The sequence below is a fragment of the Ailuropoda melanoleuca genome, chromosome 8, assembly GCF_002007445.2.
Source record: "Ailuropoda melanoleuca isolate Jingjing chromosome 8, ASM200744v2, whole genome shotgun sequence".
NCBI classification, from domain to species: domain Eukaryota; kingdom Metazoa; phylum Chordata; class Mammalia; order Carnivora; family Ursidae; genus Ailuropoda; species Ailuropoda melanoleuca.
Genome location: NC_048225.1, coordinates 54,012,544 through 54,082,636, shown reverse-complemented (window position 1 = coordinate 54,082,636; position 70,093 = coordinate 54,012,544). Strand labels below are relative to the sequence as shown.

General features: G+C 51.6%; 1 protein-coding gene, 2 long non-coding RNA genes and 1 other non-coding gene across 5 annotated transcripts; 2 read left to right on the top strand and 2 right to left on the bottom strand.

The window, feature by feature from the left end:
- Positions 1-7,081: 7,081 nt before the first annotated feature.
- On the bottom strand, positions 7,082-7,189 carry LOC117803585. The gene has a single exon (XR_004627533.1). It is a non-coding gene; the product is annotated as a U6 spliceosomal RNA (small nuclear RNA).
- Positions 7,190-29,220: 22,031 nt separating this feature from the next.
- On the bottom strand, positions 29,221-59,607 carry CHRDL2 (chordin like 2). 2 transcript variants are annotated; one of them, XM_034666346.1, is made up of 12 exons: positions 59,211-59,607; positions 47,693-47,805; positions 43,948-44,041; positions 42,129-42,271; positions 39,828-39,921; positions 38,805-38,860; positions 37,714-37,882; positions 36,712-36,906; positions 34,368-34,541; positions 33,469-33,523; positions 30,057-30,149; positions 29,221-29,341 (listed from the first exon to the last, which is right to left on the bottom strand). In XM_034666346.1, exons 1-11 carry the CDS (start codon positions 59,290-59,292, stop codon positions 30,059-30,061), a joined length of 1,266 nt encoding a protein of 421 aa, XP_034522237.1. In that variant the 5' UTR covers positions 59,293-59,607; the 3' UTR covers positions 29,221-29,341; positions 30,057-30,058. The 2 variants fall into 2 exon arrangements, with proteins under 2 accessions (XP_034522237.1, XP_019650938.2); XM_019795379.2 differs by lacking the exon at positions 33,469-33,523.
- LOC117803363 lies at positions 29,910-39,748 on the top strand. Its single transcript, XR_004627153.1, has 3 exons — positions 29,910-30,070; positions 36,191-36,408; positions 37,736-39,748. It is a non-coding gene; the product is annotated as an uncharacterized LOC117803363 (long non-coding RNA).
- LOC117803364 lies at positions 39,821-49,464 on the top strand. The gene is made up of 3 exons (XR_004627154.1): positions 39,821-41,109; positions 41,784-41,920; positions 47,891-49,464. It is a non-coding gene; the product is annotated as an uncharacterized LOC117803364 (long non-coding RNA).
- Positions 59,608-70,093: the final 10,486 nt, after the last annotated feature.

The window sequence follows — 70,093 nt, the reverse complement described above, 5'->3', positions numbered from 1 at the left end:
GGGACAGAATGGTAAATCTAGAAATAATGTTTAATTGATTTCATCCAAAAAGTAAAAGCAATTCAGTGTGGAAAGAAAAGTGTGTTCAACACACAGTGCTAAAAAAATTGGCTCTGAAAATTTTCTCTAGAAGATTATTTTCATGGTCTTTGGAAAGGCAAGGATTTTTTAGATAGAACCCAGAAGGCAATAACCATAAAAGAAAAATCAATAAAATGGAACTCACCAAAACTTAAAGTTTAAATCTTCTGCTTCTCAAAAGACACCATTAAGAAAATGAGTAGGAAATAAATATTCTTTATCTATACCTGTATGTTTGACAAAGGACTTCTGCCTACAATATGTAAATAACACCTACAGCTCAATAGTAAGAAGACCCAATTAAAATGCAATTTTAAAAAACGGGCAAAAGATATGAACATGTGTTTAATATCATTATTCATCAGCAAAATGTAAATCAAAATATTGAGATATCACAACATACCCACTAGAACGGCTAAAATCAAAAAGGTCATGTCTAATGTGGTAAGGATAGTGAAGTAAGCAAAAATACATTGCTGGTGGGAATGTAAAGTGTGGTGATGCAACCACTTTGAAAATTAGTCTGGAACTTTCTCATAAAGTTAACATGCACCTACCAAATGACCCAGCAATTCCACTTGTAAATATTTACCCAAGAAAATGAAAACATATGTCCATAGAAAGATTTATACACTAATGTCCATAGCAGCTTTATTTCAAAACTGGAAACAACCCAAATATCTATCAACGGGTAATGGATAAACAAATTGATATCCATATAATAGAATACAATTCAGCAATAAAAAGGAATGAACTCTACCAAGCCTTTAAAGAAGATTTAATACCAATTCTTCACAAACTCTTTCAAAAAGGAGGAGAAAACACTTCTCAACTCATTCTATGAAGTCATTGTTACTCTGATACTAGAAACCAGACAAAGACATCGCAAACTACAAATATCTCTCGTGAATACAGATGCAGAAATCTTCAACAAAATATTGCCAAACTGCATCCAGCAACATATAAAAAAGGATTATTCACTCTGACCAAGTGAGATTTAGCCTAGGAATGTAAGATTGTTTTAACATCTGAAAATCAATTAATATAACATACCTTATCAATAAGAGACATATACCACATGGTCATCTCAATAGAGTCAGAAAAAGCATTAGACAAAAGTCCAGCACTGTTTTCTTGACTTAAAAAACTTAAAGAATAGAAGGGAACTTCCTCAACTTGATAAAAGGTACCTATGAAAACCCACAGCTAACATCACAGTTAATGGTGAAAGACTGAAAGCTTTTCCTATACAGTCAAGAAGAAGACAAGGATGCTGTACTCTTACCACTTCTATTTAACATTGTACTGGAAGTTCTAACTAAGGCAATTAGGCAAGAAAAAGCAATAAAAGAGGCCCAAGTCAAGGCAGAAGTAAACCGAGCTCTATATTCATATGACATGATCTCCTGTGTAGAAAATCCTAAGGAATCCACTAAAAAACTATTAGACTTAATAAACAAGTTCAGCAAGATTTCAGGATGAAGATCAATATACAACAACCAATTATGTTCTACAGATTAGCAATGAACAACCTAAAAATGAAATTAGGGTTGCCTGGGTGGCTCAGTTGGTTAACTGCCTTTCAGATCAGGTCGTGATTCCAGGGTCCTGGGATCAAGCCCCACATTGGCTCCCTGCTCAGCAGGGAGTCTGCTTCTCCCTCTGCCCCTCCACCCTGCTTATGTTCTCTCTATCTCTCTCAAATAAATAAAATCTTTTTAAAAAATGAAATTAGAAATTTCATTTGGAATAGTATCGCAAAGAACAGGAATAAACTGAACAAAAGATGTGCAAAACCTATATTCTGAAACTCACAAAATATTATTGAAAGAAAGAAGATCTAAATAAATAGATGTTCCATGTTCATGAATCAAAAAATTTTGTTAAGATGCAATACTCCCTACATTGATCTACAGATTTAATACGATCTCTGTCAAAATCCAAGCTGGTGGGGCACCTGTGTGGCGTCAGCTCAGGTCATGATCCCAGGGTCCTGGGATCGATTCCTTGTGGGGCTCCCTGCTTGGTGGGGAGCCTGCTTCTCCCTCTCCCTCTGTTGGTCCCCCTGCTTGTGCTCCCCCCTTCTCTCTCTCTCTCTCTCAAATAAATAAATAAAAAATCTTAAAATTTATGTTAAAAAAATCCAAGTTGGCTTTTTTGGGTGGGGGGGCTGAAATTGACAAGCTAATCTTGAAATTCATATAGAAATGCAAGGGACCAAAAATTGTCAAAACAATCTTGAAAGGAAGAACAAAATGAGAGGATTTATATTTCTTTTTTTTTTTTTAAAGATTTATTTATTTATTCGACAGAGATAGAGACAGCCAGCGAGAGAGGGAACACAAGCAGGGGCAGTGGGAGAGGAAGAAGCAGGCTCATAGCGGAGGAGCCTGATGTGGGGCTCGATCCCATAACGCTGGGATCACGCCCTGAGCTGAAGGCAGACGCTCAACCGCTGTGCCACCCAGGCGCCCCAGGATTTATATTTCTTGATTTAAAAATTTACTACAAAGAGGGGCGCCTGAGTGACTCGGTTGAGTGTCCAACTCTTGATTTCACCTTAAGTCATGATTTCAGGGTTATGGGATCCAGCCCTGTGTCGAGCTCCGAGCTCACCAGAGAGTCTGCTTGAGATTCTCTCTCCCCCTCTTCCTCTGCCCCTCCCCCACTCCCACGTGCATGTGCTCCCTCTCCCAAATAAATAAATCTTTTAAAAAAATTTACTACAAAGATACAGTAATTAGGACAGTCCAATACTGGCATAAGGATAGACATATAGATCAGTGGAACAGAATTGATAATTCAGAAATAAACCCTTACAGTTATGGTCAAATGATGTTTGGCAAGGGTGCCAAGACAATTCCTGGGAAAAGAATAATCTTCTCAAAAAATGGTGCTGGAACAATTAGATATCCACATGCAAAAGAGTAAAGATAGGCCTCTTTCTTACATCATACATAAAAATTAACAGGGGCTAGAGGTAGGGGGAAAGAATTCTTTAGTGAGTGTAGAGTTTCAGTTTCACAAGGTGAAAAGTTCTGGAGATTGGTTGCACAACATGAATGTACTTCACACTACTGAACTGTACACTTTAAATGGTTAGGATGGTACATTTTATGTTATGGATGTTTTACCACAATCAAAAAAAAATTTTAATAAGAATGTTTAACTCAAAATGGACCATAGACCTAAATGTAATGACTAAAGCTATAAAACTCTTTAAGGAAGATAGGAGTAAATCTTTGTGATGGTGGGTTAGACCAGGCCTTCTGAAACACCAAAAGCATAAGTGACAAAAGAAAAGGTAGGTAAATTGGACTTTAAAGGACACCCTCAGGAAATGAAAGGGCCTCCCACCAAATGGGAGAAAGTATTTGCGAATCATTTATCTGATAAGGAAATTGTATCCAGAATACGTAAAGAAGTATTACAGCTCAACAGTAACAAGACAATAATCCAACTGAAAAACAGGCAAAGGATCTGAATAGACATTTCTCCAGAGAAAACATACAAATGTCCAAAAAACAAATGAAAAAATGTTCAGCATCATTAGTCATTAGAGAAATGCAAATGAAAATTACAATGAGAAACTACTTTATGCCCACTGGAATGGCTATAATAAAGAAGATAGACAATAGCAAGTATCAGTGAAGACATGGGTAAATTTGGACCCTCATGGCTTGCTGGTGGGAATGTAAAATGGCGCAGCCATTGGGAAGGCTGTTTGGCAGTTTATAGTTACCATATGACCCAGAAATTCTACTCCTAGGTATATACCCCAAGGAAATAAAGCATATATCCACATAAAAACATGTACACAAATGTTCATAGCAGCATTATTCATAATAGTCAAAAAGTAGAAACAACTCAAGTATCCCTCGAGTGATGAACAGTTAAATAAAAGTGATATATCAGGGCGCCTGGTGGCTCAGTCGTTAAGCATCTGCCTTCGGCTCAAGGCGTGATCCCGGAGTCCTGGGATCGAGCCCCGCATCAGGCTCCTCCGCTAAGAGCCTGCTTCTTCCTCTCCCACTCCCCCTGCCTGTGTTCCCTCTCTCGCTGGCTCTCTCTCTCTCTCTGTCAAATAAATAAATAAAATCTTTTTAAAAAAGTGGTATATCTGTACAATGGACTATTATTCAGCCATAAAAAAAAGGACAAAGTACTGATACATGCTACAACATGGATGAAACCTAAAAATATTATACTAAGGGATAGAAGCCAGACACACAAGACTAAATATAGCATAACAATGGGCTGCGGAATAGACTGTGAAGGTATAGCATGTATTAGTACTTCCTGGATGCATAAATGAATTACTAATTAAGTAAAATACCCGTGCCAACTGGATTTAGAAGGTGAAAGAGACATGAAACTACAGTAAAGCTGAGTTTTTAAGCTGGGTGAGTGAGGGGCACGTGGGAACATAAAAGAGACCTGGAGAGGCAGGGTAGGATCTGAAGCTCTCAGGTCCCAGGGGAGAGCACAGATGTGAGAGTCATTGGCTTAGAGGCGATGGGTTGAAGGAGGGGCGGTGATGGTTAAGTTCACAAGGGAAGAAATTCAGAAATAAGAGCAGGGTGGGGCCAGCTGAGCCTTCTGCCCTTGTTTCTGGAAGAGGGTGTCTGAGACCCTGGGCATTCAAGCGGCATGAAGTGTGTGTGGTGCTGGGGAAAGAAGCGAGGACTTGAGTCAGAGGACCCAGGTTCTTTGTTTTAGCTCCATGCTGCCATGTGACCTTCGGCAGCTGATCTTCCTTCACCTGTAATCAGGGGCGATAATCCCGGCCCTCCTTCCCAAAACTGTTGCATGGACCGAAAGACAGAATGCATAAGAAAGTGCTTTGTAAACCGTAAAAGACTCATCAAATGTAAGGGGTTATTACGATTGCAGTGGGAGATGCAGAAGGCCAATAAAATGGATTTGGTTGCAGTAAGTACAGGGGTTACTTTCTGTTTCTTAAAAAAAGAAAAAAAGGACAGAAAAACCAGCAGCAGCAAGTACTGCCAGGTGCACAACGTAGTTTTTCCAGCTTTGAGAAGCAAATAACAGAGAGGGGCCAACTGGCTCATCCCAGGAGGCCTGTCTTCACCAATTGAATCAGAAATCACGGCTCAGGGAATGGTTGCAGGCAAGGGCCCAGGACAGCAGGCCCTGTCCTGGCGGGGCGGGACCCAGGGGGTGTGGGGCCAACAGAGGTTGTCCACATGGCCCGAGACCTGGGCCCTGGGCCCCTGTGGCTTGGAGCTTCCTTCAGTCCCCGCCCAACCAGATGTACTCCTTAGAGTCCCAGGTGGCCCATGAAGGGTGCTGCCAGCCCCCAGGCCACATTCAGGAGCAGCACCTCAGGGTTAGGCAGAGAAGGGACCATGGCTTCACCACTAAATAGGCCAGGCTGAGTTTCTATGGCTCCCCAGGTGGCCAGCCTCATTAGGGCTCAGGGCTGCATTGGGCCTGCCAGAACTGCAGGCCAAGTCCAGCGCAGGAGGCGTGGGGAGGCTGCTTCCAGTTCTTTTCAGGCCCAGAGACACGTTCCCCCAGTGCCTGGCTAGAGGTGAGCCCCCGAAGTTCATGTGCCAGCCTAGAGACAGTCCTCTCAGATAGTACCTTTAAGGCAGCCACACTTTTCTCAGATCTTCTTGGCCAGGGCTAAGGGGACATTAATGACCATCTAGTCCAGCCTGCCTGCCCCTGTTTTCAGTTGAAGGACCTGAGGCCCAGAGAGGCAGGAACTTGCTGAAAGGTCAGATCAGAGGAGATTCTCTGAGGCCGAACAACAGTGCTGAGAACAGAAATCAAGTCTCTGGCCTCCCAGCTGTCCGCCTCCCCCCTCCTCTCCTTCTTTTCCCATTACTGGTTTTTTCCAGTCTCTTCTTCTTGGGGCCACTGCCCTCTCACCTCTCTGAACTTCCTGGCCAGCCCTACAGGCCTGAGGTCCCCACCTGAGGCTAAGAGTCTGCTTCCCCTCCTCTGCTCTGCACTGGCCAGCTCAAAGAGCTCACCCACTGCTCAGAGATGCTCCCTGGGCAGTGGGGCTGGGGCGGGGGGGGTCCAGTTCGGCTACTAATGGTTATGTACGGGCACTGAGACCCCGTTTTGGAGCTTCTCGTACTCCTTCTTTGGCTACCTCTAGAGCATGTGTTCTCCTCAGCATTCACTCTTCAAGCCCTGAATCCTTGCTGAGAACTTGAACTCAGAGCCCTCCCTTGTGCAAGGCATCAGGACACAGATATTACTTACCAACTCAGCCCTGCACTCTGATGCTCCCAGTCTGTGGAGGTGGCACCAGAATGGGCATTTGCCACCAGGGAGATCAGCATAGGATATGAGGGCAGCATGGAGGACTCTAGAAGCCTAGGAAATGCCCCCTCTACCCCCAGCCTGGACAGTCAGAGAAGGGCTCGAGCTCCAGTGCAGCTCAAGGAGACATTTCCTAGACAAAAAGGTGGGGAAAGGCATTCTGGGAAGCCCACACTAAGACGAGAAGCTAAGCGGCATGGCAGTGTCAGAGAACGGTGCTGGATTTCATGTGGCTTAAACCATAGGCTGGGCAGGGGTGAGTGTGGGTGAGGCTGGGGGTTGGCAGGGGCCATATGCAAAGGGTGTGGAAGGCAGGTCCAATGTGTATTTCCAACGCCACCAAGCCACGAAGTCAATTCTGACACTGCCTATCTGGACAGAGCATCAGATCCCACGGGTTAAGGGCTCCGTCCCACAAGACTGCCCCCACCTGTGCTCCTGACCGATTGGTTCTAAACTGGAGGTTCCCACAACCTCTTCCTTGTGTTCGATTAATTTGGTAGAACAGGTCACAGAACTCAAAGGAACATTTCTGTTGACCAGTTTATTATAAAGGATATTATAAAGAATACAGACAAATAGCTAGATAAAGAGGTACAAAGGCAGTATCAGGTCCAATCTTCCCCTTTCCCTCATGTGGCGTCCTGGAGAAGGGCTGGGAGACCCAACGAGCCCACATTCTTTGTGGAGCGCCGGGCCTGGTATTTCTTTTCCTTACTGAACGTTAGCATGTCCTCCTCGGGCAGGGGCCACGCTAATCTTCTCTGTATCGTTCCGATCTTAGTATCTGTGCTGCCGAAGCGATCGCTCCTGACTGAACCTTCGGCTTCCCATTCAGCAGCAGGAAAGATGAAACCCAATCATCTCTCACAGGCTTTCGCCCCCAGATGAGTCAGAATCAACTATGGAACTTTGTACGTGATGAACACGTGGGCCCCATCCCCAGCTTATTAAATCATTCTTTCATTCCACAAATATCTTTGCGCATATACCGCGTGCTGGCCACAGTTCTAGGTAGTCGGCATACAGCAGGGGGCAAAGCCCCTGGCCCGCCTTCATGGAGTTTACACTCAGAAGCTTGGGACACGGGCCCAGACATCTGTATTTAGAAAAGTTCCATTAGCAATTCCAAAGCCCATGTTAGGGAGTAAGTGGTGTCCCTCTCAAAATTCTTATGTTGAAGTCCTACCCCTCAGTACTTCAGAATGTGATTGTATTTGGAGATCGGGTCTTTAAAGAGGTGATTGAGTTAAATGAAATCATGGGGTGGGTCTAATCCAATATGACTGGGTTCTTATACGAGGAGATTAAGACACAGACACAGAGAGAGAGAGCACGCGCGTGTGAAGCCACAGCCAGAAGGTGGCCATGTACGAGCCAAGGAGATGCTTCGAAAGAAACCAACCCTGCCGACCCTTTGCTCTTGGACTTCTAGCCCCGAATTGTGAGAAAACACGTTTCTGTTGTTTGAACCGTTCAGTCTGTCGTGCTTAGTCGTGGAAGCCCTAGCAAATTCAGAGACTCAGCCTTGCCCAGGATCTACTGCCTAGAGAACCGGACCAGGATGCAGAATGGAAACGAGAAGCACATCTGGGTGGTGTGAGCTAGGAAACCCGAAGCTGGGGGACCTCTCTACAGGTTTGGCCCTGATGGAAGCCCGTTAGCGCCCTGTGTTTCACAAAGACATGACTCTGGAAATGCGGGGGCTCCTGAGCAGCCGACTGCCAGAGCCCTGCCCCGAACCCCGACAGGCCTGGCACACCTCATCCACAAAGAGCCACATCCCCAGGGATGACCAGCGGAGCCCCCAGCTTCTTGCCTCCACAGGGAGGCTCCAATGGGGACAGGCCTTGGGAGCAGCACCAAGGACCCATCCTGCCCAGAGGACCCAGCATGGGCAAGGATCTGGCCTGAGGTCACACAGCATGGCGGATACAATCCAAGCTGGAGTCTCACCCCCTGCTGTTCCAGCTGCTTTCTCCTGCAGCCCCGGCACCTCGCCCAAACCTGCTGCCACCCGCTCTGCTTTCCCACCCTCTCCTCCCCACCTCTTTGCCTCTGACTAAGGCCCGGAGCATGATTTCAGAATGATGAAACCCAGCTCCTGAGGTCACGCCGGCCTCTTTCAGTGGCTGTAATTTTGCACGGCCCCTTCCCCCCCCCAAGTAGGCTGGGGCAGCTGCCAGGCCTTTGGCACATGTCTGGGGCGAATGGGAGGATGAGACAACCAGAAGAGATCACTCAAGCCAGGTCAAGAGGAATTGTACGTTACGGATCGTCTCCTGAGCCAGCACCGGCCTCGGGGCCACACAGACTGATAGTGCAAGTTTGTGCTCACGTTGTGCCTTCACCCGTCATTCCACTTAATCCTCCCTCATAGCATCCCATTTACGCTCAGGCTTTCCAGGTCAACGCCACCGAGCTGCGTGTACCTGTCCCCCGTGTCGTGCTGATTCACATCTCTGCGGGCTTCCTTCTCTGCTGTTTTCTCTGTCCAGATTGTTCTTCTTTCCTTTTCCCCTATCCCTTGTCTGCTTTGCCTGGCTTCTCCTCCTCATTCTTTAAGACCCAGCTCCGGCATCCCCTTTTCTAGGAAGCCTGCCCTGACCGTCCTCCCACCCCCACTCCCAGCAGGTAGGCCTGTATATTTCTCAGTGTACACTCATGATAATCTCTCTTTATCACAGTGTTCTTAATGTTCATCACTTTATACTTCAGCTACCTGCTTACACATCTGTCTCTTTACCCATCTCAGGAGCGGGGATGGGGTTGGGACTAGGTCTGGTTCATCTTGGTACTGCAGCCCGCAGCACAGAGCTGAGCATCGAAGAAGTCACTGAATGTGGGACATCCTCCCTCCTCTCCCCTCCACCACAAAGATAGATGATGCAGGGGTTGTGACCCCCCACTTTACGGAGAAAACTGAGGCCCAAGAGGAGTTACCTGGCCTGTTCAAGGGCGCAGGGTGAGTTAATAACAGAGCAGGGACTAGAATCCAGCTCTCCTGGTGCTTAGAGTAGTTCTCTTATGCTCCAAGGAGGCAGCCAAAGGGACCCACTGAGCCATATGAGGTGTATCAGTTTCCTGTTGCAAATCACCACAAACTTAGCGGCTGAGAACAACGCATTTATTGTCTCACAGTTCTGGATGTCAGAAGTTCAAAATGGGTCTCACTGGGCTAAAATCAAGACATCAGCAGGTCTGGATCCCTTTCTGGAGGCTCTAGGGAAAAGTCCATTTTCTTACCTTTTGTAGCACCTCGAGGCTGCCCGCGTTCCTTGGCTCCATCTTCAAAGCTAGCAATGGCTGGTGGAGCCTTTCTTACATTGTGTCACTCTGGCACTCCCTCTTTTATTTCCCTCTTTAATTTATTAGAATCCTTGTGATTACATTGGGCTCACCCAGATCGTCCAGATGACCCATCTCAAGGTCAGTTGATCTACAGCCTTAATTCCTTTTGCCCTGTGGTTTAACATATCCTCAGGTTCCTGGAGATTGGGAAGCGGCCATCTTTGGGAGGGGGAGCATTATTTTGCCTACCATACTGGTGGGCAAGGAGATAGTGGATCTGTTAAGGGTGGAGTGACCAGACTTCCCAGTGTGCCAGGGATTGCTCTGCCTTAAAGCTGTCATCCTGAAATGATTATTCATAGTGCCCTTTTCGCTCTCAGAAACATTCTGGTTTATATGGTCCCCCTAGACATTGACTATTGGAACAGGAAGTCTAAGCCTACCGTTTTGCAGATGAGGAAACTAAGGCATCAGGAAGGGGAGGAACTTGCCCAATGTCACATAGCTACTGACAGAGTTGAGACTGGGATCCAGATTTTTTGCCAGGAGGAAAAGGCCAGCTTGGTGCCCTATTCGAATTGAAATATTTCTTTCATCAAGTCAAGAAGGCTTCCTAGAGGAAATGGTAGGCAGTCATCGATGATGAAAATGAATTTATTAATTACTTTCTATGTTCCGGGTACTCTTAGTTAATGCTTAATGCTTTATATGTATTATCTCATTGGGTCCTCACAAAAATCGTGGGCCTTTTACAAATAGGAAAACTTAGATATAGTGGTCAAGTGCCCAAACCAGTAACGTCTCAAGCCCGTTTCTTATTATAAACGTAATAATCTTTCCTCTCTACCTAGAGCATCACTGGACCCAAGGAACTAAGAGGGCTGGAAGCCTTGCCTTGGAGAGGCATGGGCTGCGGGGTGGGGAGGAAGAATGTGGAAGGGCTGCTGGCTTATGGAGCCTGTGAACTGATGAGGGAAAGGGTTTGAGGATGAGGTGGCTCAAACAGTTGTGTTTAGTTTCCACTGAAGACTAAAACTATGGTCATAGCAGGAAGAGTTTATCTTATAAAGGATTTAGTTATTTTTTCCATATCTGCTCCATGTAGAACATTTGGGAAATACCAGAAGTGAAAAGAAGATAATAACAATTGCAACAATCCCATTCTCCCAAAGAACCACTGTTGAGACTTTGGCAAGTTCCCCTACAGGGATTTTTTTTTTAAATAAAATATGTCAACATATGAAACAGTATAGGAATATTATTATCAACACCTGTGTACCCGCTCTCTGGTTAAGAATATGCGGTTACATATATAATTGATGTCTGGCGTACCTTTTTCCCATTGTGTTCCCTCCCTCCCTGACAAGAGGTCCTTCCAGGCTTTCCTTTCTGCATATCGCTTTTACTTAGTTGATGTCAGTGTGATTTTACAGTTTTGTATCACAAGAGTTCAGGAGAGACATCAGGGTGTCCCTAACACCCCCACAGTTGGTGGTTCCCCATTTTTTTCTTATGAAAAACAGCAAGCAGCTTTGCACTGGCTTCCACCCGTACTCTACCCTTGGTGCTTCCTGCCCCGGGTGTGCAGCTGGGGCCCTGATTCAGCCTCTCTCCCCCCCACTTCCCCACCTGTCTGACCCGCGTGTTCTCCAAGCTCCCTCTCGGCCTCCACCTCTCCCTTTGCTCCCACTCAGCCTTCTACCGTCAGTCTCTTCCCTTGTCATCCCCATCTCCTCTGTCGGGCACCTCTACTCATTGAGGCCCCTGGCCCTCCTCTCTGTGTTGCTCAGCCAGTCCCAGCAGGTGGAGAGAACAGCCAGTGCCCGCGGCCCTGCTGCCCAAGGGCTGTAAGGCCTGTCGCCCCACCCCCGCGTCCCCTGTCCATGCCTGGAATTCCTCTGGGGCCACTAACTCCTTCATTGTCAGGACCGGAAGGGCACTTAGAGACTAGCCCCCCCCCCATTTCGCAGCTGAGGAGACAGGCTGAGAGAAGAGAACTGGTCTCCCTGACATCACTAGGCAGAGTGACGACAGAGTGGAGCCAGAACCAGGGGTCCCGCTTCTTATTCCACTGCTCTTGAGATGCTTCCCACGGCGTAGCACCCACTAGGCTGGACCCCTCCCTGCTTCCAGAGAACCCGTGTGTTGTGTGGGTGATAGGCGTGTTGGTTAGTGCCACAGTCCTGTCCCGGGCGAGGGAACACCCATGGCAGGAACACGAGCAGGGTGGGTGACGGCCCGCCAGCTGCCATTCAGGGGCAGAGCGTGGGAGCTGGCGAGGCCTCCGGAGCCCACTCCTTCTAGGGAGGGGTGAAGTGGGGCGGGGCTCCGAGGGACTGCTCTTTGCCCAGGGTAACATTCACAGTGTGTGGCACTCGGTCAGCTGACTGCACTGAGTGTTTGTCTGTCCAAGCAGCATGCAGAAGGGGAGAAAGAAACCCACAGGTCTTGAGGAGATGGCTGGCCTCTCCTCCTGTGTCCATGTGTCCCACCTCCCTTGTTTTCTGAGACTGCTTGCTCCCTTCCCTCCCCTCCTAACTCTCCTCAGTCTCCATCCCCCCATCCTTTATGGGCTAGAGTTCCTTGGAAACGAGAGGGCTCCAGGTGGTGATGGGTATGAACAGGTGTTGGGGGGAAGGAGCAGGCCTGCATGGTACAGGGTCAAGGGAGACCCTTCTTGTTGGTGGTTTTGAGGTCATTCTGCTAAAAGTTTTAAATGCCAGAAGGAAGATTTGATCTTTACCCAAAAGGCTGCTGTAGGACATACAGAGTCGGGGGACAAGGTCAAGGCCCGGCTCCCTCATTTACTAGTTGTGTGATCTTGGGCAAGTCACTAAACTTCTCTATGCCTCCACATCCTCATCTGTAAAATTGGGCTGCAGTAACATTTCATGTGCAGATTAAATCGGACAATTCGGGGCAGGGACCCAGCCCAGCGTTTGGCACACACATTTAACCACGTCAATGGCAGCTGTGTGACTCCTACAGACATCCTGGGCTCACACTGGCCCACTGTTGCTAAGACCCTGAGCTGCACCCGCTTTCTTAGACCTGGGGCTTGGCCTCATGGAGGGTCAAAAGTAAGGGGGATTCGTTCTCTGTAACCTGTCAAACATAGAGCTCCCAGTCTCTCTGAGGAGCTAGCGGCACGCATCCCCAGGAGCTGCAGTGCTTACTAGTGGGGGTCACACGTGCCAGGGTAGGGGTGGGTACTCTGGGAGGGAGCACCAGCAGATGTGGGGTTGAAATGCAGCTCTGGCCAGACCACGTGTTTGTCAGTAAAAGCTCACGATTCTGTTGTGGATGCCAGTACCCAGCACCGGGCCAGGCCCGAGCAGGCTTCGGGGCGTGACAATGGGCATCACCTCCCGCTGCACACGGACCCCTCCCAACAGCATCCACGGGCAGCCGGGGGAATGCAAGGACCGCAGTGCCAATGCCTCACCTCCACTAACGATGCGGAGTTGGACCAGCCTCCCCCACGGCCGCCCTGAATCTCAGGTTCCTCTTTGTGGACGGAAGATAATAGCACCCACCTGATGGGGTGATCTGTTCAGTGAGACATCGTGTACAGAGTGCACTGCCCAGTCTGGCAAGAGTGCTCCAAGAAATGGTGTTGATTAGGTTTTTGTGTGAACCTCGCCTTCCAGACAGGCTGTGAGCCCTCGGAGGGCTATGTTGGGATGTGTGTGTGTGTGTGTGTGTGTGTGTGTGTGTGTGTGTGTGCGCGCGCACGCGCGCGCCTCTCCCAAGACCCAAATGGTGCCAGGCACCCAAGTGGGGCTTTTTCTGTATCCATTGACCAAATGACTGAATAATCTGCTAACCTGAGTGAGGGAAGAAGGCGAGGATTTGCCATTTGGTGTTTTCACGCGGGTGAGGTCATAAATGATGAATCACGTGTAATTGGATGCTGAGTCTCCGTGTGGTTTCCAATTTGTGATCTCATTTTATTCGCACAACTCCTGCCCCCTGCCAACCTCGTGTCTTGTGGGAGGATTTAGAGAAACTGGGATTGGTCTCCCCAATTTCCAGATGGGAAAATTGATTTAGAGAAACTGGGATTGGTCTCCCCAATTTCCAGATGGGAAAATTGAGTTTGGGGGAGGCTGAGTGACGTATCTGGGTCACCTGGCAGTTGATGGCATGGTCGGGGCTTCTCCCTCCCAGCCCCAGGGTTCTTGCAGGAGTCCACTGGTAAGTTTGGGCTGCTCAGGTTGCAAGGAGTAGAGATCCACTGAGGTGCTGTGGGGAGATGGGGGATGGCAAGAGGTTTTCTCAGGCGGCACAGCCTTTTTGATATCAGGGTCTAAACTGCAGTTCTGGCCTGGCAGCCCCTCCAGAGCCCTCTCCGCGTGCATCCCCAGCTCCCAGCTTAGGCTCTCCTAGTCCCATGACTCAGCCTTCCACTCGTCTGTACTCTTTTCTGCCCACCCTCTGGGCCTCCCATATAAGCCCCCTGAGAAACAGAATCTATTACCTGGACAAGCATTTGGGTTGCAAGGACCAAAGGCTCTCTCAGGCCATCTTCAGGTTCCTTCTCTGGGGGTGTGGGGGTGGGTCGGAGGGGAGAGGCACGGCCTGGAACTGGGAAGGGCTCAGACACCAAGGCAGCTCCACACGCCCTCCTCCACTTCCATCCGCTCATTGCCATGACAGGTCCCAAGCCAGACCCCTGGAGGGAGCATTCAGACAGACTGAGCTAGTCACCACCGGTGAGCTGATCACCTCACTAGACAGACTCTTCCCAGAGGCCACCCTGGGGCTTCAGAGAAGCTATGAGCTGGTGCTCTGCCTACCTCTGTTCTCATCAGTGGCCTCCCCAATGCAAACACTTGCCCAGCATTGCTTCTTTGAAAGGGGGTGGGGTAGCACAGTTGTTTCACCAGAAGAAAATGTTGGACAGGGAGGGCAGGGCTACGAATATCCTTAATGCCTTCAGATTGTGTTGGCCTCTACTTACCCTGGAGTCCCCATTGGGGGCAGTATTCCTGAGCCAGGCCACCTTTTAGAGCACTTAGTGTCCCTTAGATCTAACCTAGAGATGGGTGCCTTTGCCTTAAGTGTGGCTAGGGTGGAAGGGGCATATAAGTCAAAGCTGGCAATTGATGTGTCCAAAGTGGCCATTTTCATCAGGAGGCACTGTGCGGGTAGCAAGCTGTCTGAGGCAGGGGGTGCCTCTCTATTGCAGATGGATCTGAGAGTCTGCAGGCAAAGCCGAACAGCCAGTTATTCCCCGGGCCCACGGTCAGAGCCCTGTCAGCCCACAAGGTGTGTGATAAATGGGGACTCAAGGCAAGCATTGCATCATGGAAAGTTCTGGGAAGCAAATGGAAAGATGTAGATGTGGTGAGGCACCCCTGTGGGTGTGGGGGAAATGGATGGAGTGCATGTGCAGGCCCCAGATAAACTCACCTGGAATGAGCCCGTTCCAGAGTAGAATTCACTGTGGCATCAAAAGAGGGAGAAATGGTACGCAGGTCCATACCCAGGGTGAGTCTGGGGGTCTAGAGACCACGGGGCGGGGGGAGGCGATGCCCAGGGGCTGTTGTGAGGGACCCAGCACAGCCAGGACTCCTTCTAAGGAGGTCACATGTCTTCACATCTGCTGACCACCATGACCCCTCCCTGCTATGAAACCTGAATGGGGCCTGTGTGAAGGCCGGGAAGATTACAGCTCTGGCTTTACTTTCCCATTCCAGGAATGAGCATTTGTATGTGGTTGGATGGATCTGTGGGGAGGGCTAGGGAGCAGGGTAGAAGCTCCCCAGTAGGGTGCAGCCAGGCTTCCCACACCCTCACCGAGGGCCACAATCTACCTATGGCATGGGTCCAGGGGATGCCACTGAGTCCAGTCAAAAGCGAAACACTACAGGGTAATCTGGTGTTTCTGGTCATGGGGCCTCCCAGTGCCCTCTTAGCTCTCATCCACGGGGGCATCCAGAACAGGAGGGTTCCAGCAGTGAGTGACTGGCCTCCTTCAAGCCATCCCCACTGATTTAGAAGGAACCCCAGGCCTCCTGAGGCAACATAAGGAAGCTCCAGTCCCAGGTCTACTGGGTGACTTCAGGCAAGTTAACTGCCTGAGCCTCAGTTTCCCCAACTACAACCTGGAGAACACAATATGTATTCTATTTTGTGAGTTTACATGAAAGCACCGTGAACGCAGAAGAGTTCTGTGCATACCTGAGCAGTTCTTGCCATTAGATCAGGATAGAATTTACGAGAAATCAGAGCCTACCTGTCTAGTTTACCATTGTGTATCCAGTGTCTGGCACACAATAGATGCTCAGTAAATCTTTTCTAAATATACCAACAATGGGAAAGGAGCATTTTGAGACTCATTATTAACGACAGTCATTCCATCAGCCAACAGAGAGGCAGGCCTCTGAAAAGGGCATCAGGTCAGTAGACCCAAGTTTCAGCCCAGTGTTGCCACTGACTTGCTGAGGAATCCAGGGCAAGTCACATCACCAGGCTGGGCCTCAGCCTCCTCATTTGTTCAATGGAAGGGTCGGATGAGAGGAGGTCTCAGGTAGCTTCTTGGTGCTCTGGTCCTGAGGACTTGCTGGGGGTGACCATGTGCTCGCCCCATCTGGGTTCATGGTGACCGTGGGATCACTCTCCTGGCCCTGCCCTTCTCCCCTTGGGTTTTCTTTCTTCTTCTTGGTATTTTTTACTCTGATTGGGCTATCTTCATTTGCAAGAGTTTAAATGCTGCTTTGGCCTTTCGTACGTAGGTACCCTACCACCCCCCTCCCCAACTGGGGGATCTCCCTATGGGCAGCACTGTCTCCCCCACCCACCTTATAGGCAAGACTGTCTTCCCCCTCTGCCTTCACACCCCCACCCCCTTCAGATCGGGACAGGCCTCATCTTCTTGCTGGGTCTCTCTCCCCAGGATTGGACCCAGAGCTGTGGCCGCCCTCACAACGGGTGGGGGAGGGCAGAGTGACATGCTTGCTGACAGACTGAGGCGGTACTCTGAGGGGAGCAGGCCAGCAGCCGCAAAGGTGCAGCCCGTGCCAGGTGGGCCTTGCCAGCCGGAGCTATTTTTAGAAGCCATGTTTGCAAATTTTGTGTTAATAGTGTCTCTGTCCAAGCTCTGGCTCCCAGGACTTAGAGAGGGAGAGAGTCTTAGAGAAACCCTCCCTCCTTGTTCGCCTCCCCCTCACTCGCGCTCTCCTCCTCGCAGGTGGCTGGGATTAGTGGGGGGCAGCCATCTGTGTGCAGACCCATGCACATGGTGGGTAGGGATGGGGTAGGGGTGGAGGAAGGTGCAGAGGCTTGGAGCTCAAGTTGCTGGAGTCCAGTCTCAGAGGGGTGACAGGGCCCCTGGCCACAGGACACCTCTGTCAGTGTCCATGTCACTGGATGGGCACTGTCTGTTGCCCAGTCTGTCACCACCTTACGGAGTGAACTTGAGCCCCTGCCAGGGTTCTGTATGTCTCTCACGGCACCCACCCTCACCCCAAGTTCCCCAGACAGGACTTAACTGAGCCTGTTCTGACCTAGGCTGAGCTGTGATCCCAGTGCATCTTCCTTGCCTGGTCCATCAAGGGAGGCGACTGGCAGGTGGCGGAGAGGTAGGCAAGGCCCATCTAGCTCCACCCCTGAGGGGTGATCTGATCTGACTGGGATGCAAGGACGTTGAGCACATTATTACCACCGTGATGGGTATTCCAAAGTGCAAATGGTGGGCGCTGAGAGAGTAGAACTTGCTCTGAGCTGACGAATAAAGTGGGAGCAGCAGTCAGGTGAGAAGTGGGTGGAAGAGAGACCATATGGTGGAACAGATTCTTTTCACAGGAGGTTGGAGTGTACAGGCCCAGAGCGGGAGCCTGAGGTTCAGTGATTCTGTGACCGTGGAGGCAGGGGATCCCTGCAACCACAGGGGCTTCCAAGGAGGAGGCTCCGTCTTCTCCTGGTCCCCACCCATCCACCTAGACCCGCACCCCCACCCCCACCCCCAATGCCCAAGATAGCCCAGGATGGAAGGTGCCCCCCCCCCCGCAGGGCAGTGCCACTGTGCATAGCCAGGGATCCTAAAGACCAGGACTGGAAGGGACCTCAGAGAGCCGCCACTGGTTGTGTGAGGACTCTGCTTGAATACCCCCGTGCTGGGGAGCTCATTCTCATGGACACTTTGATAGGGGAGTGAGCAAGCTCCGACTAGGAAAATTCTTGCTGCTGAAGCCTACCTTCCTGTGAGTTCCCAGCTGGCCCTAGCCTTGCTCTGCTGGGTGACAGCCTCCTATAACTTCTGGAGTCACAGGCTTGGGTCATTTGGCTTTCACATTTAGAGCTGTGTGACCTTGGGCAAGGCGCTCAACCTCTCCAGGCTTCATCTGTAAAATGGGGATATTAATGAAGCCGGGAGGAGTAAATAAAGTGGGGGAAAGCCTCAGCCCAGGGCTTGGAACACAGTAAGCGCTCAATAAACATTAATTCTCAGTAGTGCTGCTAGGGTACCATCAGACCACGTGACACACGGGGAAACTGAGGCCCGGAGCGAGAAGGAACCGGTGGGCGGGGGTGGCCCCCGGGGGCGAGGGCAGCCGAGTGGGGAGCAGCGCGCAGCCGGGCCGAGCGGGGGCGGCCAGCCGTGGCCTCAGGGGCCCTCTCCCCGCTCCGGCCCCCCTCGCCGCCTGGGCACCGTTCGGCTGCCGCGCTTTACGAGCAAAAACAAACACGTCCCACAAGCGGCCCCTGTGCGGCGCGGCCCCGCGCCCGCCAGCGCCGCCGCCGCCCGGTCAAAGCCGGCTTTGTGCCCGCCCCGCCGCCCCCGCGGCCCAGGCGATTTTAATTAGTGTCTGGGTCTGCGCCGGGAGATGGAAATCAAAGCCCCCGTTCTTCCAGCGCCCCAGCCCCGACCCCCGCCTCCTGCCTGCGGATCCCCAGGCTCGGCGTACCCCTGCTGGCAGCCGCGGGAAGTGGAGCCCTCCCGGAGCCGCCGCCTCGAGTTCGAATCGCGCCTTTTACAGCGCACGTCCATCGGCGCCCCGAGCCTCAGTTTCCCCCGTAATGATGGCACTCGGCTCCGGCAGCCAGCCCTTAAAATGTTGCTGGGAGGGTTGATGAGGCCTGACTTGGCCGAGCGGCCAGCCACCAGAGGCGTGGGGAGGAGGAGAAGGCCTTGAGGGGGAAGGCTGCATCGTGGACAGCGCTCCCAGTCCTAATTTTTGACCCTTAATGCCCTTCTGAAAAGGGTAGTCTGGACGGACCTTCCGGTCTGCCTGGGATGCTTGTTTAAAATGCCAAAACCTGGCCCCACTCCACACCTGCTGAATCGGAACCTTTGGGGTTGCAGCCTCAAAATCCACATTTTAAACGAGCCCTATGTTGATTCTGGTGCATGAATGTGGGATGTACCAAGGATGAAGGAGCCATATTCTGTAGGAAAAATACAATCCTTGCTTCGGGTCTCCCCAGCACCATGACTGGAGTGGGACATTTGGGCCCTCCACTTAGCCTCATTCCCCTCACAGAGAGCGCTCCAGGATCTCACTGTCCTTGCTCACAAAATGGGCACAACCTCACTCATCCACCCTCCCTCCTTGGTCTTTGGGAGAATCAAAGATGTCCTTGAGTGGAAAAGGCCATCAGAAGCAGGAAAACCTAACAGTCCCCTCTCCCACATTCTCCCATTAACATGGAAAGGCAGTTTGGTGCGTGGCTGCTGCTGGACACCCTGCTGTGGTTCCCAATTGCCTTCAGAATAGGACTGGGACTCCTCATCCCGGCGTTCCAAATGGGGTCCCGGCCACATCTCCAGCCTGCTTTCTCACAGGCCAGATCTCGGTCTGAAGCCGCCCTCCATCCCCACCTCATCCCAAACACCTGTGCTTTCCTGCTTCCTTGACTTTGCCCAAGCTGTTCCCTCCTTGGAGATATACCTCCCCCCTACCACCCCCTCCCTCGATTTTAAATAGCCAAATTTTGTCATGTCTTTATGACCCTCTTGAAAAGTTACCTCTTCCATTCCTGCCCCACCCCTGGCCCCGTGGAGGGTTCTTCATCTCCCATGAACTTTCTTCACACTCTATTCCTCTGTTAAGGTGCTGTCTTTTACACTGGCGAAAGTCTTGGGCTTAGGAGTTTGATGAACGTGATTTGTTACCCCGACTCCACCGCTGTGTGACTATGGGTGCATCTCTTAACCTCTCTGAGCCTCTGTTTCCTTCTGGTGATTATTGAGGGGATTCAGGAACGTAAGGAAAGGGAAAGTACTTGGGGCAGAGGCTAGCCAGTGCAAGGTCATGGTTAAGAGTACAGGCTCTGAACTGGAGTGCACAGGTTTGAAACCACATTCTACCTCCACTCATTGGCAGTATGACTTTGGGTAGGATTACTAAACTCTTATCTCAGTTTCCCCAGCTATACAATTTGGATAATAATAGTGTGGCAGACGGTCCCTAGGGTCCCCGTGATGTTCACAACTTGTGTAATCATTCCCTCTCTTGTGGGTGGAACCGTGATTTGCTTCTGGCCACTGAATATGGCAAAGTGAAGGGATTTTGCAAAATTAAGGTCCCAAATGAGTTGGTTTTGAGTCACTCAAAAGGGAGATGATCTCGGGCAGGCCTGATTTAATCAGGTAAAAGCCCTTAAAAGAGGAACTGGACCCTCTCTAGAGTCAGAGACTCTGTTCTTAACTTGGAAGAAGTAAGCTGCTGTTGTAAGACCAGCTGGTCGGTCTCTAGGAACTAAGAGTGGCCCCTGGCTGGCAGCCAGCAACAAAAACAGGGACTTCAGTCCTGTAACTACAAGGAGATGAATTTTGCCAATAACCCTGGGTCTTTTCCCCAGTTGAGTCTCGGATGAGACCACACCCCTATGGATACCTGGATCATGGACTGTTGAGACCCTAGCAGAGAATCCAGCTAAGCTGCGCCCAGACTTCTGACCTATATAAACTGTGAGATAATAAATGTGTTTTAAGTGACTGAATTTGTGATAGTTTGTTACCCAGCATAGAAAACAAATACAAATAGTATCCACCTTATAGGGTTCTGGTAAAGATTAAATGAGGTCGCTGAGGTAAAGTGTTTTTTTTGTTTGTTTTTAAAGATTTTTTAATTTCTTTATTCGACAGAGATAGAGACAGCCAGCGAGAGAGGGAACAAAAGCAGGGGGAGTGGGAGAGGAAGAAGCAGGCCCATAGAGGAAGAGCCTGATGTGGGGCTCGATCCCATAATGCCGGGATCACGCCCTGAGCCGAAGGCAGATGCTTAACCGCTGTGCCACCCAGGCGCCCCGCTGAGGTAAAGTTAACAGCTTGATACTGACTCATAGGAGAGACTCAGTTGTAATTAGTTCCGTTGTTATGTTTACAATACAGCACTTTACAAAAATAAATTTTAATCACCAGCTTATTAATTAGTGTGTTTATAAAAACCATAGGATTTGCAAGCTGGAAAACTACATTTGAGCAAACTTGCTAGGAGACCTTCCCCTTGCTGGGTTATGTCTGGTAGGATGCTGTAGGATGCAAGTACCGAAAACCTGACTAATAGTGACTGTCTTGGGTTGGGAATCTTGGAAGCAGAACTTAAGGCAAGGAATCATGAAAATAATGTATTAAGAAGTGTTTCCAAGACAAACCAGCGGTAGGGAAGTAGAGAAGTGGGACTGGTGGCGGAAGGTGATATCAAGCCAAGTCCCACGAAGAGGACTTTGGTTCCATCTTGCAGAGGAGCTCCGGGGACAATGCAGATCGCTCCTCAGAGACGGCCAGGTCAGTGAGTGCAAGACAGCTGGAGGACTGACACCTCCATACCCATCTGTCATTGGTTAAGGGCCTCCCTTCGGGTAGGGCAGCGGTGTAAGTTCCCAGGCTCTTCTGGCTCTCCATGCTCATAGTCGAAGTGGGCTCCAGCAGTCTGAAGACTATCCTCTGATGAGGGGAAGCAGGTGCTGGATGTTGGGAGGGAAAGCACAGTGGGAGCCGGTGTGTATGAAAATGTTAAAGGGATGAGAGGGTCATTGGCAGCACTGCTGCGGTGGCATAAGCTATAAGGACATCTGTTGTTTGCTTAACAAGAAACGTAGGTGGTCCCCAGATTGGCTCAGTGTGAGTCATTGATGTCATGGAGGACTCAACTCCTTACAGCCTTCCTCAGCCCTGCTGGCTTTCATTCCCTCAGCCTCATGGTCACAAGATGGCTGCTGCAGCCCCATATCTCTTGTCCTTAGCTGATAATATCTGAAGTAGGAAGCAAAAGAGGGCAGCAGCATAAAGGCTTTCTCCTCATGTGACTCTCTCCTTTGAGGAGGGAAATCCTCCCCTTCCACACGTCGTCAGAATTGGATCATGTACCCAGCCCTAGACCAGTCACCAAGAGAGGAGAGTTGGGTTGCTAAGGCTGGCTTAGATCGGTCAGTGGTTCACCGCAGATGCTGAGCTTCCATCCAGATGGGGTTTTATGAGCAAGAGGAATGACCGCTGGGTGGGCACCCAAGAGTGTCTGCCACGGGTCATCACTTTTCCTCATTTGCAAAAGGGGACTATTGGTCCCTGCCTCTGAGATTCATGGTGAGGATGAAATGAACTGATTTTAATTGCTGTGTCTGTCCACACTGTGTTTTCTCTGTTGCACCGAACTCACTGAAGGCAGCGGCCCTGTCTGGCTCACCCTTGCTTCTGTTGATTGGACCCTCTGAATAGTAACTCTATCTGTTTCTCTCCCCATGTTGCCACACCCTAGTCCAGACAGCTACCACCTCTCTCATTGGTAGCTGGGACAGCTCACTCACGGACCGCTCAGCTTCTCTTCTTGGCTCCTTCTAGGTCTTTCTCCCACAGAAGCCTGAAGTATCTTTGTAAAACACAAATCCGAATGAGTTATAGCCCTGCTGAAAATCCTACCAGGCTCAAAAAAAAGGGTGGGGTGTGGGCCGGTAGTGATATTCAGTGTAAATACTGGCTTGGAATAGGCCCTGGGCCATCACAATAGGCACCAACATCGACAGCCATGTTGGCATATCCTCCCTGAGCATCAGCCCTGTTTTAAGGGCCCTAGGAGAGCGGCCTCTGCCTACCTCCCTTGGCTTCTCTGTAGAGACTGTCTTCCCCACCCCCCACCTCCCTGCCTGCACTGGGCCAACACGGCTCTCCTGCTGCCTGCTCTGCTTGCCCTGCCCCAAGTGCACCACTTGTCTCTGGGCTTCTGAACGTGCTGTTTCCCAGGACTGGAACATGACTTCTCCACATCTCCTGGCTACTTCTTTAAAACCCCCATTTGGGTGCCCCCTCTTCCAGGATGCTTTCTCTGACACTCCTGTCCTCCATCATGGTCCCTCCCGGCCCCTGTGCTTTCTTCTGGCAGAGCACTTGTCACTCAGTCATCATTGTGGATGTCCCTTTCTCCCTCACCAGACAGGGATCTTTCTGAGAGCCCAGTGGGACACCCAGGACTGCTGCATCCCCTGAGCTGGTAGTAGTAGGTGGTGATAGTGGTGATGGTGATGGTGGAGGGTAGGACCACTCTCAGACCCACGCCCCTCTCTGACCCTCTCTCAGCTGCACCCTGACCCATAGCACAAGGAGTCCACAGGTTCAAGAGGATGTGTGCCTCCACCCTCCTTTCCCACACTCTGCGAACCCAGGATCCTGGAATTCTCTGCCCCAGCAACCCAAGTCTGCGTCCAGGACCACGTAGTCCTCTTCTCCAGGTCTGTCCTTTGAGCCAGAAGGGATAGTTTGCCCAGGGAGTGGGGAGGAGGGAGGTGGGCTTGGATGCAGCTTGGACATTGTTTCGGCTACTCTCACTAGGTAACAAATCACCCCCAAACTGAGCAGCTTACGACAGCTATTTTTTTTAATGCTCATGAATTGTGTGGGTCAGGAACTTAGGCAGGGCATGATGGGAACGGTCTGTCTCTGCTCCACCATGTCTGGGCCTGCCCTGGGAACACTCAGTGGCTGGGGGCTGCAGTCATCGGGAGGGGTGTTTATGCATAGATCAGACGGATGACGCTGGTGGCTGGCCGGGAGCTCAGCTGGGGCTGTCCACTGGAGTAGCTCTGTGTGCCTGTCCAGGTGCTTGGGCTTCCTCACAGCCTCATGACCTCAGAGTTACTTAGCCTTCTTACATACTGGTTCCAGAGGCCAAGGGCAAGTATCTTATTAAACAGAGCAGTAGCTATATCACCCTTTGTGCTCAGGCCTTGCAAATCACACAGCTTAATTTTGCTCCGTTCTATTGGCTAAAATGGGTCATAGCCCACCCAGATTTAAGGGGAAAGGACATGGGCTAGACTTTTGAATGGGAGGAGTATAAAAGCATTCTGGACATTTTTTAAAAGATTTTGTTTATTCATTTGTCAGAGAAAAAGAGGCAGCCAGAGGGAGAGGCAGGCTCCCCACTGAGCAAGGAGCCTGATGTGGTACTCGAACCCTGGACCCTGGAATCATGACCTGAGCCAAAGGCAGATGCTTAACCAACTGAGCTACGCAGGTGTCCCCATTCTGGGCATGTTTTACAACCACTGAAGGTATGCAGACTAGGGTGTCTACTCATGTATGTACGAGGCCTTTCAAATCTAGGACAAAATTGAAATGAAGACAGTTGGACCGAGAACAGGAAGTCAGGGGCCAAAGGTTAGCTCTCTGTGTGTTTCCATGTTCTGGCAAAGAAGTCAGAAAATTTTAAGTTTGAACTTGGCCTTCTAAGTCATTAAGAAGATGTATTTGTCAAGGTAGGAAGATAGAACGTATTTATTTAGTAGTTTGTTAGTAGTTTGTTTAGTAGTTTGTTAGTTACTTATAACTTTTAAGTATTTAGGGTGTGATGCGCGGGCTCCATTGTTTTCCCCACCTGTGTGAGGGGTGGTCCCGGCAGTGGAGGTTGGTAGTCGTCATGGTGGGGAGAGGAGTAGCGGTGGTCATTCAAGGCTCGGTAACCACTTACTGAGTATCTGCTCCATGTCAGCAGTCAACTACCTCTCACCGCTGTTGTCTTCACCATCAATGTCGTTCCCCCTTCCCTCATTTCCTTCCTCAATAAGCATGCATGGAATGCCTCCTGTGGATGAGGGGCTGGGAACGCCAAGATGCCCGCCATGTGGTCTCTGGTCCAAGAAGCTTCCTGGCCAGTGGGAGAAAAGACCATTGCAAATCCAAAACATGTGTTTGGTTACAGAAGAGCATCTAATGCTGGGGCAGCCCAGGGAGGGCTTTTTCTGAGGGGGGACTTGGAGCATAAGCTGGAGTACTACAGGAAGAGATGAGGGAAAGACATTCCAGAAAGAGGGAACAGCATGTTTAAGGTGTGGAAGAGAGGACACCGGTTTCGGAAGTGGTCTGAAGTGGTAGTAATGGTAGCTGGGAACAGGGATCCCTTTACTGACCATGTGTGTGCTGCCCACCTCCTTATTTGAGGAAATTGCTCCTCCCACTCCAATCATGATTCTGATACCTCATCCCTGACCACCTAAGATGGATTATGTACCCAAGATAGACCAACCAGAGTCATTCCCCAGAATCTATGGGAATTGGAAGGGCAGATCCTTTGTCCCCTGTCTGATTGGGAGCTATTAGGAGGCCGAGCAGTGCACAGGGTCCTGTGTGTGTCCTGAAAGAGTTGGTTGGGGAGAACAGACTGGTATGAAGGGGGCAACAGAGAATGTCCTGATGGGGTCAGAGTCTGTGATCCAGGTCTTCCTGGAGCTCAGGTCCATCCCAGCTTGGTCAGGTAGAGCAACAAACTGGATCCCAGGGTGTTGCTGGGAGAGACAATGGGGAGTTGGGGCCAACGAGGCAGCAGGAGCCAGACACTGAGGGGCCAGGAGGAAAGGCATCGAAGAAGGGGCTTAATGAGGGGAAACGGGGTAAGATTTGTGTTTCTGAAAGATCACTCTGGATTGGCAGGCAAGACTTGCTGGGAAGGATGTGGTAGGGGTGGGGGTGACAACAGAGGAGCTGGTGAGAAGGCTGATCTCAACCTCAGCCTCGACATCATAGGGCAAGAGAGGATGTGGACGTGGAAGTCAGACCCTGCGGGCTCTATAAGGGCCCAACTCTAGGTCACGGTTGGACCTTGGGCAAATCTTGTGGCTCTGTTTTGTGTGAGAGGTGAAAAGGTAGGACTGGGGAGAGACTCAGATGTCCTATGCTCATTCAAGCACCCTAGAGCTGGGGCAGAGATCCAGGTCCTAATTCCCACTCTAGAAGGTCTGCAATAACTCCCGGTCCGCAGAAACGCGTGTCACCCTACCCGCTTCCAACCTGTCATCCTCCTACTCATCTTCCACGAACTGGCCTTGCAGGGGGGAGGCAGGCAGGGTGTCTTCCAGGGACCAGGGTGAGAGGAAGGGGGGTGGCTGGGCCTGCCCGGCAGAGAGATGCCATTGTGCCTTGGTGGGGCCCCAGGCCTTCCCTTACCCCCAGGACAGCCCCAAACCACAGGCCACGTCCTGTTTCTCAGAAATACTGACATTTCCCAGAGCCCAGGGTTCGTGGAGGGACAGGGGGAGGTGGCTTCATAGCTGCTGGAGGAGGAGGAAGAAGCCTCCCCAGGAAACCCGGAGGGCAGGCTTGGCATCGTAATAGGAAGATCAGGTTTGGGGGTGAGGAAGCCACCTGGGGAGGTAGAGGCTCTGAGCCCAGGTTGGTTGCACCTGCCCCAGCCCAGGACCTGGCGCCTTCCATGTTCTAGGACCCATCGGGGTACATACAGAATCGCAGACCTTTGCTGGAATCCAACCCCTCCAATTACCAGTGTGTGATCTTGATTGGGTCACTTCCTCTCCCTGTGCCTCAGTTTCCTCATTTCTTAATGTAGTTGACAGTCCCCATCTCACAGGGTTGTCCTAGGGATCTGATGAGACAACAGACTTGAACGTGCCTTGTTAACTAATGACCAGCCTGTGGGAGGGGATGCCACTATTTCTTCCAGAGCCCAGCCTGTGCCTCCTGGCCACCAAGTAGGACTCCCTCCTGCTGGAGTCTCGGGGAGCCCCGGGAGTGGAAAACCTGGGCAGCCCTGGGAGTCCACCCCTTCCTTCTCCCTTATCACACTCATGGGGAGACCAGCAGGGTTACCTAGTGAGTTAGTGGCTGAGGAAGAATGGATTTTAACTTGTCCTTAAACCTCCCCTCTTCCGTCCTCACTCCTGTTCTTTTACTTCCCTGTTCTGTGAGGTCTCGTCATCACCGAGACTTGCTTACATCTCTCCTGTCTGAAAAACCCTCTTCTTCCATCCATGTCCACTGCCAGCCACTCCCTGCCTGTCCCCTCTCCTTTACCACCATAGTTCTCCAAAGACTTATCTGTTTCCTCACCTCCCTGACACCGCCTCTGCCCCCTAAAACCTGTGGGGGGCCCTATGTTCTTGGACCCTTTCTGGGCCCTGTGTTACTGGACTCTCAGCCACCATAGCCGCCTGGCTTCTCTCTTTCCTCCACGGGAATTCCTTTGCTGAGGCTCTGGGGTTCACTCTACAGTCTCTCCCCAACCAGTGCCACCCATCTCCTGGCTTCATTACTACCTGCAGGTACCTCCTGTACCATCTCCGTCCCCCTGCCCCCCTTCCCTCCGCCTTTTCTTCTAATCCTCCTCATCCTTCAGAGCCTGCTGAAGTGTCCCCTGTCTGGGCAGGCCTGCGCTCACCATGGCCCTGCTGTTGCAGCCCTTGGCACTCATGGAGCTGTGATGTCCCTTCTCCTCCAGACTTCGGCTCCCTAAGTATAGGCAGAGCCGTATTGGTTCCTTACGCTGTGTTGGTCATCTAACCTAGGCCTGTCCCAGAGCAGCTGAGAAAGTGTTTTATGAATGAATACATGAAAGGGGAAGACGAGTCAGAGAGGTGTAAACCCATGGGAAAGCTGTGAGAGGTTCCCACGGCAAGCCTCGTGCGTACATACCCAGAAACGTCTGGACCAAAGGGAGGAGGTGCTGATATGCTGAACGTGCCTCCCGTGGTGGAAAAGGTTCAGGGTGAACATCACAGGCTTCAGATAAGCCCATCAAAGAGACCAGGAAGGCAGTTGGCCCGAGACGCCAGGAAAAGTATACGGGGAAGTCCGTTCCCATCCTGAGGCCTCAGCGCCACTTCTCATTGCAGAGTCCTGCCTGCAACCCTATTCTCCAGCAGAGGAGAGGGCCGTTGTGCAGGGGCAGGCCTGGGGGTGTCCAGGAAAGCTTTATGGAGAAGGCCCATCTGAGCTAAGTTGAAGGATGACCAGAGTTCCCCATGTGAACGCTGAGCATTCAGATTCCCATGCTTTAAATATGAGATGTTCAGAACTCCTCCCCCGAGTTCCAGCTTAATCCTACGTGGTGAGCAAGCAAGGCCAGAGAGCTGTGTCTTCTCTCGCAGCGACAGGTAGAAGCCGTGCAGAGCTAATGTCTTCTGACTCAGGGGAGGAGGGGGACATCCCAGCCGTGTTCCTCAAACCCCAGCCTCTCAAACCAGGCCCCTGGGAGGTGGTGGAGGGAGTTCGGGGAGAGTGGCGCTCGTCCCTGCCCAGGGAGGGCGGCGTTGGTAGGCGGCTTTGCAGACATCCCAGACCTCAGACACCCAGGTACAGAGACCAAGGCTCAGGGGACAATAGAGCCCTCTAGGTGGCTGCAGGTGGCCTTAGGCCATCTCACACTGCTTCTCCACAGCTTCCAATCCAGCTTGGGGTGGAGAGCAGTGCTGTGTGGAGGGGAAGCATGGGTCTCATGGGAGGCAGTGGGCCTGAGTTCTAGTCCTGGCCTCCCTAGCTGTCACTGTGAGGCTTTAGGGAAAACATTGGCCCATCCTGATCCTGTTTCCTCTTCTCTCAAGTCGAGGTAATTCCTACAGTGTTCATCTTAAGTGGAATCGTGAGCACTAAAACATCTTTGAAATTGCAACTAATTGAATGTGTAGGCAGGATAAATTATTAATGTTGTCTTTAATTGTAACTGTTAGGCTCTCTTCCCAGATTGCGGTGCTGGGGTTGGCGACATGACTGCCAAGTCTTGGAGATCCTTGGAGGCAAGACTCTTTGGGCTTATACCGGCAGACCTGGGGAGGGGTGCTAGCCCGGAGCCAGAGACCTGGGGCCCGCTCTGCCTCTGCTACTGCCCTGCCCCGTGGCTCTGGGCAAAGGACTGCTCCTCCCGAAACTCGGGTTCCTCCTTGTAGAGCATGGCTGACAGCTGTAAGGATCCCTGGAAGATTCGCTGGGGAAAGTGCTTTGAGGCTCCCTTTCCCCCTCCACTGGCTAACTGGAGTCAGTCCCTTTCCTAGCTCAGTGCCAGTGAGCTCCAGGAGGGGGGCACCCATAAAAGCAGGAGGAGCCATAGCTGGGGGCCAGGGATGGAAGCAGTACAGAGGCCGGAGGCAGGCAAGGGCCTGGGCGGGGAGGCTGGGGGAACCAGCTCTGGCTCTGGTAACAATTCACCACGAGGACAGGGACCAGCCTCTGCCCCTGCTGCATCTCAGTCTCTAGCCCTGTAAAATGGGCATAACCAGGCCTGCCTCGCAGTCCCTGTGGGAACACACGGAGACCAGACATGAACTGAGCAGGCAGGGTTGAGGGGTAATGCAACTTATCATTTATTAATATATAACAACAAAAAAGATAAAGCTCATATCTGCAACTGTTTAGGTCTTTGTTATAAGGTCTTGGTTGCTTTGTCTGGACTGGCTGTGACCTTCAGCTCCGGGGTCTGGGCTAGGAAAACATTCCGGTGACCTGCAGAGAGGAAAGCAGAAGAGGGGTGTGGGGGTGGGGGTCGGGGGTCGGGTGTGCGTGTGTGTGCGGCTGTGCATGCATGTGCACGAGAGAGGCAGAGTGACTGGGGTGGGAAAAACTTAGGACAAGAAGGGCGGTGAGAGCCTGGGTTTGGAGTCCACAGGAGGAAGGAAATGGGTATTTCCATCATAACCCCCTAGCCCGATCAGTTCTAGCACATGACCCCACCTTCAACCAACCAGCATTTGGGGCTGGGCTGGTTTCCCAACACCTGTTGGTGACATGCCCATCTGTGACTTCCTCTCCCCCACCTGAAGCCCCACCTGGGTCCATCTGCCTCCGTACAGTGCAGAGCAAATTAAGGGGCATCAGAAGGAAAGTGCTTAGGAGGGTTTCAATAGGAAATATTCCAGTAGAGAGGGGGTAGGCAGCATCACGGTTTAGGGGCTCAGGTTTCCTTCCTCTACAGCCCTGTCTCCCCCACTCCCAGGACCAAATCCAGATGGTTCTGCTTCACCTTCCTGCTCCCAAGCGCCCTGAGTTGAGAAATCTCTGGCCCAGACGCCCACTGGATTCCTATGCCGGGAACTGACGTCTGTGGCTGACAACCACCCTGCCCCCACCCCCCAGCACCAGCAGCCTGGAACTCCCCGCGAGGCCCTGGCCTCTGGCCCGGCTCTCTTCCCAGGCCCCAGTTCTCAGCCTAACGTCCCACCTTCATGGGTGCCGGTGAGTAGCCGGAAGTTCTGTGCCTCTTTCTGGAAGTCTTGCTTCCTGACTTTCTTGATCTGAATCAAGTGGAAGATTCCTGAGGGCAGAGGCAAGGGCATGAGCAGGGAAGGTGGGGCCATGCAGTCAGTGGAACAGGGTAACTTAGACACAGATGGGACTTAGTCACCCCTTCCCTCCCCTATTCCGACCAGACACCAAATCCTGTGGACTAAATTTCCGCAGTATTTTGAAACTATCCTTCCGTCTCCACTGCCACTCTCCCCATTCGGGGCCCATCACATCTTCCCTGGGTCCCTGCACTAGACTTCTGACCCCTCTTACTCCCTGTCCAAGCTGTGATCCTAACTGCAATCATTTGAAACCATACATTACCTGTCATTCCCTTTCCCTGACCTCTCATTGCCTCTCTGCAGGCCGTCCACTGTCACCCTCAGCATTCTGCTCTCACACTACTCACCTGTCCACAATGCAGGGTCGGGGGGAGGTGGGAGGCCCATATGGGCTGGTCATGCTTTTTTCTGGGCATACAGTGTGTGAAAGATATCAATAGGTGTGCTTATCAGACTCCAGAGAACATCGTCAGAGCGGTAGCCCCCTTTCAGCACTAGGCTCTGTTCACCCAACCCCTGAGCGGCCTTGCTGTCCCCTGAGGGGCCCAAGCCTTTACATAGGCCACCCCCTCTGCTGCAACCCTCTCTCCTATTGACTTCTGTTTGTCCTGTTACCACCAGATGAACTCCTACACATCCTCTAAGCTTCAGCTGGGAAGTCTTCCTGGATCTCCCCTTCCTTGATCTCCCCCAGCTCTTAGCTTCTGTTGGTCATTGTACCTATTTCTAATGCGCTATCATTGTGTCTATTCTTGCCTCCCCTGGTTACTCCTGCAGGGTTTTCCTCTCTGGCTCCCCTGAGCCTGGCCCACATTAGTCATGTAGGATGAATGAATGAATGAATGAATGAATGAATGAGTAAATGATCCCTTGATGAATGGATGGGTAAGGAAACATGTATGTGCCCAATGTAGCCCACACCCTAAAGGGAACGAGGTATTAGCTGGATCTCCTGATGTTTGCGTCCCACAGAGAGCTGGCCATGGGCACCACACATGGCACTGAGGCCCCGAGCACATGGGCTGTGAAGTTGCACCAGCTGTGACCACCAGGGTCTGTGGCCAGAAAGAACAGATGTGACGGCAAGGCCTCTGCTAGGCTGGCACAGCCCTCAAGAAAACGAAGAATTGGCCTTGCTTACGGAAATCTGGGTAGGATCCCACTGAGGAGAACGGTCAGCACTAAGGTCCGGGAGGCTGGGAATGTCCAGCATTGTTCTCAGGACCCCCAGTTCAGATGCCAAGGATTGGGATATAGGGGAGACTCACTCCAAAGGCCCAGGCTACATCACAAGCCTGAGATGGCGATGGGCTGTTCCGCCCCGGCCCGCTGCTGCACACACCCCAGAACACAAACCGGAGAGGAGGTGACAGGGATTGGGGGCGGTCTTTGCACTGGAGCCTGTAAAGCATGCTCGTAAGAACTGAGCTCTTGGACCTGGAATCAAGAGCTAGCCTGAGCCGCATGGCCATGCCTTTGGGGGCTGCGCCAGGTCTGAGGGCAGCTGGGCTCTCTGAACCCCCAGGACAGAGACGGTACCGGCAGGTGAGGTGAGGTGACGTGAGGCTCAATGTGAAAACAAGCCCTTTCTCGGTGGAGCCATCCACTGGAGGTGGGGTGGGGGCATGTGGAGTCAGGGGCTGCAGACCATCCGGGAGGCTCTAAGGTGCTTCCTTCCTAGACAGAGGCTGGAATCAGGACCCCTGAGGTCCCTTCTACTCTGAAACTCCAGAATCGAAAAGGCCTTTAACAATAAGCCACCCGGACTCTGGGGCCTGAGTCCAGTGTCGGTGTCTCTGGGCCAGTGTTTGCCCTTCCTCCTCCCGCCACTGAGGCCTGCTGATTCCACTCCTCTGGGTGAAGAAACAGGGTTTGCCGCTGATAGTCAGACCTCGGGAGTGTTTGCTTTGACCCCCACAGTGTGGGGCAGGGAGGTGATGGAGAGGCTGGTGAGGCACTCAGGCCGCCCAGGGGGTCAGGAGATGGGGAGGGGGTGTTTGCCAGTGACAGGAGGGGAGAGCCTGGCACCGTGAAGTTGAAGAGTCCCCACCACCTGCTGCTCTTCTGCGGGGCCTGGTGGTCATGAGATTGGCCTTGGGCTACAACGCTCCAGTCTGCGCCATTCTGGACACACCTTGGCCTTCCGCAGGCACCTCTCTGAAAGCATTAGGTCACCTCCCTGGAGGCGGTGCTGGGGAGAGTCAGACCTGGGTTTGAATCTTTCCTTGACTGCTAAAACTGTGTGACTTTGAGCAAGTCATTTTACCTCTCGGACTCAGTGTTATCTGCAAGACGGTGCAGGAATCCGTATCCCTCATGTTTCTTATGGGGATGAAATGAAGCACATTAGCATAGGGCCTCCTACACTCCAGTCACAGGGCAGAGCACAGTGCGTGGAAGCAGAGGCTCGGGCCCGTCTGCGGCTGTCACTGCCACCCTTGCCTGCGAAGTGCTCCTCTTGCCTTCCTAACACCTGTCCAGCTGCAGGCCCCTCCTCCACGAAGCCTTCCAGCCTGACCAGCTCAGCTCCCGGGGAGCTCCTGCCGCATCCAAGTCACTAAGCCCTGGGCTCCCAGGAACAGAGCCTGGGGCCTCTTACTCTCTGTGGTCCCAGCACATGGTGGGGTCGGACGGAGGTCTGGAGTAAACCAGCACCTGTCCAGGGACTGATGGGATCTCAAGGCACAAAACAAGATAAGGGTTTGCTGGATCTACCTCCCCAGCTGTGGCAAAGCCCGCACCCAGTTGCTGCTTGCATACTCCTGTGAGTTGAGCTGGCTCCCTCCCTTCTTTGATAGAAAGGGTCTAGGTATGAGAAAGTGCTGCCTCTCGTCGGTGGAAACATGCTTCTCTGTAATTCTAACTGAGGGGGTGGGATGAAGAGTCGGGGCTGTACCCATGTTATTTTATTTAATTCTCCAAAAACCCTCCTTCCCAATTAACAGAAGGAACAAAATGAGGCCCAGAGAGGTCAAGTGATTGCCCAAGGCCACACAGCTAAGAATAGCAGGGCTGGGATTCAAACCCAGGTCTGTCTGATTCTCAAAGCCCCTGCTTGTTGTTCTGACCCTTGTAGTCACTCAGAATACAACCGCTCCCCCTGCCTGGGGCAGTCCTTCAGAGCCAGGAAGCCAATGGTCCTGTCCCCCTGAGTCTTCTCTTCTCCAGGCTGAACAGCTCCGCTTTCTTCGTCCATTCCTCCTAGGACAGGAGGCAAAGTAGAGCAGGGAAAGAGCCGCATCTGACGTCACAAGACATGGGCTCTAGCTCCCGTCCTCCACTTACTGGCCGTGTGGCCTTGGGCCAGGTACTTCACCTCTCTGAGCCTCAGTTTCCTCATCTGTAAAATGGGGATAATAATACCTAACTTTCAGGATTGTTGAGGATCAAATGAGATAATGAGCGTGAAGCACTTTGGAAACTCTAAAGTGCTCCACACATTGGTTATCATTATCATGACCATCATTATTATGATCCCCTCTTCCACCCCCGCCCGCTCCAGCCAGAGCCATCAGGAGAGAAAAGTGACCTTACAGCTAATTCACACTTGAAGGGTTTAGTTTGTTTTACTGTACCCAGGGGATCTAGGTTTGGCAAGAAGAACCAAAAAGCCCCACTCTCAGCAATCCCCTTCTCAATGACAATGCCTCTTGACCTTCAGCTGGTGATCTGAGCATCCCGGGGCATCCAGGTGAGTTTCTCACAGAATGAGAAATAGGTTCTGACGTCAGCTTATCGGAGGGCTAGAATCCACCACGCAGAACAGGCTGAATGAGACCAGCCTCCAGGCCCTCCTGCTTTGAGGATGGTGTGAAGGCCCTTCTGCCCGGAAAGCTCTCCCCTCACAGAGGGCTGAAGTTCTACCAGTTCGACATGCCTCGCGCTTCCGCGGCATAGGCGGTACCCTGTCCTGGCTCCTTGCAAGTGCAACAACCCCTTCCTCCCAGGAGAGGGAGCACTTCGAGGCCCCGGCGTCTCCGAGTGGATGAGCTTATCAGAACTGTCAGAGAATCACAGAGAGAATCTGTCTCCCTCTACCTTGGAATTGGATACTTAAATCTAAAAGGGTAGCCAGAGGCAGGTCGTCCTGGGCTAGCGGCCCTTGATCAACAAAATGCCCCTACGGCCCCCAGTAAGGGGGCCAGGCCCGAGGTAAGCCCGGCTGGGAGTGGGCCAATGCTCACCTTTTACCAGCTTCCAGAGGTAGATTTCCACCTGCTCAGAGGCCTCATGCTCGAGGGCAAAGCGATGGAGGTTGTCTGGGCTTGGAGCTACTGATGTGTGGACGAGGACCCGGCCTGGCACCTTCGGACACCTGGTGGCACTGATGTCACTGGGGCCAGGGTCTGCCTTGTCCTCTGGGGAAGACAAGGAGCTCATGAACACTCTCACCGCACCCCACCCCCCACCCCTGCCTGGTAGGCCCAGGAAGCCAGGCCACTAGTCTGACAGCCCCCTCAGGTCTTTAAGGTCCTTGGGAAAATTCTGGTACCCCTGGCACCAGAGAGAGGGGCCATCTCTCCCATTCACCTCCCATTGATTAGCATATCAGAAAGCCTCTCATCCTTCTGGGCCCAGCTCACCTTCTACCTCCTCCAGGCAGCCCACTTGGAACAGCTTAGCCTACCCTGCTTCTTCCCGCTCACAGCCTTTAAACCCCTTCTTGCTTATGCCTCCCACTCATGCCCTTAGTCTCACTACCTTGCATTGCCTTGTAATTGTCTCCCTTGGGTATGTTTGTCTCTAAAAGAGACCTACAGGTGAAGGACAGGCTGTCTTTTGAGTCACCCACATCGCCAAGCACAAGCTGTCATGAACACACACAGAATGAAACGTTTGGAAGGGGTGAGGTGATCGTGGCGACAATGATGATCACGGTTGTGATGGTGGGAGAGGTGGTGAGGGGACAATGATCCGGCTGTAGCGGTGAAGGGGGCCACAGGGGTAGGGGGGGGATGGTGGTGATAGTGGTGATAGGTTTTGGTCCCAAATTGGATCCAGTCCTAAAGCCTTCACATGCTGGAATTCCAAGGACATCTTCCAGAATTTTCCACGTACCAACATTCCCTATTTTTCAGGGACTAAAGAACTAAGTCCCTACACATACACGCTTCCTTCAAAACTCTTACTAGTTATGCGGCCCTTCAAGATGTCCCGCTAAGAGTTGTCAGGCCACAGTCTCAATATTTTTAAGGGGAAATAGCCTGGGATGTGTGTTTGTGAAGGAGCCTAGCACTGAGCTACAGCCAGGCTCCAAGAGAATTCAAGTTGAATCCCTACCGTTCATGTGTTCCCAGTGCCACCCTGTCATGCTCCCTCTCTAACCCTGTCCTAGTAACATATGACTCTGATCCTATCCCTTACGTTTGGATTTTTGATTTACAATTTATAAAACATTTTCCCTCACCTCTGTCTGAGGCTTGAGAAAGGAAGATAACTTGTCTAAGCTCACAAGAGTAAGTTAGGAAGTCAGTTGGTAAGCGAGCTAACATGGACGCACTTCCTGATGTCGAAGCCGGGGGTTGGTGGAGACTTAAGACGGTTGCAGCCCCTCTGTCAACTCATTCGTAAGCTATCTGAGAGATGAGTACGTGATCTGCGTGAAATCACAGTACAATACCTGGCACTAGAAGGTTCTCGATGCATGTTTCCTTCCCCCTTTTTCTTCCCTATTCCTCTCCTTTTGGTGTTGCCAACCCAGCCCTCTAACCAGATGTGGCGAAGACACAACTTCAGCCCACACGTTCTACCCCACCTGCTCTCCTGCCAGCCTTGAGGGAAGGGGCCTGTTCCTCACAACAGCTACTGCTGACAACCCCAGGCTGCTCTTCCCATGAAATACTCGGATGTCTTCTGCACGCTCATGAATCCTAGCATCACACGACAGTGTTGGAAGAACTCAGCTGGCTAGTCTGGAAGCCCGAGTTCTAAATTCCAGCTTCGCTGCTGCTTTGCTTTGTGACTTAGGAAAATCCCTTCTCTTCTCTGGGTCTCCGTTTTCCCATAGGTACATGAGGGCTGAAGGAAGACAGCAGTGGCCAAGAGCATTGTCTGTGGAACAAGACAGTCCTGGGTTCAGAGTCCAGCTGTCATTTGAGCTGTGTGACCTTGGACAAGGTGCTTACCTTCTCTTGGTCTGTGAAATGGAGAAAAATATTCCTGCCCTGTCCATTTGTGGTGAGGAGTCCATGAATTCATGCATGCAAAATACCTACTTGGCACATGGTAAGCGCTCAATAAATATTGGCTCTCCCTCCCCCAAAGTCCTAATATCCTCTGATCTTATGATTTCATAGAATTGTAAGATCATTATTTGATTGATTCTGTGTATATGTGTAAGAGTCTCTAATCCGTCGCTATAACCTTCGATGTTCCCTAAGGCAAATATTTTGTGAGACGGGCACTTTCCTTTCCAGTGCATCCAACACCCCTGCAGCCTGTGGCTCTCAGTCCACGCCCCATCCCTGTCGGAGATGCTTCCGAGTACCTCCAGCCAGTGCCCTCCCTGCCCCCAGCATCTCTTTGTACCTGGGCAAATCTTGCAGCACTTCCCGGCCACTTTCTCGGGGTGATGGCAGGGGTACTCAGTGGGGCAGGTCACCCGCTGGCAGTCCTGGCGGCCGTCCTGACAGGTGCACAAGATGCAGGGCAGGGGTCCAAAGGAGCGGAAAGCTGGGTGCCACACCTCCCCGTGGGAGTATGTCTTCCCACTGTGCACACAGGCTGGGCCAAGGAGGGCGGGAAGGGAGGAGGGTCAGTGCTGCAGACCTGGGCCAGAGTCCAGGAATGGGTGGGGGCGGGAACCCTCGGGAAGTCCCTGCTCGGGTATAAAACTGGTCCCCTGTCCCCGACTGCTCCCCTGTTGCAGCACTCAGGGCTGACCCGTGCCCAGTACGTTCTTGCTGAAGATGGAGAGCCCTCCTCCTACCCTTCATGGGCACCTCTGGCACGGGGAGCACTGGGACCCAGTTCTGTCACCGCCTGGCGGTGTGGGCTCAGACAGGTTTTCTTAGCCTCAGTGTCCCATCTGTCCGACGGGGCCGAGACAGGGACTCCTGCAGCTGCTCCTGCCGCATCAGTGGGAACCCTGCCCCCAGCCTGCTTTCCTCCCCTTCTGCTGCTCCCTCCCTGCTGCGTCCTGACCACCTGCCAGCAGCCCTCCACTTTCTCTCACCACTTCCCGATACTACAGTATTTATTTACATGTCTGGAGCCCCTCCAGGACAGCGACCATTTTTCATCTCTCTGTTCTGTGCCCCTCGATTCCCAGCAAAGACATGGCAGAGGCTCCGAAAATATTGTCATGCCACCCTGTGGTCTTAGTTCTAGGGCTGGTTCTGTCTCTCGCTCAGTACTCTCAAGCTCGGTGCCCTTTAAGGACACCTTCAGTTTTGAGGTTTTATGAATCTACAAGCTCCCGGCCAAGTTGAGATCAGGGAACCACTGAGCAGCGAGTGCAGGGATGGGAGGCGGGAGCAGCTGGGGCCCCCTTGTCCCACCTCAGGGATCAGAGGAGGTCCCCATCCCCACCTTTCTTATGTTTCTCCTTCAGGACAATCTTGACTGTCGTGCTGCCTGCCGCCTTCGGTCGGAAGTGGCGAGGGATGAAGCCCAGAGGAGAGCTGAGGCCAGTGGGGGCTGGGGTGCCCAGGCCTCTCTTTCTCCCACTGTCCCCTGAACACGGATCCTGGGAATGTCTCTGCAAATAGCAGGAAGGATGGGGATCACTGATGGGCCAGGGCCAGCAGGAGAGGCTGCAGCGACGAGGCCTGCGGGTAGTCTCCACCCTGACTTCCCAGTAAAGAGAGACACGCGCTGGGGATGGAAGGATCTGGATGGGGCCTAAGACGTTCTCAGACAATGGATCTTTGAAAACTCACAGACGATGGTGGTTTGGAAATCCAGCCTCCACCAAGCCCAAGGATGGAATGGCAGGGGAAAAGGGGGAGCTCGCTAGTTCAGACCCCTGGGGAGTCCCTGAGCATGGAGGCCAGCCTTCAGTCCCCTGGGGTCCAGGTGACCCAGGCTGGAAGAGTAGGTGGAGTTGTTCCCATTGTGGACATAGCCCAGAGGGCGGATGGGGACTTGAGTCTGTGTGTAAGCCCATCATCCTACCCCTTTCCTCGCTGACCAGAGAAAGCTGGGCAGTTTAGCTCATCCTAACTCCAGACTAAGATCGACAGGGACCAAGACAGAGGGGAGGACAGAGAGGTAGCCCCCAAACAAAGAACCAGTACCTCAGGGGCTGGGTGGGGAAGGCTGGGCTAAGACAGAGGCCATTCAGGGGAATGTGCTGCCCAGAGGCAGCCTGAACTAGGGACAGACACAGGCTTTGGATAGAACCGTGGCAAAATGTTCCTCAGGAGGGAAATCAGGAAGTGTGGGGCCAGTTCTTGGCTAGCATAGTACTTTTTCCCAGGCCCCGATTGACCCAGCAGCCATGATGGGAGGCTAGGGAGAGGGGCTGGAACATGGTGGAACTCATGTTGCTGACCTAGGGGACAAATGAGAAATAAGGACAGTAACTGGTATTGCCCGTCCCAGAGTCCTGGGCTTTAGGTCGTGGCTACCAGCCGCCCTCACCAGCTGTCCCCACCCTGTCAGTAAAGCGGTGCACTCACCACCCCGTACTGTGACTGCGTGGTGTCCTCTTCAGCTGATCTCTCACTGGAGCCATCTGGAAACCCAAAGGGAGGTTGGGTCAGCCTCCACCTCCTCAGCCTTGCTGACCGGAGCCCTGCAGGCCTTCAAGCTGCCAGGCCTGGTGCCACTTCTGCAGTCCCAGCTCACCACCGGGTCCCTGTGCCCCAATGGGGCCTTAGTCCCCCTTCTCATTGCAACCTCTCCTCACCCCTGGGTTGACAAATTCCCTGCAACTGGGTTGCTGCCTCAGTTTCCCCACACTGACCTCCTGGCCACCATTAGGACTGAGCTTGGCTGGGCCAGAGCATCTTATTCAGTGCCCCTCACGGGTGGCCCAGGGGCCCAGCATCCCATCCCTGCGGTCTTGCTTAGTTGCAGCCCACTGGGGAGCCACCCTATCCAGCCACACTTGAAGTCACCAGGCCTTGGTCTATACTATCCACTCGCAGGCACCCGCCTCCAGCCTCTCTGTTCTCCCAGTTGGAACACCCTAGGACTCCATCTTCCACCCCGTGGGGTGCCAGCACACAAGGCCCTGAGGGGACTCTGTCTCTCCAGCCCCTGCCTCACATCCAGTCTGGCTCCCTCTGAGCATTCTTGGTTCAAAGACCAAGAACACTGGAATCAGACAGTCCATTAGAAATCACCGAGGCCAGCCTCTCTGTGCATACATGACACAGATGAGGCCCAAAGAGGGGAAGGAATCTGCAGAAATTAGCTGGAGGAACCAGGACTAAACTGGAGTCACCCGGCCCCTGGTCCACAACACCAACATCTAGAGAAGCATTCGACTATGAAGCACTCCCTTCCCCCTGTCCTGCCTCCTCCAGGAAGCTTTCCTGAGCTACCTCAACCACAGGGTACAGTCTGACCATCTGTGCACTTGATTCTGCTCAGGCCATTTGCCCTTCACTAGTTGAGGTTCCCCCACCTCTAATAGTCCATGGCTAGGTCCCTGGGGTGGGGCGGGTGGGCACTGCCAGATCTAGGGACAGACTTACCTTTGCAGGCCTGGCAGCAGGATGCAGGCAGCGGGAGAGGTGCGGGGCAGCCTGGTTCTGGGCAGGTCATGAGACCGCAGTAGATCTGGCCTTCCTGACAGAGCAAACAGAACATGGGTTCTGATGAGGAACAGCCTCCGGGTTAGGAGAGCCCCCTGCCCTGGGGGCAAATGGCCTTGAGGTGTCCCTTGAGGTGGGAGAGGAAAGGGGCAGTGAAGCATCCTGGGCAAGGCCCAGCCAGCTCCCCACTCCCTCCCCAGGCCCTGAGGTAACATCCATCCTTCAGCTTCTAAGGTGTGTTCAGACCCTGCCTCTCCCTAGGCTCTCACAGCAACCCAGGTGAGGTGGGATTCTTCCATCCTAAGGTGAGGAGGGCCTGAGGGGAGGCCTGAACTGCCTGAAATCAGAAATGCACCCCAGCAGAGCAGACTAGAGCCCAGCCTGCAGGCTTTTCCTACTGAACTCAACACCCTCCTCCCTGACCTGGGACAGCGGGGCCCAGAGAGACGAGGGGGATCAATGGGACACATGTTGGGTTCATCTTGCTCTTATGAAAACCCTAGGTCCCCAGCTTTAGGACCCAGCCTGGACAGGCAACACTGCAGAGAAAAGGGCCTTCTGGGCATCAGAAGCCCGATAACCTTTGGTGAGTCACTTCCCTTCTCTCGGCCTCACTTCCCTCCTCTGTGAAATGGGAGCACCCCATCTGGGTTGTGAAGATCAAGTGAGGGAGTAGTTGTGAAAACCCTTTTTAAACGGGAAGGCACGAGGTACCTGGCAGGAAGTGATACCATCTCGAGTCCTTTCCTTATGCCCTTTCCAGTGAGTCTCAGAAGGAGGCCAGGAGTCAAGCCAGTCCCATGTAAACAAGGAGGAGAGGAAAGAAGGGGAGACCCCAGTATCCAAGGAGAAGGGACAAGGAATTACAAGAATGTTCTCACCACCCCACCACCACACCATCACTTCTGTCTCCTCCCACAGATTCCTCCTCACTCAGGCCCTTGTCCCTTTACAGAAAGCCACGCAATACAGGGAAGAAGGGAACATGAATTTTGGAGTCATGTGGCCCCACCTCTGAATTCTGGCTCTGCCATTTAGCCAGCTCTGTGACCTTAGGCAAGTCGCTTAACTGATCTGAGCCTCAGTTTCCTCATCTGAAAAATAAGAACAGTGATTTCCTGCTCCTAGGGCCTGGGGGCGCTGTCTATACGCACAAGGCATCTCCGTGAACTGGCAGGTGCGATGTGTGAGACTGCTGGAGGGGCCTCAGGCCCTCGAGAAGGTAATTGCTTTCTACGTTGATTTATAAGTGGTCACTTTTTATTATTTGTAAGTTGTTTGCTCCGCTGCCCAGGTACTTGAAGATTGAGAATCTCAGACGGATAGGATCCTCTCACTGAAAAGACGGGGACACAGGCCCCAGAGAAGTGACTTGATCCAGGTCACACAGGGAAGCGCAGCAGAGCTGGAGCTCACACATGGGTGTCTGACATCCAACCTAGGCCTCTTACCCTTGTGCCACTGCTCACTCAGATTACGATCTTAAACAGGACGTTGGAGATCACCGGGTCACTCTCCCTTCCACATTGAGAGCAACGGAGGCCCGGAGAAGTTTGATGAGCCGGTGGCGGGGAAATCAGGAGGGCAGGATTTCTCCTGCCAACGCGCAGATGAGCTAAGCCCCAGGGTAAGGAGGACAGGCTGAAAGCCACCTGTCAGCCAGAAGCAGGGCTGCCACCAGGAGGAGGGTGAAGACTTTCCAGATCGGGCCCTGCTTGGCTTCAGTCTGTGTCCCCTGGTAACACTGCAGAGTCAGTTTGGCCTGTGCCTAGGCCCAACTCTGACCACGGCAGGAGGAGTTTAAGCAAGTTCAGGTTAAATCCGTTTGCAACGAGCAGTCTGGCCCTGTCTCTGTACCCCAGGACTGACCATTGACTCATTCACTTATTCATTCAGCAATCATTGTAGACATCTGTGCGCCAGGCCCTGGGCCAGTAGCAGCAGAAGTTACAAAAATGAATTGGGCATGTTCCCGCATTCGAGGAGTGCAGAGTCAATCGGAGAACACAGAAATGGACAAATGTGAGTACGAGGTAAGTATGCTGTACCAGGCAGCTCAGGGGGATGCGGAAGGCCAGAGACAGGTAGGACGTTCTAAACCCCAGATGTCGCCTTGCCCCAGAGCCCATTCACTGTCACTCTGCTTTGACCAGGAGGAACAATTTGCCCCCACACCGCACCACTGTGCTTTGCAGGCCTGTCAGTGCTGGCCCGTGCTAAAGAGAAGGCGGGAGGGCTTACGGTACAGCTGCAGAGGACACACTGGTTGGGCAGGCGGGACGGGAGCAGCTCGTGGGCACTGAAGATCTCTCCGTGTTGGTACATGGTCCCGTTGTGATGGCAGTACTTTGGGGGGGCCCGGAGCCCAGAAGGGGTGTGAGGTTCTGCAGGTGGGGGGGCAGGAGAGAGAAGAAAATGAAGTTTCACATTACTCCAAAAGCTTTGTCAAAATTCACTGGGCCACCTTCCTGAAGATTCTGCAGCTTATCCTATCTTGGCATTTAAACCAAGTTCTGGCCTCAGCCTTCCCAGCCAGTCTCTGTACCAGCTAATCGAGAAGTCTCAGTGATACCTACATCTGACCATGTCACTCCCTCTTATGGGTCCCCACCATGGCCTTTCAGCCCCTGGGTGTCTGAGCTGGCCCTGACAAGAACAGGAAGGGAAGGCCAGAAGCCTCAGCTCCACTGAGCCCCACTTGGTGGGGACCTGCGTGAGTTCATTCCACATTCAGCGAGCATATCTGTGAATCCTCTCTAGTGTCAGGCACTAGTCTAGATGGTGGGGATATAGCAGTGAACAGAACAAGGTCCCACTGGGTAGAGAGACACGCTGCAAGCAGTGACACCAGTATGGTAAGGGCGAGGGCGGTTGGGGGCACAGTGGTGGCAGCACAGACAAGGAGCCCTTCACTCAGCTGGGGGCCGGAGCTGGGGGTTGGTCGGGGAAGGCTTCCCGAAGGAGCTGATGGCTGAGCTGAGTCTTGAAGAATCATTGAGCCAGGCAGGCAAAGGGGCAGGGCAGAGAGAGGGAGAGAGGAGCATGTAAGGAGGAAGGGGCCCAGGCACAAAGCAAGGGGAGGGAAGGACTCCTGGAGTGAGCTTCCGCCAAGAAGGAGCTTCAACCAGGCAGGGTGAAGCTCAGTGCCCCTGCTCCCCAGGGGAATCCAGAGCCAAGAATATCTATGACCCAAGTCAGAGCCGTGGTGAGATCCCTACTGGGGTCCCGCATGGAAAATGAGCCCCTTTATACACATACTCCACACAGGTCCCCAGCTCACCAGGAGAGCCCTGGGTGCAGAGCCTGGAGACCACAGTCCAGAGCCCCATTTTATCACCTTCCTGATGCTTCTAAGCATCGATTCGCCTCTCAACATCTCCCTGCCTCTAAGTTGGTCTCCCCACTGGCTGCCCTTCTTTGGCCATTGGGTTACATGTACACTTGGTTCTGCCAGTTCCTTCTCAGACCACCTCTCCTCTCCTCTCCTCTCTTTTACCTTTACTCCCTAGAATCCCAGTCTCAGAGGCTCTTAGAATCTTAAAATCATAGAACATAGGCATTTAGCGTCAAGACGCAGAGAGTGCCTGAACTTCAGCACTGCGAGGAATGTCCCCGTACATGTGTACATGTGCTCCAACCCCCTTTGTCATTCCCAGCCCCAGGGCAGTAATCCTGGCATGTCCCTACAGGGCCTCCCAGCCCCTGCTCATTCGTCCGCTGACGTAGGGCATGTCCACTCCCTCTAGGTCCAGCCAGCCAGAGGGGGATTGGGGCCCAAGTGTGCCATCCATGAGTCAACCGCACCCCTGTTTCCTTCAGCCACTTTCCACATCTTCTCCCTCCTCCTGCCAAGCCCAGTTACTTAGGAATGAGAAGTTTGCTGCTACCCCAGCCCTCCTTGGGGATCCAGGATGTTTCTTCCCCTGAGTACCTTTGTCGCCTCCATACCTCTGATGCCTAGAGTCTGCCCCTCTCATTCCAGGGGCCCCCCTCAGCCAGAAGCCCACATTGGGATGGGGATTAAGGTCAACGGGCAAGGGGAAGGAAGGAGGCTACTTACCCACACACCGGGGACAGCACTGCTGTGGCTCAGTCACAGGCTGGGGGCAGTGGACAGGCGGGCAGTGGAGGCGGTAACAACTCACATGGGCACTCTGAAGGGGACACGGGGGTGGTCCTGATTCCAAAGAACCATTGCCTCCCACCTGAACCCGTCCTCACCCCAAACCCCATCCCAGCTGTGGGATACTACACTCATTTTAAACCTGTGATGGAATAAAAACAATCAACCCATTTGTCCAGTCCCTCCCCTTCCCCTGCTCACGTGCCCACCATGGAGGAGGGTAGAGTGTGCATGGATTTGCACAGACCTGTGTCCCCTTCCTGGTGATTGAGAAAGACAAGTGAAAGGCTGGAATTATTTTGATGTTGATCTTGACTTGCTATTTTAACTCGGGGACTTCATTCTTTTTCCTCTGGGCCTGAGCTTCATGGTTAAGAGAGATATGTGACAAGCGAGGGCAGGTGACAGGGATGGGGACACGACTAGAAACCTGCTGTGGAGAAGACTTAGGGCTTCGTGATCCACTCCCTGAATCTCTGGGAGGTTTGGGTAACCTTACACGAAGCTTTGGAGCTGCCAGCAGCCAAGGAGGGGCCCAAAGTTCTTATGCTTTTTCACATATAGCAAACAAGAGAATGGGGCAGAGGAAGAGAGAGAGAGAGCAATGAGCAGAAACAGAGGAGCTGAAGAGAGAGAGGCCACCGCCCCTTCTGGAGGTTGTCCGGCTCCCCAGAGTCTGTCAGCACGACCTCGGCATTCCACACCTTACTCTCCCCTCTGTGTTGTAATGAACCATTTACATCGATCTAGTCTATTCAACCACAGATTCCCAAGAACAAGGGCCAGGCCTGGTCTGTTCATCTCTGAATCGTCAGCTCAGGGTCTTGCTCCAAGCCAGTGCCTGCTAGAGTCTGGACGAAAGAGTGAATGAATAAATGAGAGCCAGGAGAGGAGTGATAGAGGGCCTCTTCGTTAGATGAGTGGAGCCGGCTTTGTCCAACTGTGAAGGTGGCAGGTTTGCTTCCAGCCCCCCTGCCCACCAAGTTTCCCAGCAGTACCTCTTGCCCCACAGAAGCCCTGGACCAGACCCCGGGCCCTCTGGGGTCACTGTTCCTCAAGATGGCCAGATCACAAGGACTTTTCAGCACTAAGGGGCATCCCAGATTCCACAGAATTGGTCTGAGCCCCTAAACAGGCCTTCTAGAGGCCTGGCAGTCATGGGTACATAATGTCTAGAGGGTGAACTGAGCCCCTCACATGAGTAACTAGGGTGGAGTTCAAGGAACTGTGTGACCTGAAGAGCTGGAATCTCTTTCTTGATCCCGGCCTTGGAGGAGCCAAGGGATCGAGACAGTCCTCAACAGCAGCTGGAAATAAGGTGGAGACAGGCAAGGGGTTGAACGGCTGGTGACCAGGCGGGAGGCCTTGCAGCCACATCACCTCTCAGGAGAGTCGTAACTACCATGTACTGAGTGGCTACCTGGTTATATATAAATACACAATTTTTATCTTCTCAGCAATCCTCGGGGTAGGAACTGCCACCCGCACTTCCACAATGAGGAAAGAGCCTCTGTCCTAGAGGTTAAGTTGCTAAGACACACAGCCGACAAGCACCATATCCAGGATCTGGGTGTTTCCATGCTGCTGAACCACCTCTGAAGGCTGGGGCGGGGGCTCGCGTATTCACTCAGTATTTCCTGCGTGACTGCTGGGTGCCAGGCCCTCGTCTAAGCTCTAGGGACCTAGCAGTGAGACCAACACGGTTTCTGCTCTCACAGAACTCGCATCCTAGAAGCAGGAGACAGACTATAAACAATAAACAAGTAGGAACAAGATCATTTCAGATGTTGAATTTATGATAATAATAAAACAGGGTGATGTGGTTGAGTTAACGAAGTTAGACTCTTTTAGTGAGAGCTTTCAGGGAAGCGTCATAAGGAGGGCACGTGAACCGCGAGAAGGAAGGGGCCACGCGTGAGACGATCTCGTGGGGGAGACATCCCAGCTGGAGGAGCCACCGGGTAGGACTGAGGCTGAAGTGTTGGTGCAGGTAGGTGACGAGGTCTGAGAAAAAGGCAGAAGGCAGCTCGTGCAGAGCCCAAAGCAGGGAATTTGAATTTTACTTCAGGTGCAACGAGAACTATTAGAAGGTTTTAAGAGTAGAATAACGTTCAGAAAAGATCATTCTAGCTGCTGTGTGGAGGACGGACCTAGAGGGAACAGCGAGACCCGTTGGGAGGCTGATGGAGCAGCCTAGGGAGAGATGAAGGTAGCTTTCATTAGGGGAGCGGTGATGGTGGAGAGAAGTGGAGGGATATTTTGGAGATACTGACCGGCACAGTCCCTTGGGTTGGGGAAACAGGGTACGTGTGAACTCTGGGGAGGGAGAAATGAATTAACTCCAGTGGATCACAAAACTTGGACTTTGTCAACTGGACCACATGATATGTCTGGAATTTTCTGTTATGGTTTTCTTTCTGCTCTCTGGCTATATTTCATAAAGTTCTTTTTGTAAAGGCTTATTGGCCTCATATGTGCTAAGGAGAACCGAGGGGAGGCAGTTGTGGGGGGCTGTGTCCACGCTGGAACCAGTGTTCTGCCTCGTGCCAACATGGGAGAAGTAGTGGGGAATCAGAGGGAAAGATCCCAGGAGGAATGAGACCCTAGTGATCAGAGTCAGGAGAGGGGCTGGTCCACCCACCTCCATTTCCCAGTGTCTTCTCAGAAGCTCTTCTCTGCTCCCACTTGGAGGATTGTTTTAACAAGGGCGACTCTTACAGGCCTCCTGCATTCCTCTCTTGGCTTGGTGCAGGGAAAGATAGGCACCAAGGGGCTGGCTCCAGGTAGGAACACTCTCTACGCCCTCCTCCCCACCCCCCAGCACCAGCACCCAGACAAAGAGAGCTGAGGATCTCACACCAACGAGTCTGGGCCCCAGGCAGCTGAACTAGAGCTAAGGGTGTTGCAAGCCTCCCAAATCACTCCCCCTCCATCCTCACCCCTCCACCCTCATTCCTGGCTAGAGAATTCTGGACCACATGGGGGTCTTATTTATTCCACCTAGTTGGTAGTACAAGGCCCTGTGGAGGGTCCTGGGGTGGGGATGGGGGGGGGAGACAGAGGTGAACAAGAAGATCCAGTCTCTGCCCCAGTTTGTTCAGCCTCTGGCAGGACACCAAACTGGGCCTGAGTGAGCGCCCAGGAATATCTGCTCTCGGGGGCTCCATCCAGAAGGGGCAGTAATGGACAGGCACAGAAAACTGTCATCCTTGGCCAACAGTGATCAGGAGGAAGGGACGGAGAAACTTATGCGGCATCCCTTACCCTTGCAGGTAAGGCAGCAAATAAGGCTACGGGGGGCGGGGGGTGGCATTCAGGTGAAGCCTTGAAGAATCAATATTTGAGTCAGTGGCGTTGGGAGAACACATCCTAAGGCCAGGTGGCAAGAGAGGTGGCTGGAGGAAAGGGCACAAGGAAAGGAAGGAATGGGAGGTCAGGGCAGAGAGGCTCTTGTCTTGGGACACAGGCAAGGCCGGCAGCAGCAAAGGTGGCAGGAAGGCCAGCTGGAAGATGGAGGGCCCAGCTCCCCAGCCCGGTCCAGCCACTGACCCGCCGTGTGACTTCTCTGGGAGGTGCACAGGAGCTCCCAAGTACTGAGTACTCGCTGGTGCGCGGCGTGGGCCCACCCTCCCTGTGGGGTGACGTACCTGTCACAGGTGGCCAAGGGGCCGAAGGCACTTACTTCAGAGCACGTACAGCGTAGGCAGTACATCAGGCCCTGGGGCTCCAGGTAGGGGTGCCAGCTCTCACCGGGGGCATATCTCTTCCCGTGGAAAAGGCAAAACATATCTGGACCTGGCAGACCAACCCAGCGCTTTGTCAGTCCCGGGAGGCTCCAGCCCAAAGACCCTGCCCCATGCCTGCTTCTTTCTGGCTCTAGGAAGGATGTCGTCTGGACCAGACAGGCGGAGGAGAACCCACCAGACGTGCTCTCCCAGTCAAGGGCCCAGAATACCTGGGTCCGTCAGCCTGACTAGGCACTGACCGTGTGACTTTGGGTACGTCACTGCCCCTTTCCGAACCTTAACGCTTCTCTCATAGGGCAGTTAGGAAGGTCAAACAGTGAAAGCGCTTACAGATTTCAATTGTATAAATGTTATTAGATGAACAATCTGAGGCCCAGAGAGGATGAATCACACCTTTAAGGTCACATAGGACATCAGTCACCAAGCAGGGATGATAGCCCATGCGTCCCGACTCTCAGTTCAGTGCTCCTTCTGCGCCCATAATCACACTGGCTTCCTCTCCCTCGGTCCCATGTTGCTTATTTATTTACTACATCTCTGCACACACACACACACACACACACACACACACGCATGCACACACCTGCACGCACACACGCACACCTTCTCTCCAGGTCCTGGGACCCACCTTTTCAATAAAGCCACTCACAGCAGCTTTCCTGCTTTCACAGCCTACCATGTCCTTATCACTCAGCGAGCTGTGATGAAAGTGTTTGAATTGGGAAAACAAGGGCCACCTAGTGAAAGGTTCTTAGAAAGCCGATTTTAAATAGCCTTAAAAATGGTCATTGCTACTAGTATGACTGCACGTCGATTGGTTATTTTTATGATCTGCATATCAGTTGTCAATATATAAGGGAATGCTTCTAAGAACGACTGAGGGGAGGTTGTTTCATTAGGTTAGACGCCTCTCCTGCAAGCCTGCTTTCCTGAACGACCTGTGTCTCACTTCACACAGCCCATCAGCCACCCTTCCTGCCCCGCCCGCTCTTACTGGCTCACCACACCTAGCCCTGGCTCAGGGCTCCAGGTCCGGCTTAGGGCCCCGCACCCCGCCCTGCCGCCTCTGGCCCTATCCCTGCCACCCCCACTCCTCACAAGTAGTGGGTGATTTTTACAAGCCAGAAGGGATGCTATCATTCCTACAGGAAAATTCTACCTAAAGAATAAGCTACCTCTTATAGGGTGGAAGTGGGGTGCCCAGCACAAGCGAAGTGTCCCCGAAGGTTTGTGGAATTAAATGAGATTGAGAGATGGAAAAAGGAGCCAATATTTACTGACTATCTTCTCTTTTCATAAATTACTTAATTACCCCATTGACATTATTGTTTTGAGCATTAAATTGGAAAATGCTTGTCAAGTGCCTACTTAGCCCAGTTCCTGACACTTGTTGAATGCTATTATTATGATAATTGTGGTCACCATGACCCTGCAAGATGGGTCATCTTGAACGGATGATCTTGTCCCTCTAAGCAGGGTTATTGGGATCGTTACCATCATTTTGAGAAAAGCAGATGGAAAAACTGAAGATCCAGAGCCTGAGTGACTTGCCTAGGCCATCCAGCTAGCAATTGGAACCCAGGACTCCACTCTCAGGCAGGGCTCCTTGCAGTTTACCTCCCTTCTCCATGGCTTTGTGCCCAGTCCCACAGGGGCTCCTCTCTCTGCCTCAGCGGCTGCCATACCTTACTCCCTATTTTCCTTCCTAGTCCCCTACCGGTCTAGAATCTAGAGGTTGCCTTTCACACCTCCTCCTGCCTGCTTTCTAGATCTCTCTCTGAGGCATTTGAACTCATAGAATCACAGAGGATTTAAAGCAGCACCCTAGCAGGATGGCAGGGCAGGAATTCCCTCTCAGTGTTGGGGGTGGGCTGGGGTACTGCCGGGCACAAGCCTCCAAAGGAGAGGACCTCCAGGGCCAGTCCTAACCTTTAGAAAGTTTCCCCTGTAAGAAGTAAGAAGAAGCTGGAAGCGTCTGGAAGAAGCTGGAACTGGCCTGCCCCTGGCTCCTTGCACTGCTTCTGCTCTGCCTCTTGGGCCTCCCAGAACAAAGATTTGAGGCCACAGTCATGATGCCTCCAGAGTCTGTCCTTCCGTGGCCGCTGGGGACCCAAGAAGCACATGGCTTAGCTCCCTCTCTGTCCCCTCCCCAGCTCCCCAAAGTAGAGCAGGGGACCAGAGAGCAGATTCCTTTCCCAGCAAGGCCCCTGCTGGCCCGTATCAAATGAGCTGTGTTTATCTCTCGGGCTCTGCTGGCAGGGAGGGCGGGACACAGCCCCAGCTGGGGTGCTTGTCAGAGCCAGCCCAACTCTCCAAGGACTGAATAATGTCTTTCTTCCTCAGTCCCCTCCCCCCACCAGGGAGGGGCCGATTGCGACACTACCACTACCACGCAGTCTTAGTTGCTGAAGAAACCCTCTCCCACCTTCCTTGGGGCGGCCCTGCAGCTCGGCTCCTGTGCCAGTTGGCACCCCTACCCCTCTTTGCCTGCTCAGAGCATGGAGAGAGAAAATGTCTCAGCCCATGCCCAGGCCAGGAGGCCGCTTGCCCCACCAACAGCCCTGGCAGCGGCTGAGAACATGGGGGGCCTGGCAGGTCGGTCCCGCAACCCCAGGAGGCCTCCTGCGGCCACAGCCCCACCCCACCACGCCCTCCAACGTGAGAGGCCCAAGGCAGGATGGCATTGCATGGGGCTCCCCCTTATACAAGGGAGGTGAGTGCCCAACGCTGCATCCAACAACCAGGCAGAGGGAGGAATGGCCAGCCCACATCCGCCTCCATCCCTGCAGTCCTGGTGTCAACCCTGATCCTTGCTAATGGGTGGTAGAAGGAGCTCTAGCTCCTTATGCCATGAATTCACTGTGTGACAATGAGGAAGACTCTTCCTTCTCTGAGCCTCAGTTTCCCCCCTGCAAAATAAGGGGGAAGGTGAACTTTGATCTCCAAAGGTTTCTGCACAGATACTGCTTATGAATCCAGGATTTCACAGTTCTAAGACTCCTAGGCTCTAGGTTTCTAAGTTTCAAGATTTGAGAATTCTGTGCTTCCAAGAGCCTACATTTCATGAGAACATGCAGCTTCTAGAAATGTACAATTTTGTGGCTCTAAGATCTGATCATTTCAAGCTGCCATGATTTAGGATGTATTGATGGTCTCGTACACCCAGGTTCTCAGGGGCTCCGACGTGGGCTAGGGTAAGGTTCAGGGAGCCAGTGGGGCTGATCCTGAGTGGCACGAAGAAGGAGGCAAAGTTTGCCTCTCACATCCCCTCCTCTCCCATCTATTCCTTTTGGTCTTCTTTGGCCTTTCCATACCTGCCCTATTCTTGGTCCTGCCCTACTTCCCTCTCCACCTACCCCATGCATCATCCCGTCCACCTGTGCCCACATCCCTCTCCCCAACTCCCCAGGGGGGCACTGGGCTTCCTCTCGGGGATCTTTAGGAGTTAATGGCCCCTAGCAGTGATGTTTAATCCAGAAAAAAGACAGTAGTGGAGGAAGTTTTCATTGAAAAGGACAATTGGCCCTCTTCTAGGCTTGAGATAGAGAGAAATTAAAGTTGGACAGGTCTCATACCCCTCAAAACCCCTCACTCGGTGGAGGTGTGTATATAGTCCAAAGACCCTAGCTTTGGAATCAGATAAGTGGGGGTTCAAATTGGATTTGGCTTTTTTGGGGGGAGGAAGGGCATGAGGGAGAGGGAAACAACAACTCTTAAGCAGGCTCCACGCCCAGTGCGGAGCCCTAAGAGGGGCTCTATCTCATAACCCTGAGATCATGACCCTGAGATCATGACCTGAGTTGAAATCAACAGTGAGACCCTTAACCAACTGAGCCACCCAGGTGCCCCGGATTTGGCTTTTATCTGAAGCCTGAGTTTAGACAAGTTACCTAATCACCCTAGGCCTCAGTCTCCATAGCTGTTAAATGGGATTAGTAATAATCTCTACCTCTCAGGGTTATTGGAGAATTAAATCAGATAATACATGTAATATGCCTAGTGCCTGGCACATATTAGATGCTCAATTAAATGGTCGGCTATAAAACAAAAAACACATCCTGGTGCTGACCCTAAACTTCCCTAACAGTCTGTTTCTCATGGTATTCTTTTTACTCCCATAATTCTACGGGCAGCCCCCAGGCACCCATTAGGGCATGAACATCATGGTAACTGCCACTGAGGTCAAACCTCCCAGGTGTCATTTCCAACCTTACCAACCCTGTCTCCTGTGGCTCGCCACGCTCTCCTAGCCACCCTCACAAGCCAGACTCCCCAACACCCCCTGTGCTTACACAGACCTCAGGGCTGGGATACAGAGATCAAAGTGGTCAGGATGGATGAGAGAGGCTGGAGATCAGGTCGGACAGGGAGGGAGAGGCTCACTAGGGGCCTTGAGAGCCCAGAGGGCAAAAGAAAGCCATGGAAAAGTTTTAAGCCTTTAAACCGGCGTGCCTGTGGTCAGGTTTGCATTTTACCATTATCTCTGTGGCCGCAGGAGTGGAGAATGGTTGGAGGGCAAAACTGGAGGCAGAGAGACAGGGTCGGCTGTTGCGGTCACTGGTTTTGAGAGCATGCTGACCTGGACCACGATAGAAGCGATGCCCACGGGCAGAAGTGCAGATTTGGGGACTACCTGGGAAAGACCGTGGGGGGGCTGTAGGGCAGGCTGGATATGGGTGGGGAGGGAAAAGGAGCAGTGCAGGATGGGATTGCAGCTTCAGGCCTAAACAGCAGGTGGATGTCGTCGGGCCCCTGACCCTCGAGGCAGGGACTGCTATTATCATTAGTTAAGATTTCTTATTATCATTAGGAATAGCGATATTACTTTCTGCTATTCACTCAGTTATTGAGCTTTCGTGTATCAGGTCTTACGCATGTCGGTGGGCCTGGGCCATGACCAGGCAAGACACAGTCCCCACCCTCGAGGAGCTCCCAGCCTAATGCAGAAGATGGACTGATAAGATACAGTTGACCCTGGACAACATGGGTCTGAACTGTGCAGGCCAATACAGCACTGTACGTGTGTTTTTCTTATGATTTTCTTAATAACATTTTCTTTTCTCTAGCATCCTTGATTATAAGATTACACTGTATAATACATATAACACGTAAGAGATGGATTCATTGACTGTTTATATGTTTCCAGTAAGGCTTCAAGTCAACAGTGGGCTATCAGTTGTTAAGTGTTGGGGGGAGTCAAAAGTTCTATGCAGGGGCGCCTGGATGGCACAGTGGTTAAGCGCCTGCCTTCGGCTCAGGGCGTGATCCCGGCGTTATGGGATCGAGCCCCACATCAGGCTCCTCCCCTATGAGCCTGCTTCTTCCTCTCCCACTCCCCCTGCTTGTGTTCCCTCTCTCGCTGGCTGTCTCTATCTGTCAAATAAATAAATAAAATCTTAAAAAAAAAAAAGTTCTATGCAGATTTTTTGTGGGGGGGAGGTTTGGTGCCCCTAAGCCCCGCCTTGTTCGAGGGTCAGCTGTGCATACAGTAGGACAAGTCCTGTGGGAGTGCAAGCACAGAGTCTTTAAGGAAGGTGCTGGAGCCAGATGTTGAAGGAGTTTACAAGCTGCAGACAGAGGGGAAGGGCCTGTCAGGCAGCAAAGGCACAGAGGTGGGGGTGACTGTACACGGGAGGCCACTCACTGCAGGTGGCCGGTATGGGCTGGGGGCTAGCTCTCCTTCTTGCCTAAAGCATCCACTTGGATAGGCCACAGCCAAAGCTCTTCCCTAGCTTGATACTGACTTAAAGTGATTGGACTTAGTTGATCTAATCTGAATTGAGGGCCGCGGTTTTACTACACAGACTCTCCATGTTACCGCGTCACCCCAGCCTGTCGTGAGCTGGCTCTTGCCTGCTTTTCCAGCAGTGCTCCCCCGGTGGCCTTGTGTGCAGCCTCCCCTCCTCCTGCTGAATTTCTCACTCTTCCACCACCCCATGGGGCTCTTTAACACCCCCGTGACTTCCCGTGCTGTTTCCTCTCCTTGGAACGTGATGCTCCATCTCCGTGTTTGGCTGCTCATGCTTGTTCTTCAAAAGCCTGTCCAGATGCCACCCCTTCTGAGAAGCCACCCCACCCTTCAGGCCAGCAGCCAGTCCTTCCTCAGGGCTCCCACAGAACTGAGTTCAGCCCTCTACAACTCTCGTCACTGGATTGGAAGTACTGATTAAGTGCATTCTTCTTCCTTACTAAGCTGAGCTTCCTGAGAGCGGGGACCCTATCTCATTAATCTGTGCATCTCCAAGTGCCCTGTATGGATCCTACACAGAGTTGGGCGCTCGATTAATGAATGCATCATGAAAAGAATGGGGTCAATGGAGAGGGGAGGTCCTGAAGAGGAGGTGATCGATGGTCCTTAATCCTGGAAACCTCTTCACAAAAAGAATACTTCATCATGTGATAAGATAGTCAAATCCCTCTTAGCACTTTGACCTTGCCACCAACCAGGAGTTAACCTTGGACCTCCCCTTTCCAGCTCTCGCCATCTGAACTCCCAAGCCAAACACCATGTACAAAAATGTCAGGAGCCTGGGCAGGAGAGGGGATGAACAATTCCATGATCTTCACATGTAAGTAAAAATTTCCAATCTGTCCCATCCAAGGCTAGCCCACAGTCTGCCCTGAAACTCTCATGCTATGATAAAGGCCCCCTAGGGGATAGTTAGGAGTGGGTAGTGTGTTTGGGAATTCTTCCAACGGGAAGCAGAAAAGACAACCAGAAAGAAGCTTCTGGGCTGCAGGGGAAGCTGGAGGGGAGCAGGGAGTGTGGGGTGTGAGGAGAGAGGCCCGGGACTGTAGCTGGCCTGTCCCCAGCCTGCAAGGACCTGAACGAGCTGGCTGTGCAGGAATGTGAGAAAGTTCCCATCTTTTCCTTGCGCCCACACAGCCATACTTTATTTATAGTTCCCACTCACACACACAAACTTGCTTCCCTCCAAGACACAAGCTTTGCTCTGGGCGTGGGACCTGATGGGAGAGGGCTCCTAAGGGAATCAGAAGTGAAAACCTCAGGTCCTCAGGGGCAAAACTGGGCGACCTAGGGAAAAGGCCCTCATGTCTCTGAACCTGACTGCTCTTCTCTGGCACATGCCAGATGTGGAGGAGCATAGAAGGACCTCGAAGGAGAGCTGTCCAACCAGGAAAGGCAACCCTGTTACTGGCAAGGGTCAGAGGGCAGACGTGAGGCTGTTTACATTCTCTTCTGCCTTGGACCTACACACTTAAATCCACAATATCTTAGAAAGTTAGGGATTGAGAGATGACATCCAGTCCTTTATTTTACAGATGTGGAAACTGAGTCCTAGAAGAGGGACCAGGACTCGCCTAAGATCATTGGTTTATGCCAGCACCAACTCCGATGGCAGTCTTCAGATCTGAGGGGGTTGCTTATAGGAACATCCCTCCCCTAAGGGGGCAGGACCAGAAGAAAAGGCTTGAAATTGCAAACAGAAGGATCCAGGTGAGCTGTAAGGAAGAATCCCGACTCTAAGAATGGGCATCAGAAGAAGACTTAACCGCCTTCTCCGGCATGGGATGGGGTCCTGTCCAAGGGGTTGCCTGAGATGATCTCCGCACTGCACCTCCCAGGGGCACCGCTCTCACGCCAGTCCTTCTCTTTGGGAGTCCAAGGCATTCAGGATCCCTCTCCCAGAGACCAGTGCCATGGCTAGTGGCTGGGGGAACTTGAGAGGCCAGTCCTGGAACAGGTGCAACAGCTGGAGCAACTGTGCAGCTGTTGCCGGGCTCCTGCTCAGAGCCTGCTGGCGAGTGAGTGAGACAGAGACCTCTACTGGTGGGAGAGAGGAGGTGCAGACCCACCTAGACCCACCCAGGGAGGGGCCTGCCTGGAGCCAGCCGTCAAGGCTTCACTCAGGTGCCCCCTTCTCCCATGTACATCTGGCCAGGTAGATGGGGATGCAGCTACGCTGAAAAGCAGGGCAGGGTCCCTACGGGTGGGCCTCCCTCCACACCTACGGTTCTAGTCCTTCTAGTTACGCTCTCCTGTTGTCTGAGGACAGGACGACCAGGCTGGAGGTCTAAACTCCCCCAACTTCCTTTTCCAAAGCCCAGAACAAACTCAGAATCAAGGCAATAGCATCTCTTGATCTTAGAGTCTTAGAATCACAGGATGTGAAAGCCAGAGTGGTCCTCAATGATGATCTGTTTGGGTCAGTCATCTCTCTTTACAGCTGGGAAAACTGAGGGACAGAGAAAGGCAACTTGTCTGGGGTCACTGTTGGAATTACTAGCAGAGCCTGGCTGAAGCCTGGACCTTCTGATTCCAATTTGTCCCCTGTAACACCTTACACGATGGGAGCTCCCTTCCTGCCCCATCTCTGCTTCTGCAGTCTGGGATCCTGTCACCTGGGGACAGAAGCCTCAATTCCCACCGTACACATAACTCTTGGAGAGAGGATATAGAGATATAGAGGATATCCTATATCTATATAGGATATAGAGATATAGAGGATATCCTATATCTATATAGGATATAGAGATTGAGGTTTTTACTTGAGAACTGTCTCCTGAAAGCAGGATTGGACAGCAGGAAGGAAGAGAAAGCAGAAGCATGTCGGGTACCTCAAGAGTGGGGGGTGGGGAGGGAGCAATGAGTAAGGGCAGAGCCCAATAGAGAGGCACTGACATGGGGGGAGAGCACTGGAGAGGGAGTCAAGAAACTTCGCAGGTTCTCATTCCACACAGGGATGGGTGCCCAAACCGACTAACATCACGCATGTCTGTGGTTCCGCCTGGGGCCGGGCTTGGTATCAGCCAGTGGCCAGGTCATGGACCTGGAATCAGGGTTCGATCTGTGGTCAGAGTTTCGAGGATCAGGGGTCAGCCTGGGCCCAAGTTGAGACTCCATCCGGGTTGAACTCAATCTGTGGCTGGAAACAGAGCCAAGGACAGAATAACCTTTGTCTGAATAGTCTTGAGCCGTAACTGAGCAGCAAACCGCTCTGTGTGCTCCCAGGCCTTCTGCAGGGCTGAGCCACCTCGGGACTCTGACATGGTGAGAATTCCCATCAGTTGGCACCACCTCTGAAAGCACCCGAGCTACCACCAGGAGATTTCTTGTGCATGACAGGCCTGGGCTCTTCCTTGAACTAAGACAAGGACCTTCCTAAGAGACCCCCAAATAAGACCCTGGCAAATGACTACAGAATAGGATGGTTCCTAGATTCAGAGTCAGCACTGGACAAAGCAAAAAGTTCAGAGAAGGGAAGTGATTTGTCCCAATGCACACAGCCATAAGGGACACATCTGTTTATTCTTTTCTTTAATAAATTTGCCGTGTGAACTTGGGCAAGTCATTCCCACTTCCTGGGCTTCAGTTTTACTAGAAGGATAGGATCATTGCAGGTAGAGCCAGATGACTTTCAAAGACTCTTTCAGCTCTGACATCCCAGGATCTGAACACACCCCTCTGAATGCCAGTCCACCTCGCCTTAATCCAAGTCTGTTCGGAGTTGTTTTCTTGCATGTGTGGAGCTAAGCTCCGGGCTGTAGGGGAGAGAGAATTCTGGCAGGACCCAGTGAGAGGTAGGGAGGGGCCTGAAGGCCAGTGGAGGCACAGAGCAAGGAGATGGAAGTGGCTTGGGTGGCAAGGGAAAGTTTGCTGGAAGAAGTGTGATCCAGCAAGGTGACGAAGGGCTGGCAACATATGGGAGGTTGACAGGAGGGGTGTGGGTAGGACATCAGCAGTCACGCACAACGATCTGATTCTGGGACATCTTTCAGAGAGGCATCCAGGGCAATGATGCCTGGAGAAAAAGCCTTGGGGGCTAAGAATGCTGTGCCAAGAGGAAGGGAGGCAGGCGTGGAGGGCATTCTGTGTAAGTCCCTTTTAAGAAACAACAGGTAAGTGTTAGGAGGAAACCTCCAGGGCCCAAGAAAGGGGAGGAGACATTTACTGAGTACTAGGCATTGTGCTGGCTAATTTAACAGTCACCTCCTTGAATCCCCCCAAGAACCCTTTGGGTTCCAGGTGTGTCCATATCTCAGATGAAGAAATCGAGGCTCAGAGAAGTTGTGACATATGAAAAGTCACACAGCTGCTGAGGGCCAGAGGCAGGACTTGAACCCAACACTGAGTTCTTTCCATTACTTGTTACTGAGGACTTCTATGAGTCTCATGCTGCTGGCAGCCGGAGACGACCAGACATGCAGCCTGCCCTCACAAGCAGAGACAAGAATGAAACAGAATCCAGCCCCGCCAGCTCCAGAAAGTCACGTGCAAAAGAAAGGCAGCAAAAGAAAGGGGGAGCTGAGCTGTGGGGAGGACAGAGTGCTAGGCTGGGACTTGGGAAGCTGGGGTCTTCATCCCAGGCTCTGTGCTGTGTAACCTGGAGCAGACCCCTGCCCCTCCTCGCCCTCAGTTTATCAGGTATTTTAGAGTTTGAGATAAGCTCCCTCCTTCTCATTAAGTGAATCTTTCGTTTTGTTTTCCATCCTCACGGCATTTCAAGAGACTGGGGATGGGGGGGCGTCCATCAGCCTCTTGCAGGGGCAGGGGGAAACTGAGGTTCAGAGAGATTATATAAACTGTTTGAGGCTACACTGCGTCTAAGTGAAGAAGCACGAATTAGGAGATTGATATTTTTAATGACGCTACCATGTGCCCGCTAGTTGCTGGTGCGAGTTGCTTGACATACTTTCTCCAATTTAAGTCTCACAACAGTCCTGGGATGTTGACTCCATTTTAGAGATTAGGAAACTGAGGCTTAGAGAAGTGCCCTCCACCTGCTGGTATTCAAAAGATCTGGGATAGTGAGGACTGTTCCACCTCCCTATGCCCTTGCTGCCTCCCAAGTCTTATAACTCCAAATCAGGGTTCCTTCCAGATGCTGTGGGGCCGGGGGAAGAGTGTAGGATTTGGAATTGGGCTTTGGACGGCTTACTAGCTCTGTAAACTTCAGCAAGTTTCTTCTGTCAACCTGTTTCCTCATCTGTAAAATGCAAATGACAATACCCACCTCAAGGGAGTGTTGTGAGGATCCCAAGGGGTAACAGAGTGAGGTTATCTAGTTAGCTCTTCTGTCTTTCCGTGGGCTCCCTTTGAGGGCAGTAGTCTAGTCTTCATCGCTTTCATCACACCCTTGCAGCCAGACATGCCCGGCTCTCTCCTGAGAATGCGAAGCACCGCCAGCAGCCAACACACACGCACAGCGTCCTGTCCTCTCTCCCACCTCCCTCAGTCCCCCCATCCTCAGGTCCTTGGCAGCAGCCCCCTTGCCTCTGAGTTTTGCCAAGTTTCCCCAAGTCCCCCCCCCCCAATATCCCACACTCATCAGCCCATACTGGTCGGCAGAGAAGTCTCCATTCTCCCCACACAGGTGCTGCCCTGGCGGCTGTCAGAACAGTTTGGGGTCCGGAGTCCTGGCACTTCCCCGCACATCCCAGGGGCTCGAATCCCTCCTCTGCCTACCCAGCCCTACCACCACCCCAACTTACGGGCTCGAGCGTGGGAGTCCAAGGGGAACCAGAGCAGCGCGAGTCCCAGCAAGGAGGAGAGGACCCTGGCCTCGGGAACCATCCTTCCTTCCCCCAGGGCCAGGCCGCCGGGCGCTGAGCCGGGAGGGGCGTCGGGAGAAAGTGAGATGAGGGCACTGAGGCACAGGGGCACAAAGCAACCCGCAGACCCAGGGAGGGCTGCCTCTACAGTGGAGAGTCACAGAAGGGTGAAGTAGGTGGTTAGGACAGAAAGGGAGGTCCAAGGTGGGAATAAGAGGAGGGTGGAAAGAGAACAAGGGAAAAGGAGAGAGAGAGAGAGAGAGAGGGAGGGAGAGATGTTGAAAGGTGCAGCAAGAAAGGAAAGCAATAAAGCGAAGGAGAAGGTGAGAGGAAGGGGAGGAGGAGAAAGACGGGGAGGACAGGGGTCTACAGAGCGCGCAGCGCTGGNCGGCGGTACCGGCGGCGGCGGCGGCGGCGCGGCGGCCGCTGGGACTGGCTGAGCGCGGGCCGGCTGTGCACGCCAAGGGCGCCAGGCGCCGCGCTCGGGCGCATTTGTACTTTGCCGCGGGAAGCAGGCAGCCCCGGCCTGGCGCTGGCCTAGCACTGGCGCCTCCTCTGGGGCACCGCGGGCTCGGTGGATTGGCCACCCGAGAAACAGGCCCACTTTTCCCCTCCTCTCTCGTGCGGGTCTCCGGGACGCACGCTCCAGGCGCGGCGCCGAGAGGAGGCGAGAGGGCTGGGGAGGGGGAAGGGGCCACCCGGACCACGGGCTTTAACCCCTGACTCTCCGCGGCGCCCAGAGCGCAGGAAGATGCAACCCAGTTAGGCTTCAGGTGGAACTTTCCGGTGGGGAAGGATGAGATGTGGGGGTGGGAGAGGGGAAGCGGGCTGCGGGAACCGCAAGGCGCTCAGGGCTGGGCGGTGCGTGCCCGTAACTCTGGATGAAATCAGGACACTTGCCATCCTTAATTCTGTTTGTGCCCCTGGACACGCCGCCTCGGAACCTAAAATGGGGATCTTAATACGTTCCACATTTTTTCCGAAGATGAAATGAGATAATGAACGTCAAAGTACTTACATCTCAAAAAGAAGGGGTCATAATTCCAGGCACCTGGAATGACCTTACCAATTCCCCTTCTTACCCACACGCTCTGTGCCTAGGTTGAAATCCAGTCCGGGGGGGATTCTTGGCCCTTCCTCTGGAAGTCTTCCTCCGCTTTTCCCCCTCCCACTCCTGACGCACGATGTGATTTCTCCTTGGTCTCTGCAGGTAAGGCCTGCACGTCTCTGAGAGTTCAGTCCTCTTCAGTGAGAGCTGGTTGTCAAAGTGTCATCTTTCCCACCAGAAGGTGAGGTCCCTGTGGGTACAGCCCCGAAACTCATTCAACATACCTTGTGTTGAATGAGTGCCTGAATTAGTAGGACCCTTGAGCTTTCCCGATAAGAAACACCCAGACTCTGAAGTCAAAAGGGCGGAGTCCTTCTGGCTCTCTCCCTAACCTGGGCCATTTTGGTAAAGTTCATCTACCCGGCTTTGGACCTCAGCTTCCTCCCCAGCATCTCTTGCAGAGCTATGGGAAAGTCCAGTGAGCAGGGGAGGGGAGAGGACTGAGAAGGGTAAGAGAAAGATAGGGTGCTGAGCCACATGCCACTCTGGCAGAGCACCATTCCCAGCCTTGCACACTTCTGGCTGGCTGGCTATAAAGATATCCTCCTACAATAAGGCTGGGCTCCCATTCCCTGCGAGGCTATCCCCTCCAGAACAGAGAGCACTGGGAAGAACCAGTGATCCCCAGAGACGGAGCTTCCCCAGAGCTCTCAGAATCAGGGACAGGCATGATCTACCCCTAGGTGCCCTTCAGACTTAATTTCTCCCACTCCAATCTGGCCAGACTCTTTCTCTTCCTTGAGTATACTTGATTTTAACAGCTAATGAGAGCTATGTGTGTCATCATGCTTCCCTTTTCGCCTCGGCTTTCAGGGAGCTCAGAGTTAAATTTAGTGCTTAATTGCAGAAATAATCTCATCCCAAGGATCTGGGACAGAGATCTTTTCCTTTCTCCATCTTTGTTTAATGTCTGCTGTACACATATATTCATGTCTTAGATGGAAAGGTGAATTAAGATGGGCCTGTCCTCTAGCCTGCCCATTATACTTCAGGAAAGGTCTCTACCATGAAACCCAAACACACCTCAAGCCTCCTCTTACTGCTCACTGCTCCCAGAGTTGGGGCCATTCTCATCCTTTACCTGGACTTTGCCGACAGCTTCTAAGCAAGGCTGGGCCCCTCCAGTGTACTTTCCTCACGTGTGCCCTAAGAATTCTGCTGATTGTTTCTGCTGGCAAATCTGATCATACCATTTTCTCCTTAAAATCCATTATTGGAGGGGTGCCTGGGTGGCTCAGTCATTTAAGCAATCGACTCTTGGTTTCTGCTCAGGTCATGATCTCAGGGTCCTGAGATCGAGCTCCATGTCAGGCTCCCTGCTCATTGGGGAGTCTGCTTCTCTCTCTCTGCACCTCCCCCCCTCGTGCTCTTGTGTGCACTCTCTCTCTCTCAAATAAATAAATCTTTAAAAAAATCTATTATTTGAAGTAAATAAATAAATACATACATAAATAACATTAAATGCAATGTGGTATCCTGGACTGGATTCTGGGACAATAAAAGACCATTAGTGAACAAACTGGTGAGCCAAGTCTATGCTTTAGCTAATAGTTATGTACCAATCTTGGTTTCTTCGTCTGGACAGAGGTTCCCTGGCTACGTAAGATGTTAGCATTGGGGAAAGCTGGGTGGAGGATATATGCTTCTTAGATAGGAAATCTGTACTCTCTTTGTCACTTTTCTATCAATCGAAAATCTTTTCAAAGTGAAAAAAAAGTCTTTCCAAAAGGAAAAGTTTATTAAATAAATAACAGAAAAAATGATAGGCTTCCTATCATTTGCAGAATAAAATCCAAAATTGGTAGCATTGGATCCAAGACTGCACATTTTGGCTCCTACTTACCAATCCCATCTACTCTGGATGCCGCCACTCACTCACTTCCCCAAACCGGCTGGTGTTTTCACGACTTCATATGTTTGCATGTGTTTTCCTTCTGCCGGCACCATCTTTTTCCTCCTCTAGCTAGTGAATTCCTTTTAACTTTTCAAAAGTCAGCTCTAAGTGACTTCCTCTCTGAGGCCTTCCCAGAGTCTCCCCAGTCAAAGCCAATTTTTTGCCTTTTGTTTCCCAGAGCACTTGGTAGCTACTGGAGCTTAAACATGTATTTACATTTTGGAGTAAATATTTCTTTGCATTTCTACTCAGCACTGTGGGGAGCAGGGTCCTTTTTCATTTGTATCTATACTTCCAGCACTTAGCAAGGTCCCTGACACACAAAGAAACAATTGCTCTGTGAATGAGTGGAGACCTCAGTGGTTTGAAAAGATATTCTTTCATGGGGGAGTCTTCAGCATGGCCATTGCCGTGGGTTTTAATCAATGATTGACACGAGGAACAAGCACTCGAGGGAAGTCTCTGCATCTTCTGTAGAATTGTTGCTGAAGACAGTTGTTCATAAAGATTGTTGTCCTTTAAGAAAGGAGACTTGATCAATTCTTCCAAAATCTCGTCAGAAAAAAAAAAAAAGTATCTACCCATAGCAATTGGTTACCCCAAGTTGGATTACTTCCCTCTTAGGGAACTTGCTCGTTGCCTTCCAAGGCAGACAGCCTATTGCATTAGTGGACAGCTCTGTTAGAAAGTTCTTTAACTGATACCTGATTTTCTGTGACTCCCCACATCGCTCCTAGCTCTCCCCCCCAGGGCTGTACAGAACAAGCCAACTCTTTTTGTCTCTTGAGAGCTCTGTGGAGATTTGAGACAGAGAATCCCTCTTGGATACTCGCATCCTTATGGGTTCCAGCCCCTGGACTCCTCACACCACATTCAACTTTCTCTTTCTTCAAATGTGCTGAGCTCTTTTGCCCTCCTGCCGTCATGCTTCCGCACTCGCTATGCTTTACTAATGCCTTCCTTCGACCCGCTCTTCTCTGGCAGCCTTTTTCCCCCAGGATCAAGATCGCTACCTCCGTCATTCGTCTAGCCCTGTGCCAGGCACTGTGCTAGGTGCTAGGGACCCAATGGAGAACAAGACAGATGCTGGCACTTGGAGGCCCAGTTCTCATTGAAGCCTCTTTGGTGGTGTCTGAGTTAGCTCTCTCCTCCATGCTTCTGTGTCTCCATTAGAGAACTTACCAGTGACCACATTGTGTCATCGACGGCTTCAGGTCACCTCCTCTCAAGCGAGTTCCTCGGGAGCACAGACTGCTGTCTTCCCTAGGCTTCACACAGCTTTGCACACAGTAGCTGCTAAACACAGGTCTGTTGAAGACGATCCTTCTTCCTTCAAGTAGTCCTCTTGTGACATGTTATCTGTGGCGGGGCGCCTGGGTGGCTCAGTCGGTTAAGTGTCTGCCTTCAGCTCGGGCCATGATCTCAGGGTCCTGGGATTGAGCTCCATGTCGGGCTCCCTGCTCAGCAAAGAGTCTGCTTCTCTCTCTCTCTCTCTGACCCTCCTCCCCACTTGTTCCCCCACCTCAAAAAAGAAAAAAACCCAAAAAACAAAACCATGTTATTTGTGGCTAAGGCCTCCTCCTGGGCTGTAGGGGGCTAGATTATGTAAAATTAGCATAGTGATAAGGATCAGAGAGATTAGCAGCAAGAAAAGACTTCTCAAACCAGCCCACTTAATTCTGTAAGTAAGATTCTAAAAGCAGTTTTTTTTTTTTAAAGATTTTGTTTATTTATTTGACAGAGATAGAGACAGCCAGCGACAGAGGGAACACAAGCAGGGGAAGTGGGAGAGGAAGAAGCAGGCTCATAGCGGAGGAGCCTGACGTGGGGCTCGATCCCATAACGCCGGGATCACGCCCTGAGCCAAAGGCAGGCGCTTAACCGCTGTGCCACCCAGGCGCCCCCCTAAAAGCAGTTTCATCTAAGAGTGAATGTAAGATGGGACTACATAGTAGAGACTTTACATCAGTGGTGTGCTCGTAAATGTGTAACAACCAGCTCTCCAGGGGGAAAAAACCCCGGATTGTAGCAGTTGCCAATTTCCATGGTGTAGATACTCCCACCTTGGCCCATTTCAAGCTACTGATGTGACGCCACTGAATGTGGAGTTCACGGTAGGTACCGTTATGTCGTATTTCCATTACCAGGTCCAATAGATATGTAAGTAGTGTCAAGAATATTGATTGGAAAGCGTAGTAATATAATCAGGAGTTGAAGAGTTTGGATGTTTTGAATTTAACTGATTTGTGAGTTTATGTAATTTAATGTTCAGAATGAGTGTGTTTAACAACCAGTTTGCAAAATTCCCGAGAATTTAACACTCCTCTCCCCTGAGCCCTAAGGGCCAGCTGGAGGACGCTGCCTTTGCTCCATGCTGCCCTGAAAGGTGTGAACAGGTTGAGTGTGCGAAGCTGGGTCCAGCTGGGGTACATTTGGAGGAAAGTCTTGTTTAAAGGAACCGTCAAGGGTAATTTACTTGTAAATTGAACAATCGCCGCTCCGCTCCCACTCTTAGGCCAGGTTGGAGTTTCTTATCCATATAACAAATATTTCCTTAAAACCTGTTATTACTTTAGGACACATTCCTTTGGATCTCCCGATATTGTGCATACAGTTGGCCTAAATAAATGTTTGTAGAATGAATGTGAGGCTCACCTGTATTTATTTGTATGGGCCTTTAATGTGGCTTCTTGAACATTTCTAAGTCTTTTTTTCAACCTCAGCAGGACCTCTCTTCCCAGAACTGTCTGCAAACAGAGATTCTGATGGAGAGAGGCATCGGGAAACCAGGATGGGGGAAGACATCGCCCTTAATTTCACAGGGCCCTCGTGAGGGAAACAGAGTGCGGACAAGTGTCTTCTGAAGCCGTGGAGCGGGATCATCCTTTGTCCAGATCCTAAGCTCTGCTACCAACAGAAGCCTCCTCTCTGGTAGGGGTCATCGCTCACCAAGCACAAAGCTCCTGCCTCCTCCATGCTCAGCGGGACCTTCGCAAAGCAGTTTGTCTTCAGATACTGCTCTCTGTGGCTCTGTGATGATGTAAGGAGTGTGCCAGAGAGCGGCGTCCTCTAACTCGGCTCCCACAGCCAGATGGCGGCAGGCCTTGTAGACACCCAAAGATGGGACTGAGGAGCCACCAGTTATCTCTGTTTTTCCCCAGCAATATACGGATTTCTTTAATTAGTTTTTCAGAGTTACCTTTTAGACATGTAAATCAAGTAATGTCATTTCCTTGCTTCAAACCTCCCCCGTTGCTCTTATATTAAAACCCAAACCCTTTACATTTTGTAAATCCTGCCATGACCTGGCCTCTGCCTACCCTCTGACCTCAGACCTTTGTCCCTTGGCGTGCTACGCTCTAGCGCACTGGCCTTCTTTTGCTTCCTGGGATACACTGGGCTGCCTGGACCCCGTGAAGGGTCTTTCCCCTTGAAGTTTCTCCTGCTCCGAATGCTCTTCCCTCAGCTTTTTCCCCGACTGACACTTCATTCAGCTCAAACACCAGTGAGGTTTCCCTGATCCCGACTATCTATCTACTGATGGCCCCTACCAGTCATTTTCTATTCTGTTGCCTTGTTTTATTTCCTTTGTGTCACTTATCATTATCTGAAACATATTCCTTCACTAGTGTGTCTGCCTCCTCCATGAACACAAAAACTGCGTGACAGCCTGGACCTTAATTCTTTTTTTTTTCCCAAGATTTTATTTATTTGACAGAGACAGAGAAAGAGTATACAAGCAGGGGGAGCTGGAGAGGGAGAAGCAGGCTCCCTGCTGGGAAGGGAGACCAAGGGGCTCGATCCCAGAACCCTGAGATCATGACCTGAGCTGAAAGCAAGCGCTTCACGACTGAGCCACCCAGGCGCCCCTGGACCTTAATTCTTGATCCCTGTTGTAATTTCTAGCTCCTTGGGACAGTGCCCACACATAGTAGAGTCTTACTGAATTTAAAAAATATTTATTTATTTATCTTGAGTAAGCTCTATATCCAACGCGGGGCTTGAACTCATGACCCGAAGATCAAGAGTCACATGCTCCACCCACCAAGCCAGCCAGGTGAGGCGCTCCTGAATGGTTTTTTAAATAAATGAAAATAAATGGAGGATAGAATACTTACCTTGATTATCTGATTCATGTGAGGAGTGAACCCTAGACTTAAGACTCTGAGTCCTTGGAATTTCGCCGCATTAGTATTTTCACCATCATCATCATCATTATTGTTATCTCATTTATTATCATTCCACCGCCATCATCATCAACAACAGTGCTTCGTGGCTCATCCAGGTGCTTACTGTTTATCGAATGAATGAATGAATGAATGAATAGACATTAACGTTATAGCTAGCTTCAAAGGAACTTTCTAATCTTATTTACTGTTCCTCCTTCCCCCGTTCTAACTTCTTACATGTCCTATGCTCCAGCTACTCAGAAGCAATCATTTTCGCTTAGCACACCTTGTCTTCACATCTCTCTGTGTTGGCTTATTGTGCTGTTCCTTCTGTTCGGAACTCCTATTCCTTTTTGATGAGTTCTCATTCTTTCTTTAGGACCCAATTTGGCATCCCATCCAGATAGTCACTCTTTCTTCCGGGCTTCCCTGTCGCTTTGCCCGCACCACTGTTAACAACTCATCTCCTAGAATTATTGTTGTGTGTTGACATAGCTGCCTTCTCCCTTAGGGACAGAGCTCCTTGAGGGCAGGGACAGTATATTTTCCTCTCTGTGTTATCAGGAATCATTGCTGGGGCTGCCACATGGGAGCTTCACAGTATTTGTTGAAATCCATCTGGTATTTGGCAGAAGCTACCTGCAGAGCCATCATGTGCTAGGTGTTGGAGGAGATGAGCAAGGCTGGTCTAAAACACAGTCCCTGGCCCCGAGGGCTTACAATCTCATTGGACATATAAGTTCTTTTCATAGGAAAAAATATTTTAAAAACCAGTGTATTCTAGAGTTAAGTGTGAGCCTGGAGAAAGCTTCATGTGGTGGAACGTGTATAGGACTGGACTTGGTTTCTGGTTCCTACTCTACTATGAACTCACTATGTGGCCTTGACACATTATTTCTCTTCTTTAGACCTTCATTTTCTTCTCTGTAAACGAATTTATTTGATCAGAAGCCCTGGATGATTTCTAAAGCCCGATTCCAGCTCTGACATTCCGAGTTTGGCTCCATGGAAACTAGGTGGACATGTGGCCAGAGCTCAGCAGTCTCGGTTTGCCCCCTGGTGGTCACTCAGCAACATTACAGCCGGGGAGACAGCTCTAGGCTTTTCCCAGGGATGGAGCTAGCAGAGCTCAGAGCCTAGTAAACAAAGAACTGTGGAACAATGATCGTTCTAGACGACAAGAAATCAGGTTTCTCACTGGTCACTGGTGAATGGGTGGAGAATCCTACCCTTCCTCAGAACAGAGGAACTTGGGAGATCATGCTCTCTGATATCAGCTGAACCCATTTCATATCTGTTTCTTTCCAAACCAGTCAATCGTTGGGGGGCTGCTTTGTAGTCGCCCTGACTTTTTCTTCTGCTCCTATCACAGTGCTCTGTTCTGAGGCACATTCTTCATTCTGGTCTGTACAACTATCTATCCATTTACTTATGACAAAATGGGTTTTTTTCCTCCCTCTCACTCTTTTCCTGGAGTAGGGCCATGAGCCAGTGAAGGTAGTAGAAGGATTTCTTTGGTGGGAAGGTGACCAACACGAGCAGATAGAGGGCTGTCTTTTAGGTGTTTCACTCAAAGTGGGGTTGGGGAGGGCATTTGCCTATTTCCTTCTTCTCTATATGTTGAACCTAAAGGACTTCTTAAAGCCACCTCTATTCCCTCAGAAACAAACAAGCAAAACAAAACAAAACAAAACAAAATGAAAAAACCCACAACTAAATCAAAGATGGAATTGGTTGCTTGGACTCTTGGGCCAGAGCCTAGATGAAAAAGAACGGGGACTCTGAGCGTAGGGAAGAGAGGAATAAAAACCAAGGGGATGGGAAGGAGGGCCAGAGAGAGACAGAGTGAGACCAGTCACTGATTCCAGGTGAATTCATAGGTATCTAGACAGGAAATTTAAGGAAACTAAAGATTGATTTTTTTCCACAAATGTGCTCGTTTGCTAAACGGAATTTTTCCTTTTCTGACAACGCACTGTTCCTTGAACCTTGCTAAACCCTAAAGGCATGACTAAGGGGATAACATTCATTCAGTCCACATTATCTGGAATGTGCCAAACGGGCGCAGCATCCATACCTTGCCTGCCTTGTTCACTGCTGAATTCTCAGCACCTGCACTATCCTGCCATGTAGCAGGTGCTCAGAAGCGAGTTGCTGAATAAATGAACGGTACCTGCCCTGTACTTTGTCCAGTGATATCTCAGGTCCACAGAGGTAAGAGGAAGGCTGCTTGGATTATTTTTATTCCTCAGTGATAATGATAGGATTGAAAGTTAGTCTTATAAAATACACATCCATATTACTCCTTTGGTCCAAATGTTAAATCTTTCAATAGTCCCCCAATAGCCTGAGTTTCTCTGTAAATGGAGATAATACTATACACACCTCACTGGGTTATTTTTGGTCTAAATGAGATAGATATATCATTGCTTAGCATATTCCTAGCATGTGGTATTTGCCCAATAAATTCTAGTTCCTTTTAGTCTCTCATTTTCTGTCCAATCCAGTGTTCCAGCCACATTGAATTTTTTTATCAGTCCCACACAGGAATGCCAGGAAGGACATCCTGTCTGTCTACCTGGTGAACTTCTCCTCGTCCTCCAGAACAGAGCTCGAATGTCCTTCTCTTCTGTGAAATCTTCATCCCACTCCCTCTTGCTTTCTGCTTCTTCATTACCCTGTATGTGTCTCAGTTACAGGGCATGTAATTCCGTTATAATTTTTTTCTGTTGTAATTGTTTACTTATACTTTTGCTTCTCTGTTAGGCTGTGACCTCAGGAGTACAGGGACGAAGGCTTATTTGCATTTGTAGAGTGTTTACAAAGAGTCTGGAGGAGGTGGGAAAGATGACAGAAGGGTTAGCTTTACAAAAAGAACTGCTTCTTCCTCCGAATCAAAAGGGAAGTAAGGGAAGATGAATAATTAAGAATGTAACAAGAGGGGCGCCTGGGTGGCACAGCAGTTAAGCGCCCCCCTTCGGCTCAGGGCGTGATCCTGGCGTTATGGGATCGAGTCCCACATCAGGCTCTTCCGCTATGAGCCTGCTTCTTCCTCTCCCACTCCCCCTGCTTGTGTTCCCTCTCTTGCTGGCTGTCTCTATCTCTGTCAAATAAATAAATTTAAAAAAATGTAACAAGAATCTTTAAAGTGAAAGGGGAGACGCCAAATCTCAAGGGAAAATCTGGCTCGAGGGAGGAAGAATCCAGGGAGAAGATATCACCCCAAGAGATGAGGAGGATAGGGGAGCATTGGTGGCATTGGTATGGTCTGATCCTTCCCCTTCCTAGATGTGTGAGGTCTCGGGATAGACTCAGCACCTGGGCTGGCGAGAAGGGGCTGGTGGCCCTGCAGGGAGAAACAGCCTAACGAGGCTGAATGGCCTTGCTTCACATCTGAGTCTTTCCGTCCCGCCGGAGGAAGTTGGAGACTCCAGTTGCTGGGGAAGGGGGGGCGGGGTGTGCAGTGATGTGTATGAGGAGCTCTGGGGGGCTGGGGTGGTATGGAACCGTGGTCTCAGTATGAGAGGGAGAGCAGGGAATTGGGGCAGCAGTGCAATCCCCAGAAAATATGGTAGGAACGGCAGAGCAAAAGCAGCTGGAGAGGGAGCATTGGTATGGAGGCTGCACTGCGATTTGTTTCAGGTGGCATCTT

Excerpts from the sequence above, each read along its gene's own strand:
- CHRDL2 (XM_019795379.2), bottom strand. The coding sequence starts at position 59,292 with ATGGTTCCCGAGGCCAGGGTCCTCTCCTCCTTGCTGGGACTCGCGCTG. Across the intron at positions 38,861-39,827 it reads CTGCTGCCAGGCCTGCAAAG|ATGGCTCCAGTGAGAGATCA; the intron begins GTAAGTCTGTCC and ends TTGGGTTTCCAG. Across the intron at positions 34,542-36,711 it reads GTGCTGCAAGATTTGCCCAG|AGGACAAGGCAGACCCTGGC; the intron begins GTACAAAGAGAT and ends TGTCTTCCCCAG.